The following is a 65,734-nucleotide window of genomic DNA, read 5'->3' on the forward strand; positions in this document are numbered from 1 at the left end:
ATCCCGGCCCTTTGTGAGGCAAAGGAGGGAGGATAGCCTGAGCCCAGGAATTCAAAACCAGCCTAAACAACATGAGAGGCTCCATTTCTACAAATAAATAAATAAATAAATAAAATGAAAAATTAGCCAGTTGTGGGCACACACCTGTAGTTCCAGCTATTTGGGAGGCTGAGATGGGAGGATAGATTCAGCCCAGGAGGCTGAGGCTGCAATGAGCCAAGATCACCACTGCACTCCAGGCTGGGCGATAGAGTGAGATCCTGTCTCAAAAAAAAGACATGTTGTGTGAAGCTGACAAGAAGCAAGGGCTCTTCATGTTTTTGTTGTATCCCTTTTTGTCCTATAACTTCAGTAGTGCACGTTAGTAGAAAAACCAAACTCTGTAAAGTATTTTAAAGAGGTTTTTTCTGAGTTAATATGAGTGACCACACCCAGTGAAAACACAAACCCAAGAATCCTTGAGTACGTGGTCCCAGGAGGTCGAATTACAGTTTGGTTTTATACACATTAGGGAGGCAGGAGTTACAGGCAAAGACATAAGTCAATACACGGAAGGTATACATAGATTTGGTCTGAAAAGGCAGGATATCTTAAAACAGGGGCTTATAGTTTTATTTATTTATTTATTTGTAGACAGGGTCTCACTCTGCCGCCCAGGCTGGAGTGCAGTGGCCCTACTACAACCTCTGCCTCCTGCAACCTCTACCTCCTAGGCTCTAGCAATCCTCCCACCTCAACCTCTCAAGTAGCTGGGACTACAGGTGCAAACCACTACACTCAACTAATGTTGTTCAGACTGGTCTCAAACTCCTGGGCTCAAGTGATCTGCCCACCTTGGCCTCCCAAAGTGCTGGGATTACAGGCATAAACCACCACAACCCACCCAGAGATTCTTTTTTTTGAGACAGAGTTTCGCTCTTATTGCCCAGGCTGGAGTGCAGTGGCATGATCTCGGCTCACTGCAACCTCCACCTCCCGGATTCAAGTGATTCTCCTGCCTCAGCCTCCCAAGTAGCTGGGATTACAGGCATGTGCCGCCACGCCTGGCTAATTTTGTATTCTTAGTAGAGAAAAGGTTTCACCATGTTAGCCAAACTGGTCTTGAACTCCAGACCTCAGGTGATCCACCCACCTCGGCCTCCCAAAGTGCTGGGATTACAGGCATGAGCCACCACGCCCGGCCCAGAGATTCTTTAATTTGCAGTTGGTTAAAGGAGTAAGGTTCTGTCTAAAACCTGAAGTCAGCAAAAAGGAACGTTTTACTTTTTTTTTTTTTTTGAGACGGAGTCTTGCTGTGTCACCCATGCTGAAGAGCCGTGGTGTGATCTTGGCTCACTGCAACCTCCCCCTCCTGGGTTCAAGCAATTCTCCAGTCTCAGCCTCCCGAGTAGCTGGGATTACAGGCAACTGCCACCATGCCTGGCTAATTTTTGTATTTTTAGTAGAAATAGGGTTTCACTACATTGGCCAGACTGGTCCTGAACTCTTGACCTCAGGTGATCTGCCCACCTCGGCCTCTCAAAGTGCTGGGATTACAGGCGTGAGCCCCGGCGCCCCACCAGAAAGGAATGTTTTAAATGATGATAAGATGCTATGTAGCAGGTTGATGGCCTGCTGGCATGACTTAACCCTTGACTGGCATGGCCCTAGATCTTATTTATAATTTGGTATCTTATTGCCACAAAGAGTCTGTTTCATCAGTCTTACCGTCTCTATTTTAACATTTATGCTGGTCAGTTGTTGTGCCTGACTCCAAAAGGGAGCGGGTATAATGAAGTGTGTCATCATGGCCAGGAATTCAGTTTTTAAGGTTTTTATGGAGTCCCCGTGGCCAAGAGGGGTCTGTTCGATCGGGGTGGGACTTAGGATTTTATTTCTAGTTTGCATCATATAAAACAAACACCCTGGTGTCAAAGCCCTTGCAGGAAGGGAAAGCCCTCAGGTGCTGATCACCTTTGCCCATTCCTGGCCTCAGAGCCTCTGGGAAGCCAGGCTGCAACTGTGGTTGACCTGGGGTTCAAGTCCACAGAAGACCAGGACAGAATCTCTGACTGCTGACCTGTAGCCCAGGCAAAGACACTTTGCTCTTTTGCATTCATTCACTCATGCATTTAACATTTGTTCAACATCCATTTATTAAGCAGCCTCTATGTGCCAAGAACTGTGACAAGTGCTGGTGATACAATGGTGAACAAAACTCGATTATAGATTAGTGAGAGAAACAGGCTTTGACAGAGTCATGCAGACAAATTAAAATTATAACTGTGATGGTGCTCAGTTTGCGTGCCATTCTAAGAACCTTGAACTTTTTCATACAGTTCATGGGGAGCCACTGAAGGTTTTGGAGGAGGAAAGTGAAAAGATCAGGCTGGGTGCCATAGCTCATGCCTGTAATCCCAGCACTTTGGGAGGCCAAGGCGGGTGGATCACCTGAGGTCAAGGAGTTTGAGATCAGCCTGGCCAACATGGCAAAACCCCGTCTATACTAAAAATACAAAAAAATGAGCCGGGCGTGGTGGCAGGCGCCTGTAATCCTAGGTGCTGAGGAGGCTGAGGCAGGAGAATTGCTTGAACCTGGGAGACAGAGGTTGCAGTGAGCCGAGACTGTGCCACTGCACTCCAGCCTGGGTGACAGAGTGAGACTCCACCTCGAAAAAAATAAAAAATAAAAAATAAAAGAAAGTGAAAAGATCACGGAATAATTACTCAAATTTTCCCCTTTGCAGCAGCAGTGACTGCTCAAAAGAATAAGTAGTGAGCTAGGCGCAGTGACTCACGCCTATAATCCCAGCACTTTGGGAGGCCGAGGCAGGTGGATCACCTGAGGTCGGGAGTTTGAGACCAGCCTGACCAACATGGAGAAACTCCGTCTCTATTAAAAATACAAAAGTAGCCAGCCATGGTGGCGCATGCCTGTAATCCCAGCTACTCGGGGGGCTGAGGCAGGAGAATCGCTTGAATCCAGGAGGCGGAGGTTGCAGTGAGCCGAGATCGTGCCATTGCATTCCAGCCAGGGCAACAAGAGTGAAACTCTGTCTCAAAAAATAAAAATAAAAATAAAAAATAAGTAGTGATGAAACCTGGGAGGCCTCAAATTATACCATCTATTAGTGTCTTCTCTTATCTGGGCTTTTTGTGATGGTTGGTCCTTAAAAATCTCAGAAATTCTTAAGTTGTCCACAATTGACAAACTTGGCCTGGCCAAACATTAATTGAAGAAACCTGCTTCTGTTCCTGGGTTCCACTCTATTTCTCCTCATCCATTTCTGAATTTCACCCAGATTCAAAACTAGAGTCACTTGAGGGTTAGCACAGCTCCTGGCACTGAATATATATTCATCAAATAAATGTATGGTGGAATGAGTAAGTCTGGATGAATAAAAAAATTAATGACTTGAAGACACCCAAAGCTTTGCCCCTTCCTATGACTTCTGCTTGCTCTGCCCCTTTCTTTCCCACTCCCTCTGCCGTGGTGCAGGTCCGCGTCATTGCTACCTGGGTCTGTTAATCCAGCTTCCTAACAGCTCTCCCTACCTCTAGTCTCAGGCAGTTCCTGGCCTCTCCACACTCCTTCACTCTGCCTCACTCAATCTGGAAGTGATCTTGTAATTCTCCTGCTCCAAAAACCTGTGGCTCCCCATGGCTGTGGGAAAAAAAATCCTAAGTTTTTTTTTTTTTCTTATTTTACTTTGTTTATGACATTAGTTAATTCACATTACGCACTCACTTTACATATATACACATACATATTTATATATATAAAATGTTTGTGCATAACTATATTTTATATATACAGATATATATGGTTGTAGGTTACATAGTTTCTCCAAATAAATTTTACCCTTTAGAAGTGTTTATTTCTGAATAATCTCTCATACCTTTTAAAAAAGGATGTAATATAGATCATCTATATACATATATATTTGTATTTTATAAACTCACTATTAAGAATGTGAATTTTGTGTGTTCTAAGCTAATTTTTTTTTATCATGCTACAAACTTGATTCTTTTTCTCTTCTAACATTTTCGAAAGTTAGATCTTTCAGGGATTTTTCTGACAAATAGTTTTGATTTTATCATTCTAATGACCAGAGAGCTGCATAGATTCTTCTGTTAAGCAACTTCATTTGGAAAACCTATGACTAAAGAAATATGTGTTGCCTTTCTTGCCTGGTGCCATTTGCCTATATTGATTTTTGACTGGTAATTTTCCAAAACCTGCTTTTGTATAAATTTTTAAATGAACACAATCTTATCATTTATTAAATATATCCCACACATAATTTAAAATAACAGTTGCATAAAATAGATTTTTCTAAGGATCATGAAAATTAAATTAATGTACATTATGGTAGAAGAAAAGTCAGAAAGACTAATCTGTTACAGACCTTTGTTGCAGAAACATCTTAATATAGTCTTCTAGGAAACAATAAACTTTTTAGGCCTATATAATAAAAGTTTATTATGAACAAAGATATTATGCATTAAACAAATTATTGCTATATTTTGCATAAACATCTCATAGCTCTTATGCAAAAATGAATAGTGAATCTTTAAGAATGCAGTTTTTTCAAATTTATTTAACTTGACTCTCTAAGACCATATAGTTTTTTTTTTTATACTTTAAGTTTTAAGGTACATGTGCACAACGTGCAGGTTTGTTACATATGTATACATGTGCCATGTTGGTGTGCTGCACCCATTAACTCATCATTTAGCATTAGGTATATCTCCTAATGCTATCCCTCCCCACTCCCCTCACCCCCAACAGTCCCCGGTGTGTGATGTACCCCTTCCTGTGTCCATGTGTTCTCATTGTTCAATTCCCACCTATGAGTGAGAACATGCCGTGTTTGGTTTTTTGTCCTTGCGAGTTTGCTGAGAATGATGGTTTCCAGCTTCATCCATGTCCCTACAAAGGACATGAACTCATCATTTTTTATGGCTGCATAGTATTCCATGGTGTATATATGCCACATTTTCTTAATCCAGTCTATCATTGTTGGACATCTGGGTTGGTTCCAAGTCTTTGCTATTGTGAATAGTGCCACAATAAACATACGTGTTCATGTGTCTTTATAGCAGTATGATTTATAATCCTTTGGGTATATACCCAGTAATGGGATGGCTGGGTCAAATGGTAAAAAAATCCTAAGTTCTTAGCATGACATTTAGATTGGGCACTGTCACTTCTTTGTAGGTGTCTCTCTTACCATCTGTCCTCCTGGGTACACCTCTTCCTAGAGTACTCTTTAAAATTATACATAGTGGCCGGGCACAGTGGCTCACACCTGTAATCCTAGCACTCTGGGAGGCCAAGGCTGGCAGATCACTTGAGGCCAGGTGTCAAGACCAGCCTAGGCAACACAGCAAAACCTCGTCTCTAAAAAGAGTAGGGCTCAGGAGTCACACAGAACTGGGTTCAACTCCAGCTCCTTCCTCTACTAGCTCTGTGACCTTAGGCTGATGACAGTCTCACCGGAGTGGTCAGGCACACCATTACAGCACCCAAAGGTTACAGGAACAGTAAGACATTCATCCATAGGTCAGCCAGAAACCCCCGACCAGGGTAACTAACCATCTTAGTTCAACTGGGACTGGGTGGTGAGGAGGTTTCTGGAATATGGGACTTGGGACTTTCACTTAAAAACTGGGAAAGTCGGCTGGGTGCTGTGGCTCACGCCTGTAATCCCAGCACTTTGGGAGGCTGAGGTGGGCGGATCACAAGGTCAGGAGATCGAGACCATCCTGGCTAACACGGTGAAACCCTGTCTCTACTAAAAATACAAAAAATTAGCCAGGCGTGGTGGCGGGCACCTATAGTCCCAGCTACTCGGGAGGCTGAGGAAGGAGGATGGCGTGAACCTGGGAGGCGGTGCTTACAGTGAGCCAAGATGGTGCCACTGCACTCCAGCCTGGGCAACAGAGCAAGACTCTGTCTCAAAAAAAAAAAAAAAAGAAAAAAAAAACTGGGAAAGTCCTGGGCAAACCAGGACTAATTGTCACCTTGTACCTTTGGCCCCAGCCAGTGTCTTGTGTTTAATCCAATGTACCATGCAAACATTATTTTCTACTTGTGGCTGTATGTGGAAGAGGTTGGGGGGCAGTTTCCTTATCTGTAAAATGCGGATGACATACTGCTTCCCTCATTTGGTGATCATGAAGATTAAGTAAATAAAGCAGGACCTTTGACCCTACACTTTTTGCCAGAGGCACACCCAGATCCCATGCCTTTTCCAGTGTAATGATCTTTACTCCAAGATCTTAGAAAACACCCACAATTCATCTGTCATTGTGACAAATATAAAGTATAGCAACACGCTATGTTGAATTGGAAAGAGAAATGCAAACGTCTAACCTTAAAAAATAAGTATTTTTGGCCAGGCGTGGTGGCTCACGCCTGTAATTCCAGCCCTTTGGGAGGCCAAGGTGGTCGGATTGCTTGAGCCCAGAAGTCCCAGACCAGCCTGGGCAACATGGTGAAATCCCATCTCTACAAAAAAATTATAAAAATTAGCTGGGCATGGTGGTGCACCTGTTGTCCTAACTGCTTGGGAGGTTGAGGTGGGAGGATGGCTTGAGACTGGGAAGTTGAGGCTGCAGTGAGCTGAGATTCTGCCACTGCACCTCCAGCCTGGGTAACTGAGTGATACTCTGTCTCAAAACAAATAAATAAATAATGGTACAGAAGCCTTAGGAGGATAACAAAATAAATAAAGCAAGGATCCAAAGAAGTATGGGACATGAGGATCTAGATTTTGTGGGGCCAGAAGCTTACATAATTTGGGTGGCTTTCTTTAAGAAAAAGAATGCAAAGTAAGATACAAAAGTAAGTATGAATGTAGACCCTTGGAAGAGGCTGTGCAAGTGAGGGGCCCTGAAGCTTAAACCTCACCAGCTTCCCAGTAAACCATTGTTTCTGTATGTTTTGTCTGCTCTTTAAGATATCTGAAGTATTTATAAGAATCAGCCATCCTAAAACTTTAATTGCACTTTAAAATTTTAAGCATATTTAATTAAATGTGTAAACAATGTTTAAATACCCAAAGGTTTGATTTCAAGTTTTATTAGCTATTAGAGTTTAATAAATTTAGCATTGAACAATAAGTTGACCCTTGAACAACACAGGTTTGAACTGCACAGGTCCACTTATATGGATTTTGTTTGTTTGTTTGTTTTTGAGATGGAGTCTCTCTCTGTCACCCAGGCTGGAGTACAGTGGCGAAATCTCGGCTCACTGCAACCTCTGCCTCCTGGGTTCAAGCAATTCTCCTGTCTCAGCCTCCAAAGTAGCTGGGATTACAGGTGCCCACTACCACGCCCGGCTAATCTTTTTGTATTTTTAGTAGAGACAGGGTTTCACCATGTTGGCCAGGCTGGTTTCAAGCTCCTGACCCCAAGTCATCCGCCAGCCTCGGCCTCCCAAAATGCTGAGATTACAGGCATGAGCCATCGCGCCTGGCCCACTTATTATTATTATTATTATCTTTTTTTTTTTTTGAGACAGTCTTGCTCTGTTGCCCAGGCTGGAGTGTAATGACAGGATCTCTGCTCACTGCAACCTCCGCCTCCTGGGTTCAAGCAATTCTCCTGCCTCAGCCTCCGGAGTAGCTGGGATTACAGGCGTCCACCACCACGTCTGGCTAATTTTTTGTATTTTTAGTAGAGACGAGGTTTCACCATGTTGGCCAGGCTGGTCTTGAACTTCTGACCTCATGATCCACCCATCTCAGCCTCCCAAAGTGCTGGGATTATAGGCATGAGCCACCATTCCCAGCCCCAGCCCACTTTTACGGATTTTTTTCAACCAATCGCAGATTGAAAATATAGTATTTTCAGAACACGAAACCCAGTATAGCAGGGCTGACTTTGCATATTAGCGGGTTCCACAGGGCCAACTATGGGACTTGAGTATGGGCAGATTTTGGTATACTGGGGGTCCTGGAACTGATCCCTTGTGTATACTGAGGAACAAATGTGGTTGTGAATGAAATGTTCTGCTCCACTCTCTGATATTGAAAGTAATTCTATCAGTATTATCCATTCATAATGAGTATTACTGGTAGAAATAATCAGTGTAATTTAAAACTGAAAACAGCTAAAACTCCATCTAGTAAAATTACCTTAGACCAAAAAAATTTTTGGAAAATCACATGTGTTTAACATTGAAAACTATTTTAAAAAATCACCCCAGGCCAGGCGCGGTGGGTCACACCTGTAATCCCAGCACTTTGGGAGGCCAAAGCGGGTGGATTGCCTGAGGCTGGGGGTGTGAGACCAGCCAATGTGGTGAAACCCCGTGTCTACTAAAAATACAAAAAATTAGCCGGGCGTGGTGGCAGCCACCTGTAATCCCAGCTACTTGGGAGACTGGGCCAGGATAATTGCTTGCATCCAGGAGAGAGAGGTTGCAGTGAGCTGAGATTATGCCACTGCACTCCAGCCTGGGCTCGACAGAAGGAGACTCCCTCTCAAAAAAAAAAAAAAAAAAAAAAAAAAAAAAAAAAAAAAAAAAAAAAAAAATTTGGGCGGGCATGGTGGCTCACGCCTGTAATCCCAGCACTTTGGGAGGCCGAGACGGGTAGATCATTTGAAGTCAGGAGTTTGAGACCAGCCTAGCCAACATGGTGAAATCCCATCCCTACTAAAAATACCAAAAAAAAAACTTAGCTGGGCGTGATGGCACATGCCTGTACTCCCAGCTACTCAGGAGGCTGAGGCAGGAGAATCACTTGAGCATGAGAGGCAGAGGTTGCAGTGAGCTAAGATTGTGCCACTGCACTCCAGTCCGGGTGACAGAGTGAGACCCTGTCTCAAAAAAAAGAAAAAATCACTCCAAATCAAATTATACTTCATACAAATAAGGAGCACCCATAAAATGACAGTGGCAGATGTAAAAAATCTGTAAAATTTGATCGGGATCTAATTTATATTGATGAAATAAATTTTCATTGTAAACTCTGCCCAGGAAATACTCCACAAAAATGATGTCTGCAGAATTAAAATGGCAAAAATTGGAAATGGGTAACTTACACTGTACAGAATATTGAACAGAGAATTAAGTATAAATGGAAATTCACCAATATTGGGTCAGATCTGATTAAAATATGTATATTTATGAAATGGAGGCAAAATGATATTGGAGGTTAAAATGGCAGGTCTAAAACATTGAGACATATATCAAACACTTAGCAGAGCAAATAACGCATGTACCTGGCAGGTGGTACGTACTCAACAAAGAGCAGATTGGGTTAATTTTTCCTCTCTCTTTAAAACAATAATGTTTTTAATTGTGGTAAAATATATATAACCTAATACTTAGGACTTTAACCATTTCAAGTGTACAGTTCAGTGGCAATAAATATATTCACGTTGCTGTACAACCATCACCACTATCCACCTCTGGGACTTTACCATCTTCCCAAACTGAAATTCTTTACTCATTAAATACCAATTATCTATTGCCCTCTACAACCACTATTTGACTCTGTTGTTGTTGTTGTTGTTTTGAGACAGGGTCTGGCTGTCACCCAGGATGGAATGCAGTGGCGCAATCTCTCCACCTCCCGGGCTCAAGCCATCTTCCCACCTCAGGTCTCCCAAGTAGCTGAGATTACAAGTGGGCACCACCATGCCTGGTTAATTTTGTATCCCTTTGACTTTCTGTGCATATGAATTAGACTACTCAAGGTACCACATATAAGTGGAATCAGATAATATTTGTCCTTTTGTGACTGGCTTATTTAACTTTGCAGTTTTTGAGGTTCTCCACATTGTAACATGTCTCAGAATTTCCTTCCTTTTTAAGGCTGAATATTAATCCACTGTATATCTATACCACATTTTGTTTTGTTTATCCTTTTATGTGTCTGCTTCCACCTTTGGATATCATGAATAATGCAGCTATGCACGCAGGTGTTCAAATATTTCCAAGTCCTCCCATTCAATTCTTTTGGGTATAGACACAGAAGTCGAATTGCCAGGTCATATGGTAATTCTATTTGTAATTTTTTGAGGAACCACCATACTGTTTTCCATAGTTGCTGTGCCATTTTACATTCCCAGTAACAGTGCACAAAAGTTTCGATTTTCCACATCCTCACCAACATTTGTTGTTTTCTATTTTGTTTAATAGTGGCAATCCTAATGGGTGTGTCACCAGATTGGTCTTAAAGGATGATCTCAGCTGGACCACACCTGTAATCCTAGCAGTTTGGGAGGCTGAGCTGGGCGGATCACGTGAGCCCAGGGGGTCGAGATCAGCCTGGGCAACATGGCGAAACCCCGTTTCTACAAAAATTAGTCAAGTGTGGTGGTGCACACCTGTAGTCCCAGCTATGTAAGAGGCTGAGGCGGGAGGTTCACCTGAGACCAGGGAGGTTGAGTCAAGGTTGTGGTGAGCTGTGATCATGCCACTACACTCTAGCCTGGACAATACAGCAAGACCCTGACTCAAAAAAAAAAAAAAAAAAGACGACGATTTCTCTTCTTCTCAGTCTTACTTTAGATTTCCCTGACAGCCCCCAGTCTGGGAATAAAGTGTACAACCTGCCTGGAGAGGGAAGTGGAAGACCTCCCAGAAATTACTTTTATGTGACAGGAAGACTTCAACCTGACAAAACTAAATTAAGAGATGAGTTTACTACCACATCCACACACAGAGTACATACCAATTACTTTAGCACTGATTGAGAACTGACTCCTCTATTTGACTTATCAGATCACCCAGGTCTTGAAATCCTGGGCGAAAATCTGATTTTGATATTTGGCACTGTGTTATATTTTAAGACATTTTAATTTCTTTCTCTTTTTTATTTTGTTAAGAGATAGGCTCTTGCTCCCTTGTCCAGGCTGGAGTGTACTGGCCATTCACAGGCAAGATCATCACGCACTGTAGCCTCGGACTCCTGGGCTCAAGCAATCCTCCAGCCTCAGCCTCCCAAGCAGTTGGGACTGTATGGTGTGCCACTGCACTTGGCTGTTTCTGATTTATTTATTTATTTTTTGAGACGGAGTCTCGCTCTGTCGCCCAGGCTGGAGTGCAGTGGCGCAATCTCGGCTCACTGCAAGCTCCATCTCCCGGGTTTACGCCATTCTCCTGCCTCAGCCTCCCGAGTAGCCGGGACTACAGGCACCCGCCACCATCTGATTTACTTTTAAAGAGGAAGGAGGAAGGAGAAGGAGGACAAGGAGGAGAAGAAGAAGAAGAAGCAGGAGGAGGAGGAGGGAGGAAGGAGGAAGGAGGGGGAGGGGGGAGAAGAAGGAAGGAAGGAAGGAAGGAAGGAGGGAGGGAAGGAGGAAGGAAGGAGGGAGGGAGGGAGGAAGGAAGGAGGAAGGAAGGAAGGAAGGGAGGGAGGGAGGGAGTGAGTTGGGCTTGTAATCCCAGAAGGATTACGAACGAGGCTGAGGCAGGAGAAAGGAGGAGGAGGAGAGAGGAGGAGGAGGGTGGAGGAGGAAAGAGGAGGAGGAAGGGGGAGAGAGGAGGAGGAGGAGAGAGGTGGAGAAAAAAAGAAGGAAGGGGGAGGGAGCTGGGCCTGTAATCCCAGAGATCGCGCCATTGCACTCCAGCCTGGGCGACAGAGTGAAACCCTGTTTTACACACACACACACACACACACACACACACACACAGCCAGGCCTGTGGCTCACGCCTGTAATCCCAGCACTTTGGGAGGCCGAGATGGCAGATCACCTAAGGTCGGGAGTTCAAGACCAGCCTGACCAACGTGGAGAAACCCCGTCTCTACTAAAAATACAAAAAAAGAAATTAGCCAGGCATGGTGGCGTATCCCTGTAATCTCAGCTACTTGGGAGGCTGAGGCAGGAGAATCGCTTGAACCCGGGAGGCAGAGGTTGCAGTGAGCCGAGATCGGGCAATTGCACTCCAGCCTGGGCAACAAGAGCGAAACTCTGTCTCAAAAAAAAAAAAAAAAAAAGAAAAGAAGAGAAAAAGAAAAAAAAGGAAGGGGGAAGGAGTTGGGGGAGGAAGGGGGATGGGTGGGAGGAAAGGGGACGGGGCAGGAGGGAGGTGGAGAGGAGGCGACCAGGGAAATCTGTTTAATTAAAACACGCGATGCGATTTCTGCCCAGTGCTCTGAATGTCAAAGTGAAGAGGAGGAGGAAGAAGAAAGAAGAAAGCAGGGTGCAGTGGCTGACGCCTGTAATCCCAACACTTTGGGAGGCCAAGGCGGGTGGATCACTTGAGGTCAGGAGTTCGAGACCAGCCTGACCAGCATGGCGAAACCCCCATCTCTACTAAAAATACAAAAATTAGCCGGGCGTGGTTGCACGTGCCTGTAATCCCAGCTACTCCGGAGGCTGAGGCAGGAGAATCGCTTGAACCCGGGAGGCGGAGGTTGCGGTGAGGTGAGATCGCACCATTGCACTCCAGCCTGGGCAAAAAGAGCAAAACTCAGTTTCCGAAAAAAAAAAAAAAAAAAAAAAAGGAAAAAGAAGGAGAGAAGAAAAAAACACACAGTCCTGGAGCCCAAAGGCCATGTCTATCTTACTTAACCATTGAATCCCAGTGGCCAGCACAGGGCCAGGAACAAAGAAGGCATAAACAATTCTATTTTTTTTTTTTTTTTTTTTTTGAGTCGCAGTCTCTCTCTGCCACCTAGGCTGGAGTGCAGTGGCAGCATCACAGCTCACTGCAGCCTGGACACCCCAGGCCCAGGTGATCCTCCCACCTTAGCCACCCCAGTAGCTGGGACCCCAGGCACTTGCCACCACACCAGACTAATTTTTAAAAATATTTTTTGAGAGAGGGTCTCACTATGTTGTCCAGGCTGGTCTCAAACTTCCAGCCTCAAGCGGTCCTCCCGCCTCAGACCCCATTTGCTGGGTTTACAGGCATGAGCCACAGCACCTGCTAATTTTTCTTAAATACATAAATGAACATAAAATTCTAACAATGCATGAGTATTTTGAGGAAGGAACTGACAAAATGTTCCACTCCCTATGGGAGGAACAGACCAGCACGTTATATGAAGAATTATGAAAAATGGTCGAAATGACTGGAGAGGCCAAGCCTGGATGAGACTGGGATGGGGACAGGTGCGGGACGAGGGGCACCACCCTCAGATCTTTCACAAGTCTGTCATGGGCAAGAGGGCGTAGGTTTCTCACAGCCCCACTGGGGAGAATCAGCACCATTGGTGGCATTACACGAAGAGAATGTGACCTCCTATGTAAAAGAATAAGCAACTCCACGCGGTGCTGTGAGGCTAGTGGTGCGAGTCCCTGAGGTGCGCAATTCCCGCACGACCGTGGGTGGGAAACACCGAGGCCAAAACTCCACTACAGCCCTTTAGATGAAGGCGTCGTCTGATTGGTGATAGTTTGGCACGAACCTGAGCACGCCGAACAAAGGAAGTGACGTCAGAAGTCGCGCACTTGACGAGGGTGGGATCACACGGCGCTGCGCCGCGGTAGTATTGTTCTGATTGGTTGATTTCTTGCGACACCGCTCTGCCAGCTCCTTGCTTCCGCTAGTGCGGAGGGTTTTGCCCTTCGTAAAGATGGCCGCGGAGGCTTTTGGAGCCAACTGGGAGCGCAGTACGAGATTTCTGGAGCATGGGCAGAGAAGACAGGAACAAGCGTAGCATTCGTGAGCACCGATTGGCTGAAGCGAGCACCCCGGGAGCTGACTGGCTCCGCCATTCGCTGGAAGGAGTTTGTGGCGCCAGAGAAAAGTAGCCAGAGCGGCGCAGTGGCGGCCGCGTTCTGTGGTTTTCCGCTATTCCCCCAGACCCGCACCTTCTCGGCCTCTTTGCGGAGAATCGTGACCAAGATGTGGAACAGTAATGATGGGGGTGCGGGGTGGAGGAGGAAGAGAATCGCAGGAGGTTTTAGCAAGAGGGCGAGCCTAGGGTCCGAGAGGCGTGTGGTAGCGGGAGAGGAAGGGCGGGAGCGGAGCTGGGGCGTTTGGGGGTCGCAGGAAGGCGGCGAGGAAGGTTAGGGAGACTCGGGCAGTGTTTGAAGGGGCGAAGCCTCCGGGAGCCTGCGGGTTTCTCGGAGGCGTGGGACGTGGCACAGGCACTAATCCTGTTGTTCAAAACAGGTGGATTCGAAAACTATGGCAGCTCCTCATACGGGGGAGCCGGCGGCTACACGCAGTCCCCGGGGGGCTTTGGATCGCCTGCACCTTCTCAAGCCGAAAAGAAATCAGTAGGTTGAAAGGAGTATTTAGTTTTGTTTTATCCTGTTCTGAAGTCCCTGAGTCATCTATGACAGAAACTTTATGCTTTGAAGGAAGATTTCAACATGAACTGATGCGATAATGATCTATTATTATCTGCATCTCTTATAATTAAGTGCTGTAAGTTTCAGAAATGAAATCTTGCCAAATTTTGCACCTCCTGTTTCCCTGGCTTTTCCCGTCGTTGGCCTTATTTTGAAATTGATCAGTGTAGCTAATGAGTCAGTCTTGTGTGAACGCCCTCAACTTGGTTTTTAAATTTATTTTTATTTTTTAAAATAGAGATGGGGGTCTCACTATGTTGCCCAGGCTGGTCTCGAACTCCTGAGCTCAAGCGATCCTCCCACCTCGGCCTCTCAAAGTGCTGGGGTGACAGGTGTGAGCCACTGCTCCTGGCCTGAACTTGTATTAAGTCTCTTTTACATTCTTTTTTTTTTTTTTTTTTTTTAAGATGGAATCTCCCTCTGTTGCCCAGGCTGGAGTGCAATGGCGCGATCTCGGCTCCCCGCAACCTCCGCCTCCCGGGTTCAAGCGATTCTCCTGCTTCAGCGTCCCGAGTAGCTGGGATTACAGGCGTGCGCCACCACGCCCGGCTAATTTTGTGTTTTTAGTAGAGACAGGGTTTCTCCATGTTGGTCAGGCTGGTCTCCAACTCCCGACCTCAGGTGATCCACCCGCCTCAGCCTCCCAAAGTGTTGGGATTACAGGCGTGAGCCACGGAGCCCGGCCCAAAGTCGTTTTTAAATTAAATGGGATGAGGCGACATCAGGAGTGTGGTTTTTGGGCCGGCCGCGGTGGCTCACGCCCGTAATCCCGGCACTTTGGGAGGCTGAGGCCGGCGGATCACCTGAGATCAGGAGTTCCTGACCAGCCTGGCCAACATGGTGAAACCTCGTCTCTACTAAAAATACAAAAATTAGCCAGGCGTGGTGGCAGGCACCTGTAATCCCAGCTACTAGGGAGGCTGAAGCAGGGGAATCGCTTGAACTCTGGAGACAGAGATTGCAGTGAGCCAAGATGGTGCCACTGCACTCCAGCCTGGGTGATAGAGCAAGAGCAGACTGTCTCAAAAAAAGAAATGTGGTCTTTGAAGTCATAGACGTGTGTTCTGCTATTGCCGTGCTGCTTTACTTGTAGGGTGTCACTGGACACATTTCTTAACTGGCTTGGGAGTCAGTTTTGCCCCTGTGAAGAGGGGCTAACGTACCTTAAAATGTCATTGTGAGACTTAATATTATATACAAAGAATACAGGCTATGGAACCAGAACATGGGGGCTCCAGAATCCATCTTGCCTTTTAACTGGCATTGTGACTTCAGGAAAGCATCTTGAAGGCTGTGGCCCTTGGTTTTTCTCATCTGATGATACTGGTAGTACTCATGTCACGGGGTGGTTCTGAGAATTGATGAGTAAGGCAATGTGTAGGAAAACAATCTATAGAAAGCTGTCTAAATGTTGATTAGTCACTCTGAAATGAGTTCGCCTTTTTTTTTGAGACAGGGTCTCTGCCAGGCTGGAGAGCAGTGGTGCGTGATCACAGCTCACTGCAGCTTGGACCTCCATGCCTCAAGTGATCATTCCCACCTCAGCCTCTCTAGCAGCTGGTACTACCTATGTTCACTGCGGTGTCAGGCTAATTTTTGTGTTTTTTTTTTTTTTAGAGGCGGCGTTTGGCCATGTTGGCCAGGCTGGTCTCAGACTCCTAGCCTCGAGCAATCCACCCACCTCAGCCTCCCAAAGTGCTGAGATTACAGGTGTGAGCCACCATTCCCAGCTGAGTTTGCATTTAACAACTGCAATTTCATTTTATAAATGTGAGGTTAATTTGACTTCTCTTTAGGAGTCACTCAGATATGTTAAGATTCAGTGTAAGCAAGTTAAAAAACTCAATGATATTCTGGTATATTTGGACATTGCTTTATAACTTTCTTTCTTTTTTTTTTTGAGACAGAGTCTCACTCTGTCGCCCAGGCTGGAGTGTAGTGACACAATCTGGGCTCACTGCAACCTCTGCCTCCCGGCTTCATGCCATTCTCCTGCCTCAGCCTCCCGAGTAACTGGGACTACAGGCGCCCGCCACCACACCCGGCTAGTTTTTTGTATTTTTTTAGTAGAGACAGGGTTGTACCATGTTGGCCAAGATGGTCTTGATCTCCTGACCTCGTGATCTGCCCGCCTCAGCCTCCCAAAGTGCTGGGATTACAGGTGTGAGCCACCGTGCCCGGCCGCTTTATAACTTTCATATAAATTATTTTATGTAATTCTGTAAGGAATTTATTGTTTATTCCAGCATACTAACAGAGACTCAGGTATATTAAGGGACTGCCTAAGCTTACATAGCTAGTAAGGAACTAGAATCAGACAGTACGCACATGATGCTGAACAAATCCAACATCTGATGAGCAGCAACTTCTCCCTGTTGTAGTTTTCTCTTTCCTAGAAGATCTCAAGGGACTTTAATTCTCTATTCTGATTTTCTTGAGGTTGTGAAGGAGAAAACAAGGTAGATGATTGGTTCTCATCTTTTCTTCCCAAGCTTAACTATTTTTCTCCATTCTGGTTGTTATAATTTTTATCTCAGAATTCCTAAAAGCTGGGTATTAAGATAGCTTTTCAGAGAATAATGCTTGTAAGTTGGAGACTCAATCCCAGTCTCTGAATTTTTTTTTCTTTTTGTGGAGACAGGGTGTCACTATGTTGCCCAGGCTGGTCTCAAACTCTTGGGCTAAAGCAGTCCTCCCACCCTTGCCTCCCGTGGTGCTGGTATTACAGGCATGAGCCACCACACCCGGACAGTCTTTTTGTTTTTATTTTTATTATTTTTTTTGAGACAGTCTCTCTGTTGCCCAGGCCAGAGTGCAGTGGAACAATCTCAGCTCACTGCAACCTCCACCTCCTGGGTTCAAGCGATTCTCCTGCCTCAGCCTCCCAAGTAGCTGTGACTACAGGCGCATGCCACCATTCCTGGCCAATTTTTGTATTTTCAGTGGAGACGGGGTTTTGCCACGTTGGTCAGGCTGGTCTCAAACTCCTGACGTCAGGCAATCTGCTCTTCTTGGCCTCCCAAAGTGTTGGGATTACAGGCATGAGCCACTGCGCCTGGCCTTGTTTTGTTTTTAAATCTAGTATTTTCCACAGTTAAAAGTTAGGTTAACGCCCTATTCTTTTTTTCTTTTAAAATTGAGACCGTCTCACTTTCACCCCCGCTGGAGTGCAGTGGTGCAGTCATAGCTTACCACAGACTCTTAACTCCAGGGGTCAAGGGATCCTCCCACCTCAGCCTCCCAAGTAGCTAGGATTACAGGTGTGCAGCACCATCCCTGGGTGATAAAAAACTCTATCCAAAATGTTTCCTGTTGATTATATATTTGTTCAATATGATTGAACCATGTGAAGTTTCAAATAGTGACCCAATTTTAATCTGTAATAATGGTACTTTCCTGAAGTACTGTCAGAGTAGTCTGTGGTTCATAGTCAACTATGAAAATTTTTTTAGTTTGAAAGTGTTTTTGTTTTTCCAAAATTAAGCATATTTTTATTGACACTTTGTGAACCTCTTTGGAGCAGACTAGGAATTCCTTGTGATCAGTTCCTACATAAAATATATGCTCAATAAAAAATAAATACTTGATTTGAGATGAATTTGAAGGCATTGTTAACATCTCAACTGTTACCTATATGTAACATTTTTACCTGAGAGGTAATAATATTTGTCAAACATCTACTACATGCAGAGATTGGTGTTAGCACTTCGTATATGTTATGTGTCTCATTTACAACTTAAGAGGTATATATCCCCAGTTTTCAGAAAAGGTGGTCATGTGTCCAGGACTTTGGAGCTGGGATTTGAGCATGGGTCTACAGGACTCTCTGGCTCCAAACCTCATGTTCTTGCCACTTTACCTTACTGGTTCTTAAGTTTTCTTATGCTGAAGATACAATGAAAATCTCAGCTGTGATAGGTAAAAACAGAAATATGGTAGTTTGTGAGAGGTAAATCCTGGGACCCCTGCAAATTTTAAGACTATAAATATTAACATAGCATGTAACTTTACCTATAAAATACCATAAAGTAAAATTGAAAAAGTTGATCCTGTCAACGTTGTTATTAAAAGCTATTGCAAATGTAAAGAATGAGGAACAATAGCTAATATAATAATAGCTAAAATTTGTTATTGAGTGCTTTGTGCTGGGTAGTATTCTGAGTCCTTTACCATGTAATTTTTATAATATCATTCCTAGTTTTGCAGATGAGGAAACCGAGGTACAAATGAGTTAATACATGTGACCAAGAGCGACCGCTCTTTTTTTTTTTTCTGTTTTTGAGGAGAGTCTCTGTTGCCCAGGCTGGAGTGCAATGGTATGATCTCGGCTCACTGCAACCTCCGCCTCCCGAGTTCAAGTGATTCTCCTGCCTCAGCCTCCCCAGTAGCTGGGATTACAGGCATGCGCCACCACACCTGGCTAATTTTTTTTTTTAATTTTTAGTAGAAATGGGGTTTCGCCATGTTGGCCAGGCTTGATCTCAAACTCCTGACCTCAAATGATCTGCCCGCCTCGGCCTTGGGATTACAGGCGTTAGCCACCACGCCTGGCCAAGCAGCTGCTCTTGAGAATAGAGCCACAATCTTAACCCTCAAGCTTGGCTGCTGCCTTTTGTGGCATATGTGCCAGCGGTTGACTGAGCTTACTTTATCCTGTTGTGGCAGTACTCACCATTCACAATCATGCTTCAGCAAAATGAAATATTGGCAGTGTCGTGGATGTTCAGGTCAGAGTTGCGACTGCTAAATCCATGAAGGCCAAGAGTCTACTGTGTTCTAAGTCTTCCATGTAGTACAGGTATTGGTCCACTTCCTCTTGGCTTCTGACAGGAAGAGCTCTCATCGTTTTTGTGCCTTGTACATATTCCCTCTAGGAGACTGGGAGTACATACTTGCCCTCAGCCTGTTACCTGCTACTTTTTCGCTGTTGAAATTCTTGTGCTTCAGAGTTCAGCCTAAAGCCTCCCTCTTTTGCCAGTAAGCTTTTCTGAGGTCCCACATGGCATGTTTCATTTTACAGTGTATCAAGATCAGGTTTATTGTTTACCTTTGTACCTCCCCTAGATTAGGAATATGTTGAGGGTAAATCCTGTCCCATCGTATTCATCTTCATGTTACCCAGACTACCTCTTGCCACTGGTAGGCAAAAATAAGTTTACACTATTGTCTGGCTGCTTTAAGATATGATTTGGGCCTGGCGCGGTGGCTCACGCCTATAATCCCAACACTTTGAGAGGCCGAGGTGGGCAGATTGCCTGAGGTCAGGTGTTCAAGACCAGCCTGGCTAACATGACAAAACCCCATCTCTAGAAAAAATAGAAAAATTAGCTGGGCATGGTGGCGTGCACCTATAATCCCAGCTACTCGGAGGGGGCTGAGACAGGAGAATTGCTTGAACCCAGGAGATTGAGGTTGTAGTGAGCTGAGATCACGCCACCACACTCCAGCCTAGGCAACAGAGTGAGACTCCATCTCAAAAAAAAAGATATGATTTGAGTGTACTCACTAGATACTGTTCTGCCTACCCTATCCTGCCTCTTCCCCCTAAGACGTCCAACATGAGTCCAGCACAGTGGTTTATGTGTGTAATCCTAACACTGGGAGGCTAAGGTGGGAGGATCACTTGAGACCAAGAGTTTAAGACCAGCCTGGGTAACATAGCAAAGCCCCATCTCTACAAAAAAAAAAAATGTTTTTTTAATTGACTGGATGTGGTGGTGTGCCTGTAGTCCCAGCTACTCAGGAGACTATAGCAGGAAGATTGCTTGAGCCCATGAGTTTGAGGCTGCAGTGAGCTGTAATGCCACTGCACTCCAGCCTGAGTGACAGAACAAGACCCCATCTCAAAACAAAATTTGGCCGAGGGCAGTGGTTCACACCTGTAATCCCAGCACTTTGGGAGGCTGAGGTGGGCAGATCACCTGAGGTCAAGAGTTCCAGACCAGCCTGGCCAACATGGTGAAACCCCATCTCTACTAAAAATGCAAAATGCTGGCACATATAGTCCCAGCTACTCAGGAGGCTGAGCCAGGAGAATCGCTTGAGCCCGGGAGACGGAGGTTGCAGTGAGCTGAGATCACACCATTGCATGCCAGCCTGGACAACAGGAGCGAAACTCTGTCTCAAAGAAAAAAAATTTAAAAAGATGTCCAACATGGCCAAGCTCTTACTCCATTTCCCCAGGAGCTCCATTTGATTGTCAAAAAATCTGTCCTACAAGAAGCTATTCTTCTACCTTTTACAGTTCATCACAAGACCTACAAGCAATTCCAAAGTCCTGTCTCCATTAGTCATTTCTCAAACCTTTTCCCAATACCATCTCATTTTGTCAGTGACCTGAACAGCAGCACCAGCCTGTCTACACCCTAAAGCTGGGGTTTCCTCTTGAAGGTCTGTTCTGGCAGCAGCAGGTCATTCTTCCTTATCCTGTCCCCCACTCTGACCTACTCATTTTGGTGAATTCTCAGAGCAACATGTGTATCTATTCAGCAGGAGCTCTGGAGTTAGACAAACCTGGGTTTGGATTCTAAAAGTGTGGTATTGGTTTGCTATATGACCTTGGTTTCCATCTCTCTGAAGCAAGGATAATGAGATTTGTTTTGAAATTCAATGTTCTAATATATTTAAAGTACTTGGCACATGGCAGGTGTTGAATGAGTGGTAGTTATTACTTTCTTAATTGAATTTTGCATGTTTTTTCTTTTCAGAGAGCCCGAGCCCAGCACATTGTGCCCTGTACTATATCTCAGCTGCTTTCTGCCACTTTGGTTGATGAAGTGTTCAGAATTGGGAATGTTGAGATTTCACAGGTATGTCAAATAATTTGTGAAAGAATCACTTACTCATAATAAAGAATGAAATAAGACTTCATTAAAAAATACAAAAATGTAGGCTTGGTTTCAGGGGGAACCAGACCTTTTTTTTTTTCTTTGTTTCTTCTAACCTAGGTCACTATTGTGGGGATCATCAGACATGCAGAGAAGGCTCCAACCAACATTGTTTACAAAATAGATGACATGACAGCTGCACCCATGGACGTTCGCCAGTGGGTTGACACAGATGTAAGTGGCTGTTTTTGAATCATGATGGGGTTACTTTGGAACTGTGGAGATGTTGAACTTTTTTAGTCTTTTTAAAGTTTTTTCTTATAAAAATAATACAAAAAGACATCAAAGACAGATACTCTAAAGTGAAAGGTTAGTAGATTTGATTATATACCTTCTCAATATACCAAAAACAGAATTAAAAGTCAAATGACAGGAGACAGTAGAATGTTAAGTTCCATTAGAACAAAGTTTTTTTTGAGACAGAGTCTCACTCTGTCGCCCAGGCAGTGCAGTGGTGGAATCTCGGCTCACTACAACGTCCGCATCCCGGGCTCAAGTGATCCTGTGCCTCAGCCTCCCAAGTAGCTGGGATTACAGGCACCTGCCACCACGCCCGGCTAATTTTTGTATTTTTACTAGAGATGGGGTTTCACCATCTTGGTCAGGCTGGTCTTGAACTCCTGACCTTGTGATCCACCTACCTTGGCCTCCCAAAGTGCTGGGATTATTACAGGCTTGAGCCACCACACCCGGCCCCTGCTTTTTTGTTTGTTTGGTTGGTTTTTTTTTTTGAGACAGAATCTTGTGCTGTCACCCAGGCTGGAGTGCAATGGTGCAATCTCAGCTCATTGCAGCCTCTGGGCCCCAGGTTCAAGCAGTTCTCCTGCCTCAGCCTCCCAAGTAGCTGGGATTACAGGCACCCGCCACCACACCTAATTTTTTGTATTTTTAGTAGAGATGGGGTTTTGCCATGTTGGCCAGGCTAGTCTCAAACTCCTGACCTCAGGTGATCCACCCTCCTCAGCCTCTCAAAGTGATCGGATTACAGGCATGAGCCCTCACGCCCGGCCTAGAACAAAGATTTTTATCTTGGTCACCACTGTAGCCTTAGCACCTAGAGCAGTGCTAGTCACATAGTGGTCCTGGAATAAGTATTGTTTAAATGAATGTGGAAAATATTTGCAACATATTACAAACATTTAAATTTTTAATTAATATAAAGCTCCTTTTTGGCTTGGCATGGTGGCTCACGCCTGTAATCCCAGCACTTTGGGAGGCCAAGGCGGGCGGATCACTAGAAGTCAGGAGTTGAAGACCATCCTGGCTAACACGGTCATCATAAAAATAGTGACCTAACGCTGGGCGTGGTGGCTCACGCCTGTAATCCCAGCACTTTGGGAGGCCGAGGTGGGCGGATCACGAGGTCAGGAGATCAGGACCATCCTGGCTAACACGGTAAAACCCTGTCTCTACTAAAAATACAAAACATTAGCCGGGTGTGGTGGCAGGCGCCTGTAGTCCCAGCTCCTCGGGAGGCTGAGGCAGGAGAATGGCGTGAAGCTGGGAGGCGGAGCTTGCAGTGAGCCAAGATTGCACCTCAAAACCAAAAAAGACAAACAATGGTGACCTAGCAGAACTCCACAGCTTAGGAGTTTACATCAAGGAAAGAATTAAAGACAGGTACAAAGATTTAGGCCAGTGAAGTGGCTCACGCCTGTAATCGCAGCACTTTAGGAAGCCAAGGCAGGCAGATCACCTGAGGTCAGGAGTTTGAATCCAGCCTGGCCAACAGGTGAAACTCCGTCTCCTAAAAATACAAAAGTTAGCCGGGCGTGGTTGTGCGCACCTATAATCCCAGCTACTCAGGAGGCTGAGGCAGGAGAATTGCTTGAACCTGGGAGGCAGAGGTTGCAGTGAGCCGAGATCATGCCACTGCACTCCAGCCTGGGCGACAGAGCAAGACTCTGTCTCAAAATGAATAAATAAAAATAAAGCAATCTCAAAATACTAGCAGTAAAGGATTATTAAGTAAACCATGACACATTTATAACATACTACAAATGATACAGAAAAGCGTGTATTGCCACAAAGAAGTGTTTGCCATAAATTGTTGAGAAAAGCATATTACAATGTGGTATGCAGGATTTGACCCAATTTTTACAAAGCAGCATATATATAAGTGTCTTTATAAACATGGATAAAATAGACTGAAATACAGTATATACTTTTTATCCTTTTATTTTTCAATTGTGCAGAAGGCCTCTTGGTGTTTTGTATTTTGTTTTTGAAATACATTCATTACAGAAAATTTGGATAATAAAGACTGTTTTAGGCCGGGCATGGTGACTCACGCCCGTAATCCCAGCACTTTGGGAGGCCAATGCTGGCGGGTCACCTGAAGTCAGAAGTTTGAAACCAGCCTGGCCAACGTGGTGAAACTCCATCTCTACTAATGATACAAAAATGAGCCGGGTGCCTGTAATCCCAGCTACCCAGAAGCTGAGACAGAAAAATTGCTTGAACCTAGGAGACAGAGGTTGCAGTGAGCCAAGATTGCGCCACTGCACTCCAGCAGATTGCGTACTGCTCTGTTGCTCTGGGCAACAGAGCAAGACTGACTCAAAAAAAAAAAAAAATACGGTTTTCCTTCAAAAACCACAAGTTATCTATAGAGAAATAACTTGGTAGTTATGTAATTTTTAAATTTTTTCCTTCTCAGAAAAATAAAGGATAATTCATTCAGCAGTTATTGTTGGAGTACCAATTCTGAACTAGACTGTGCTTGGTTCCAGGTATAAAAAGAATGAGGTAGACACAGTCCCTGCCATCAAGCAGGGAGGTAGATACTATGGATACCTAGTACTACTTGTTCATACAAAATGCACTATGCTTGCTTATAAACCATTTAAAAAATCACCTGACATCTCATGTCTCTTAAAGAACTACTATTACGACACATTTTGGAAAATATCCTTTCAGACATCTGTCTCTGCATATATGTACATACAGGTGTCCACATACCTCTTTTACTGTAGAAGGGATAATATGCTATGCAACTGCTAAGTAATTTGCTCTTTTCACTCAAAATTATGTTGTGGAACTGATTTTTTTTTTTTTTGAGATGGAGTTGTGCTCTTGTTGCCCAGGCTGGAGTGCAATGGCGCGATCTCCAGCTCACCGCAACCTCCGCCTCCCAGGTTCAAGCAATTCTCCTGCCTCAGCCTCCAGAGTAGCTGGGATTACAGGCATGTGCCACCACACCTGGTTAATTTTGTATTTTTATTAGAGACAGGGTTTCTCCGTGTTGGTCAGGGTGGTCTCGAACTCCCAACCTCAGGTGATCCACCTGCCTTGGCCTCCCAAAGTGCTGGGATTATAGGCATGAGCCATCGGCCTTTTTTTTTTTTTTTTAAATAGAGACAGGGTCTTGGCTTGCTGCCTAGGCTGGCCTCAAACCTGGGCTCAAGTGATCCTTTGGCCTTAACCTCCCAAGTAGCTGGAACTATAGGCTGATGCCACCGTGCCTGGTGAGGAGCTGATTTTGTTTTTTTTTTGAGACTGAGCCTCACTCGTGTTATCCGGGCTGGAGTGCATTGGTGCAATCTTGGCTCGCTGCAACCTCTGCTTCTCGGGTTCAAGCGATTCTCCTGCCTCAGCCTCTCGAGTAGCTGGGACTATAGGCGTGCACCACCACACCCAACTGATTTTTGTATTTTTAGTAGAGACGGGGTTTCAACATGTTGGCCAGGCTGGTCTCGAACTTTTGACCTCAGGTGATCCTGCCTCAGCCTCCCAAAGTGCTGGGATTACAGGCTTGAGCCACCATGGCCCAGCCAAGAACTGATTTTTAATGTTATCTGTAAAGATTTACATCTATCATTTTAAATGACCACCGATTCCATTATAAGAATACATCATCCCTTACTTAACAGTGGACCCAGTCAGGGAACAACATTTAACTTCTTTTCAGTCGTTTGCTATTATATACAATGCTCCAGTGAGTATCTTTGCATACATTTCTTCATGATTATAAAATAATCGTAAGGCCAGGCGTCGTGGCTCACGCCTGTAATTCCAGCACTTTGGGAGGCCAAGGCAGGCGGATCACCTGATGTCAGGAGTTCAAGACCAGCACCGCCAACATGGTGAAACCCCATCTCTACTAAAAATACAAAATTAGCTGGGCGTGGTGGCACACACCTATAATACCAGCTACTCGGGAGGCTGAGTCAGGAGAATCAGTTGAAGCTGGGAGGCAGAGACTGCAGTGAGCCAAGATCGTGCCATTGCATTTAGCCTGGGCAACAAGAGCAAAACTCCATCTCAAAAAAATAAAATAATCATAAGATGTATTCCTAAAAGTAGGTTTTCTGGGGGGAAATACACACTTGACATTTTTTTAACATCTTAGTTTTTGCATTTTTGTACTGTCTTCTCTAAAGGTACCAGTTTACGCTTCCGTGATGCATGAGAGTGCCCAGTTAGTTTCCATACCCTTAACATTTTTTTTTTTTTAAGAAATAGGATCTCACTCTGTTGCCCAGGCTGGTCTCAAACTCCTGGGTTTAAGCAATCCTCCCACCTCAGCCTCCCAAAGTGCTGAGATTACAGGTGTGGGCCTCTGTGCCCATCCTCCATACCCTTTATAACAATGGGTTTTTGTCTTAAATTTTTGCCAGTATGATAGTTGTTTTAAAAAATAGTCTTTTTGACTAGGTGCGGTGGCTCATGCCTGTAATCCCAGGACTTTGGGGAGGCCAAGATGAGTGGATCACCTGAGGTCAGGAGTTTGAGACCAGCCTGGCCAACATGGTATAACCCTGTCTCTACTAAAAATAAAAAAATTAGTCTGGCATGGTGGTGCACGCCTGTAGTCCCAGCTACTCGGGAGGCTGAGGCACAAGACTCGCTTGAACCCAGGAGGCAGAGCTTGAACCCAGGAGGCAGAGGTTACAGTAAGTGGAGATCTTCACACCAGTGCACTCCAGCCTGGGCAACAGAGCAAGACTGTCTCAAAAAAAAAAAAAGTATACGTAAAAATAATTTAAAAAATTTAAAAATTAGCAGGGCATGGTAGCACTTGCCTGTAGTCCCAGCTATTCGGGAGGCTGAGGCAGGAGAATTGCTTGAGCCTGGGAGATGGAGGTTGCAGTGAGTCAAGATTGCGTCACTGCCCTCTAGCCTGGGCATCAGAGCAATATTCCATCTCAGAAAAAAATAGTCTTTTCAGTGAAAATTTTGTCATTTTTTTATGTGTATTTCTTTGGTTTTAGCCATATATATGTATTTTTTTTTTACTATGTTTAACGTCAATTTGTGGGGTTTTTGTAAATTTTCTCTTTGATTCCCCTTCCCCTAAGAGTGTTTTTGTTTGCAAGAACTTGAAAATGATTATAGTGACCTCTTATAATGAGGCCAGGCACAGTGGCTCACACCTGTAACTTTAGCACTTCAGGAGACTTAGGCAGGAAGATCACTTGAGGCCAGAATTTCAAGACCAGCCTGGGCAGCATGGGAAGACCCTATCTCAAAAAGAAATAATTTTGAAAAATAAATTGTGCAGTTTTTTCTAGTTTACCTTTCGGAAGCTTCTACTAGTCCCAAAGTTTGTTTTTTTTTTGTTTGTTTGTTTTAGTTAAAAAATACTTTATGGTGGCTGGGCGCGGTGGCTCACGTCTATAATCCCAGCACTTTGGGAGGCCGAGGCGGGAGGGTCACCTGAGGTCAGGAGTTCAAGACCAGCCTGGCCAATGTGGTGAAGCCCTGTCTACTAAAAATACAAAAATTAGCCGGGTGTGGTTGTGGGCACCTGTAATGCCAGCTACTTGGGAGGCTGAGGCAGGAGAACCGCTTGAACCCAGGAGGTGGAGGTTGCAGTGAGCTGAGATCGCGCCATTGCACTCCAGCCTGGGCAACAGGAGCGAAACTGTCTCTCAAAAAAAGAAGAAAAAAAAAAAACTTTATGGCTAACAAATTGTAATAATCAGTTATCCGAACCCTCAGCAATTCATAATGTTTTTGCTAGTGGACATTCTTGCCTCACTGTTGATGGCTGCTGACTGAGGAGGGTGGTAGTTGGCTGAAGGTTGAGCTGGCTGTGGCAATTTCTTGAAATAAGACAACAAAGTTTGCCTGAGTAACTGAGTCTCCTTTTCACATAAGATTTCTCGATATTATATCATGCTGTTTGATAGCATTTTACTTACAGTATAACTTCTTTCAAAATTGGATTCAATCTCAAACCCTGCTACTGCTTTCTCAACTAAACTTATGGAGTAGTCTAAATCCTTTATTGTCGTTTTAACAATGTTCACAGCATCTTCACTAGGAGGAGATTCCATCTCAAGAAACCAGTTTATTTGCTCATCCATGAGAAGCAACTCCTTTGAGAGGCCCAGGCGGCCAGATAGATCATTTGAGGTCAGGAGTTTGAGACCACCCTGGCCAGCATGGTGAAACCTCGTCTCTACTAAAAATAAAAAATTTAGCTGGGCATGGTGGTACGTGCCTGTAATCCTGGCTACTCGGGAGGGTGAGGCAGGAGAATCACTTGAACCTGAGAGATGGAGGTTGCAGTGAGCCAAAATTGTGCCACTGCCCTCCAGCCTGGGTAACAGAGTGAGGCTCAGTCTCAAAAAAAAAGGAAGCAACTTCTCATCCACTCAAGTTTTACCATAAAGTTACAGCAATTCAGTTATATCTTTACGCTCCATTTCTAATTCTAGTTCTCCTGCTATTTCCACCACATCTGCTATTACTTGCCCCACTGAAGGTGGAGGTAGCAGTGAGCCCAGATTGTGCCATTGCACTCCAGCCTGGGTGACAGAGCGAGACCTTATCTCAAAAAAAAAAAAAAAAAAAATCTTAAGCAGCCACCCAATATATACTTCAGATTTAAAAAGAGCTGTTGGCCAGGTGCGGTGGCTCATGCGTGTAATCTCAGCACTTTGGGAGACTGAGGCAGGTGGATCACTTGAGGCCAGGAGTTTGACACCAGCCTGGCCAATAAGGTAAAACCCCATCTCTACTAAAAATGCAAAAACTAGCCAGGCACAGTGGTGCATGCCTGTAATCCCAGCTACTCAGGAGGCTGAGGCAGGAGAATCACTTGAACCCGGGAGGCACAGGCTGCAGTGAGCCGAGATCCCACCATTGTAATCCGTCCTGGAGATAAAATGAGACCTTATCAAAAAACCAAATAAATAAATCTCAGCTGGGTTCGGTGGCTGACGCCTGTAATCCCAACACTTTGGGAGGCCGAGGCGGGTGGATCACCTGAAGTCAGGAGTTCAAGACTAGCCTGGTCAATGTGGCAAAACCCTGTCTATTAAAAATACAAAAGCCGGGCACCGTGGCTCACGCCTGTAATCCCAGCACTTTGGGAGGCCGAGGCGGGCGGATCACGAGGTCAGGAGATCGAGACCATCCTGGCTAACAGGGTGAAACCTTGTCTCTACTAAAAATACAAAAAATTAACCGGGCGTGGTGGCGGGCGCCTGTAGTCCCAGCTACTAGGGAGGCTGAGGCAGGAGAATGGTGTGAACCCAGAAGGCGGAGCTTGCAGTGAGCTGAGATCCCACCACTGCACTCCAGCCTGGGCGACAGAGCGAGACTCTGTCTCAAAAAAAAAAAAATTGTTCATATTATTTCTATGGTTTCTTTTATTATAATTAAACCTATGATCTACATGGAATATATTTTGATAAAAGGAGTTGAGGTAGAGATCTTTTCTCAAGTGGATTCAAAATGTTGTATATGGGAATACAATTGTTTTGTTTGTGTGGTTTTTTTTTTTTTCTTTTTTTTTGAGATAGAGTCCTGCTCTGTTGCCCAGCCTGGAGTGCAGTGGCACAGTCTCTCACTGCAACCTCTGCCTCCTGGGTTCAAGTGATTCTCCTGCCTCAGCCTCCCGAGTAGCTGGGACTACAGGCACCCACCACCACACCTGGCTAATCTTTGCATTTTTAGTAGAGACAGGGTTTCCCTGTTAGCCAGGCTGGTCTCGAACTCCTGACCTTGTGATCCGCCCGCCTCAGCCTCCCAAAGTGCTGGGATTACAGGCGTGAGCCACTGTGCCCACCCTCTTTTTTGTATTATTAATAGAGGCAGGGTTTCACCACGTTGGCCAGGCTGGTCTCGAACTCCTAACCTCAAGTGACTTGCTCGCCTTGGCCTCCCAAAATGCTAGGATTACAGGCATGAGTCACTGCACCTGGCCAGAGTTTTTATTTTTAAGCATATATTTTCTAGTTTTTTGTTTGTTTTTAGAGACAAGGTCTCACTATGTTGCCCAGGCTGGTTTCAAACTCCTGAGCTCGAAGGATCCTCCTGCCTTGTCCTCCTAAAGTGCTAGGATAACAGGTGTGAGTCCATATACCCCGATATATTTTCAGTTTTTTAAAAGTAATACATTTTATGTAGTCAGAAAAGAACTTTAAAAATCAGCTAATGGGCCGGACACGGTGGCTCAAGCCTGTAATCCCAGCACTTTGGGAGGCCGAGACGGGTGGATCATGAGGTCAGGAGATGGAGACCATCCTGGCCAACATGGGGAAACCCCGTCTCTACTAAAGATACAAAAAAAATACAAAAAAATTAACCGGGTGTGGTGGCAGGCACCTATAGTCCCAGCTATTTGGGAGGCTGAGGCAGGAGAATCACTTAAAATTGTGAGGCAGAGGTTGCAATGAGCCGAGATCGTGCCACTCCACTCCAGTCTGGGTGACAGAGCAAGACACTTCGTCTCAAAAAAAAAAAAAAAAAAATCAGCTAATGTATTTTTCTTATAAATAATGTGTGCATATTCTAGGAAACTGATAAATATTAAAATCGTTTTTAATTATCCTAGTCAACCATTATAAACAGTTTAGTGTGTATTGTCCCAAATGGGAAATCAGCTTTTTTCCATGTATCATGACTTGTTTTTCCAGCCAGTAAATAGAATTCTATGTTATCATTTGCAACAGTGTGGAGTATCCTATTATATAGAAATGTGTACTTTATGTTGGATATTTAGGTTGTTTTAAAATTTTTAATATTCTATACTATGATAAATCTAAATCTTAATGCATGTTCTTAATTACTTCCTTAAATTCCTAAAAGTAGAATTGCTTTGCCAATAAGTATATCCACCAGAAAATTGTGTGCCTGCCGGGCGTGGTGGCGGGCGCCTGTAATCCCAGCTACTGGGGAAGTTGAGGCAGGAGAATTACTCAAACCCTCCCTTGGGAGGCGGAGGTTGCAGCGAGCCAAGATCGTGCCACTGCACTCCAGCCTGGGCGACAGAGCGAGACTCCCTCTCAAAAAAAAAAAAAAAGAAAAGAAAATTGTGTGCCTAAGAGCTTGAACGAGTGTCACAATTGTTTGCTTTTTTATGATGTGCTACAGAACTTTGGAACTGAGAATTACCTTTAGAGATATTTTTATTCTAATTCCTGATTTTACAAAATAAGTTGTAAAAGGCAAGGCAAACTACTTAATGCCATTTTAGGATCCTTTAACTCTTCTACTTCATAACTTTCTCTTTCTATACATAATATAGAAATGTTAAAGAGGCTTTTACCAGCATCACTAAAACTTTAATGACATGTTTGTATTTTATGTTAGGACACCAGCAGTGAAAACACTGTGGTTCCTCCAGAAACATATGTGAAAGTGGCAGGCCACCTGAGATCTTTTCAGGTAAAGTCAGAGTAAAATAACAGTTAAAGTGTTTTTGCATGAAGCAGTTTCTAGATTCATGTCATGGCTTTTGGATAGTTAAAATACTTAAGTCTCCCTGTTTAATGGGAAGTTATTTCTTACTCTCTTCAAAAGGAAATAACTTTTCTTTTTTTTTTTTTTAACCTTAACATGAAATTAACAGAATGGTAAAGAAAGAACAGAATCTCCTTCTACAATTGCTGTCTGTGGCGTTCATTAGTTGGAGAAAGGAGAACACTAGATTTGGAGTCAGGAGTCTAGATTTTGCTTGGTTATGCAACCTTGGGAAAATTATTAATGTCCCTTAGCTATTAGTTTTAGTTTTTTTTCTCCTCATGTTTGACCATATTTGGAATACCTCTGAGAGTGTATAACATTTTTCTCATATTGGTGAAATATTAATATTATAACCAAGGAAAGAGCCACAGTGTTGACCTGAAATTAATGTATGTTCATATTTTATTCACATTTTTTTCCTTCATTTTAATAGAACAAAAAGAGCCTGGTAGCCTTTAAGATCATGCCCCTGGAGGATATGAATGAGTTCACCACACATATTCTGGAAGTGATCAATGCACACATGGTACTAAGCAAAGCCAACAGCCAGGTGAGTAGCCTCGCTTTCCTAGCTTTTTCTCTTCCCTGGAAGAACACAGGCTACTTTTGTGTTCCAGCTTTGATTTCCTTGATATTTTGAAGGCCGAGCCAGAGAAAGACATCACTAAGTCCTCAGAACACTTTCTCCATTAGCTTTGTCATTGTATTTTATTCCAGGTGAAACACTCATGTTTCTCTCAGAATTAGGAGTTCCTCTGACTCCACTGGCCTGGACAGCTGAGGCCTGTGACAACCCTCAGGTGTAGACATGTAATTATAGGCTCTTAGCTCTTATATAGCTCTTAGCTCCAGGATTGTCAGTGCATACTCAGAGAGTAGTCCCCTTCAGGACAGCATTTTGCTGTCTTCCTTCCAACTTACTGGCTAAGTAGGAAAAATTATGTATTATTATTTTTTCCCTGAAATTATATTTCTTGGTTCATATTGAAATTTCTCCCTAGTATTTTCCATTGTGTGAATTCACTTTGACAAGTCCATCTAGGACCATGCAAAACTAGAGTTGACTGTAGTATTAGAAAGCCCTCAGGGCAAGGTGTGGTGGTTCATGGCCTGAAATCTCAGCACTTTGGGAGGCTGGTGTGGGGGCATCACTTGAGCCCAGTTCAAGACACCACGCTGGGCAACATAGGGAGACCCTGTCTTTACAAAAAAAATTAAAGAATTAGATGGGCTACTTGGAAGGCTGAGGTTGGGAGATCACTTAAGCCCAGGAGGTCAAGGCTGCATTGAGCTGTGATCGTGCCACTCACTGCAGCCTGGGCAACAGAGCAACCTTGTCTCAAAAAAAAAATAAAGAAAAAGAAAAATATTTATTGCGCCTACTTTGATTTGATAGTCCCAATCATTCTAGTCGGCATTCGAGTATAGCAGTGAACACTATATACTTACATTCTTGGGAGAAACAAGTAATAAACAAAAATATATGTATCATTTTAGGTAGTTATATAGGTGCTCTGAAGTAAATAAAACAGGAGAAGAGGCTGATGGAGGGAACAAGAATGGTACAATTTTAGATGAGGAACATTCTAAACCAGAGGGACTAGGATGTGCAAGAGCCAGGAGTGTGGAGTAAGCATGACATCTCTGAAACCAGCAAGGCCAGTGTCTGGAGTGAAGCGAATGACAGGGGAGAGGGAGAGGGTTGTAGGCAAGGAGGCAGGGCCCAGATTATATGGGGCTTTGGAGGCCATGGTAAGGATTACCTTTACTCAAATTTTTAAAATTTTGTTTATTTGGGTTTTTTGTTTTTGTTTTTGTTTTTTTTGAGACAGAGTCTCGCTCTTTCGCCCAGGCTGGAGTGCAATGGTGCGATCTCGGCTCACTGCAAGCTCCGCCTCCCGGGTTCACGCCATTCTCCTGCCTCAGCTTCCCGAGTAGCTGGGACCACAGGCGCCCACCACCACACCCGGCTACCACCACACCCGGCTAATTTTTTGTATTTTTAGTAGAGAAGGGGTTTCACCGTGTTAGGATGATCTCGATCTCCTGACCTCGTGATCTGCCCGTCTCAGCCTCCTTTCAAAGTGCTGGGATTACAGGCATGAGCCACCACGCTTGGCCCTTTTTTTCGAGACAGTGTCTCACTCTGTCACTCAGGCTGGAGTGCAATGGCGTGATCTCGGCTCACTGCAGCCTCCGCCTCTCAGGTTCAAGCAATTCTCCTGCCTCAGCCTCCCCAGTATCTAGGATTACAGGTACGCACCACCACACCCAGCTAATTTTTGTATTTTTAATACAGGCGGGGTTTCACCATGTTGGCATCCGGTTAGCAGTCCGGCTGGCAATGAGGATTTGTGGCCTAGGAGGCGGTCTGGGATGAAATCCTGGGGACACTGTCAGCTTTTTGGGAGACAGATAGAAGAGGCTAATGAGGGATACTGAGAAGGTTCAGTTTGAGAGGCAGATGGAGAACCAGAAGAATGTGGTGTCAAGAAGCCCAGGGAGGAACACATTTCAAGAGGAGTGTGGTCAGCAGTGTTTGCTTCCGAGAGGTCAAGTATTAGGAGGACTGAAAGAGACTTTTGGATAATTGGTTGAAAAGTCTTTGGTGACTTTGGTGAAAACAGTTTCAGAGGTGTACTGGGGGACAACCCAAATATGGTGGGCTGAGGAGTGACTGGGGAGAAAGGAAATGAAAATAGTGATTGCAGAGCATTTTAAGAATTTGGTGGTTAAAAAAAAAGAAAGAAAGAGAGGAAGATAGGGACTGTGTCTCCTTTTCTCTGCATGTGGTGCTTCATGCCTATTGACACTCAGTGAATGCTTGAGTGATTGGGCTCCATGGATACCAAAATAGCAGACTCTGGGTAATTTTCTTCTTGCTGCTACTCTTCTCTGGTTCGTCTGACATCACAAACAAAAGGAGCCAAGAGTATCTTTCTCTTTTTGATATTTATGTGCTTCGGGGAGTTACTTTATCTTCCTGTGAAATACTCATTAGATAATAGCTGTCCACTCCAATGTAAGCAGTGTTATAAACTGGGAAACTGTTTATAAATTGTTTTTTGTAAGCTGCTTAACGAGCTATTTTAAGTAGTAAAGACTGTTTAACTTGATGGATTTTCTAATATTGCTAACTTATTTCTTAATTCAGCCCTCAGCAGGGAGAGCACCTATCAGCAATCCAGGAATGAGTGAAGCAGGGAACTTTGGTGGGAATAGCTTCATGCCAGCAAATGGCCTCACTGTGGCCCAAAACCAGGTAACCTCCACCAGAGTGGCTTCAGAAATACAAAACACAGATAGTCTTAAATTTTGTTACTTCCTTAATGAGCTACGACTGTTTAAGTACCTGGTTCATTTCTTTTCTATAAAGGGACTCAGGTTTGCAAAGGGGAGGCTGATCTAAAATAATTGCTAAAATCTTTCTGATTTGAATCTTCAGGTGTTGAATTTGATTAAGGCTTGTCCAAGACCTGAAGGGTTGAACTTTCAGGATCTCAAGAACCAGCTGAAACACATGTCTGTATCCTCAATCAAGTAAGTATTTGATTTTCATGAGCTCAGGCTCTGGCATTGTACCTATTTCACCTCACAAGGGTTTCCTGATAGTGAGAAGTGGGTTTAAAAAGTAAAACTTGGCAGCCGGGCATGGTGGTTCACGCCTGTAATCTCAGCACTTTGGGAGGCCGAGGCAGGTGGATCACCTGAGGTCAGGAGTTCGAGACCAGCCTGGCAAACATGGTGAAAACCCCGTTTCTACTAAAAATACAAAAATTAGCCGGGCATGGTGGCACGCAACTGTAATCCCGGCCACTCCGGAGGCTAAGGCAAGAGAATCGCATGAATCCAGGAGGCGGAGGTTGCAGTGAGCCACCATCACACCACTGCACTCCAGCCTGGGTGACAGAGCGAGATTCCATCTCAAAAAAAAGTAAAAGTTCGCCAGGCACTAGCTCATGCCTGTAGTCCTAGCACTTTGGGAGGCTGAGGTGGGCAGATTGCTTGAACTCAGGAGTTCAAGACCAGCCTGGGCAACGTGGCGAAACACTTGTCTCTACAAAAACAATAAAAACAAATTAGCCGGGCACAGTGGCGCATGTCTGTAGTCCCAGCTACCCAGGAGGCTGAGGTGGGAGGATCGCTTGAGCCCAGAAAGTCAAGGCTGCAGTGAGCCATCATTGTGCCACTGCACTCCATCCTGGATGACAGAGTGAGACTGTCACACACACACAAAAAACTTAACTGCAACCCTGTTGGCAGAATGGAAATCGTTCAGCTATGGAAAAATAGGAAAAAGACTATGGGCCAAAATGGTGCTACCCATCACATCACTCATTCAGCAAACACTAAGGACCATTATATGTGAGGGATATATAATAATTCTGAGCAAAAAGTTGACCTGATTTCATTATGGGATTTAGACTGGAGGAAGGAAGTCCTTAGCTCCTGGTCGTCAGGTGTACAGTCCTGTTGCTGTTACTGTCCCCATTGTGGACATGAGTGTATTAGGCTATCTGTACCTTATTAAACAATCAGTCCTTCCAACACCCTTGTCCTGATTCCATCTTAGACAAGCAGCCTCCTGATTCCAGTGTAGTAAACCAATCAAACAAACTGACTTATGGTGCTTGTGATAGTTATTTGTTACTATAAATCAATTGACCTGCCAGGCCTAGATAGATAAGAAATGCTCAGGGCTGATTCCATTTCCTGTCCTGTAAAATTAGGATAATAATTCCTATCTCAGAGTTGCGTGCTGATGAGGTAGAGAACTGCTGTTACTTAGGTGCTCTGTAGATTGTGGCTATTAAATACGTTACTGACACTAACCCTGAGGACCTTGAAGGGTTTGAAGGTTTCAGAGTGTTTCCTTTGCTTCCCACAACTTTACTTCCCTGAGAGGGACCAACGGGGTTTCAGTGTGTGGCTGGAAAAGGGGGACTTTTAAAGACAGTGGTTTCTACTAGGAGATTTTGTGTGCAAGTGTGACTACAGCTTTAGATCCTTGTTTTCCTGCTTAGACTGTATTTAAGTGAGGCCCTGTTGTCTTTCCTTTGCACAATTTGGGAGAGGGATCCAAGACAGCCCTAATAGCCATTGTCTCCATGAATAAGCTCTGTTTTGCTATTTTACTGGCATTTCTCCCTGTGAGAGCTTTCTATGTGCAGAATACTTGTGAATTCTTAGCTAAGGTAGAAAGTTGGGAGATAAGCGAAGTTTGCATATTTGGCCATATCCAAAAGGCAGTTTCCTTCTGAATTGGCCTGAAAATGACCTTTTTTTTTTCTTCTTTCTTTCTAGGCAAGCTGTGGATTTTCTGAGCAATGAGGGGCACATCTATTCTACTGTGGATGATGACCATTTTAAATCCACAGATGCAGAATAACTGGATCTAACTGGGTACCTGAGATATTTTACAGCTGGACCTAGTTTCACAATCTGTTGTCTCCAGCTCTGCATATGTCTGGCCAGGGGGCTTCTAGGAAGTAGGTTTCATCTATCAAAGGTCTCCTCTGACTTCCTTTTGAAACTTACTGCTCTTCTGTTTTATTTTGTTTTGTTTGAAGCTCAGAGGGAGATGGGCAATTGACAGGGATGCAATCCAGGGTGGGATTTCTTGAGGAAGTTACAAATAAGCTTGTTACAACATCAAGATAGATGGAATTGGAAGGATGCTACCAGGAGAGTACTTACATAGTGCTCAGGAGTTTCTCTTCTTAAAATGTTTCCTGCTGAAAGATGAGCAGGACCAGGGTGTTGTAGGCAGAACCCTAGCCGAGAAACCTGCTGGCCTCTGCCTGTTTTCATTTCCCACTTTGGTTGTGTGGCATTACTTTCAGAATTGCACTTTCCTGCTTGTCATGACTTTTTGACACACTTGCCATGACGTGTGTTTCTGTGAACATGAAGTTCTGCGGTAGTGCCTCCAGGGGCAGAGGAAAAGAAGAAGTGTTACTGCGTTTTGTACAAAATAAATACATTCATATGTTTAATAAAACAGTTCTATTGTAGTAACTTGTAAAAATTCTCGTTTTTCTTTCTGAGCAGTGTAATGACTACTTTATCATCTGAGGCAGTGTAACATAGTGAAACTTGGATTTGAATTCTGGCTTTCCCACTTTTTAGTTAGAATCTTGAGCAGGCTATGTCAGCTCTGAGAACCTCCATTTCCTCATTTACAAAAAGAAAACGTTATTTCCCCTGGGTTTGTTGTGAAGATTGAAAAAAACATAGTCTGTAAAGCGTCTAAATCTAGTATTGCCATTTAAAGGGATTATAGAATGGACTTTAATGTTGACTCTTTGGCAGTGTGTGATCATGTAACTGAATCAAATAGCTACCCATTTGGCCTCAAGATGAGACTTTCCAAAAGCCTATGGTCATTTTTTGGCCAACTTGATTGGCTGTTTCTTACAGAAAAAGAAACTAGTTCAGTGATGTTTTTGACAACTCCTGAAAGTAATCTACATCTTGAATAAAAGAACCAATTTTGAGATAAAGTTAGTGAGACGTAACATCCAAATAAGAATTCTCTGGCCGGGCGCGGTGGCTCACGCCTGTAATCCCAGCTCTTTGGGAGGCCGAGGCAGGTAGATCACAAGGTCAGGAGATCGAGATCATCCTGGCTAATTCGGTGAAACTCCATCTCTGCTAAAAATACAAAAAATTAGCCAGGCAAGGTGGTGGGCGCCTGTAGTCCCAGCTACTCGGGAGGCTGAGGCAGGAGAATGGCGTGAACCCGGGAGGCAGAGCTTGCAGTGAGCCGAGATTGCACAACTGCATTCTATCCTGGGCAACAGAGCCAGACTCCGTCTCAAAAAAAAGAATTCTCTGCTTTAACTCTGTTTCTAAATGAGATCTAGCAGCTGTGTAGAGAAGGCTCCACCTACTTGGTTTCTAACAGTGGATGAATGTATGGTTGTTTTCTATACATGCAGAGTTGTTAACATCTGCGGAACTATGCAAATGTGTAAAACTCAGCCAGCATGTTCATTTGCAAGTGTGTTCGTTCTTGGTTATTTTCTCAAAGAACAATGACTAAAAACAAGTAAAATCGTGTATTTGAATTTGGAATATATGACGGGATACTTTTATGGTTGGTAAACTTCTCTTTCTAGTTATGAAGCTGGGTGCCCTCAAATGGGCAAAGCGGTAGCAGTACTTCTAGGTGGAAGTGGTTTTCTTTTTTCTTTATTTTTATTTTTATTTTTTTTTTAGAGCCTTGCTGTGTTGCCCAGGCTGGAGTGCAGTGGTGCAATCTCAGCTCACTGCAAGCTCCGCCTCCCATGTTCAAGTGATTCTCCTGCCTCAGTCTCCCGAGTAGCTGGGACTATAGGCGCATGCCACCATACCCAGCTAATTTTTGTATTTTTAGTAGAGACAGGGTTTCACCGTGTTAGCCAGGATGGTCTCGATCTCCTGACCTCATGATCCGACCACTTTGGCCTCCCAAGGTGCTGGGATTATAGGCGTGAGCCTGACCGGTTTTTTTTTCTTTTGATAAAAATCAGATGATGACTTAGCAATTAACAACTGCTTGTTAATTTAGTGCTTATTGGATACCTGCTGTATCAACCCGTAGGTCAGGTACTAGGAATATAAAGCACAATAAGAGATTGGCGTCACGGGACAGGCTGGTTCAGCATTCCCAGCAGCACAGAATAGTTGCTCAGTGGTGCGGGATTCCCTGCCATCTTGCCATTTCCACAGTCTCATGGGGGTTGTGTGATTTCTGACCGCTGCTGGGACCTGTGGGATGAGCACAGGCAGGAGAGCCAGCCAGGCCACTTCTCAGAATGAAACTCCAGGCTTTGTAGAGCTTCTGCTCTGCTCAGGCAGGACAAACTTGCATCTTGGGCATTTGTGGTCCACCTAATAGGTCACATGTACAGTGTTCTCTTGGCCCATTGTTGAGATAGCCGTGTGACCCAGGTTCTTAGAAACCACCAGTGTCACGGCCTAGCAATGGGTCCAGCCTGCTCATGGGAGAATCCTTACATATACAGGTGGGAAATGAGGCTCCTTGGAGAATAGTACTACTTTATTGGGTTTCTAACTAGAGGAAGGCCACTAAGAATTAGTATCTGGTGTGGATTAATAGATTTGTTTTTAAAAATGCAGTTGGCGGAAGGGAAGTCCAACCCATTGATAAGTTTTTGAGCATCCATCTCCAGGTTATAGTCATTTGTTTAGCAATTATTTATGTCTACTACTGTATTGGTATGTTAAATATAATCATTCAAAGGTAGAAATGAGAAAGAATATTAAAAATCAATATGCGGCCAGGCACAGTGGCTCACACCTATAATCCCAGTACTTTGAGAGGCCAAAGTAGGAGGATCACTTGAGGCCAGGAGTTTGAGACCAGCCTGGGCAACATAACAAGACGTGCCATCTCTAAATAAATTAAAAAATGTGAAGGGATGTGCTAAAAATTACTTTCTGTCTCCCAGTGATCATCTTGTGTTTCCCTAGGGCTGTGTGCTCCCCACTTTGGAGACCACTGCCTAGGGGGAATCCCTAGTCCCATTATAACACCCCACCACCCCGTGGCTTATTCCAGGGGTAAAGAAAATAAATGCACCCTGAGGCTGGTATCTACCTCTAGTTGGATCCCTGCTAATCCTCATTGTTCTGACAAAACGGCCAGACCCAGTGGCTCACGCCTGTAATCTCAGCACTTTGGAAGGCCGAGGCGGGTGGATCACCTGATGTCAGGAGTTAGAAACCAGCCTGGCTGACCGGGCGTGGTGGCTCCTGTAATCCCAGCACTTTGGGAGGCTGAGGCGGGAGGATCACCTGAGGTCAGGAGTTCAAGACCAGCCTGACCAACATAGAGAAACCCCATGTCTACTAAAAATACAAAATCAGCCCGGCATGGTGGCTCATGCCTGTAATCCCAGCTACTCGGGAGGATGAGGCAGGAGAATCGCTTGAACCTGGGAGGCGGAGGTTGCGGTGAGCTGAGATCGTGCCATTGCACTCCAGCCTGGGCTCAAAACTCCATCTCAAAAAAAAAAAAAGAAAGAAAGAAACCAGCCTGGCCAACATGGTGAAACCCCGTCTCTACTAAAATACAAAAATTAACTAGGTATGGTACACACCTGTAGTCCCAGCTACTTGGAAGTCTGAGAATCACTTGAACCTGGGAGGTGGAGGTTGCAGTGAGCCGAGATGGTGCCACTGCACTGCAGCCTGGGCCACAGAGAGAGACTTCATCTCAACAAACAAGAGAAAACAGTCACAGGTGTGGCTTTCAAGCCCAGTGTTCGCTGCTGTGAAATTTTTCTCACTGCAGCATTTGGCTACTCAGCCCTTTTTTTTTTTTTTTTTTTTTTTTGAGACGGAGTCTCACTCTTTCGCCAGGCTGGAGTGCAGTGGCGCGATCCCGGCTCACTGCAACTTCCACCTCCCGGGTTCAAGCGATTCTTCTGCCTCAGCCCCCTGAGTAGCTGGGAGTACAGGCACGTGCCACCACGCCCAGCTAATTTTTTTGTATTTTTAGTAGAGATGGTGTTTCTCCATGTTGGCCAGGATGATCTTGATCTCTTGACCTCGTGATCCACCTGCCTCGGCCTCCCAAAGTGCTGGGATTATAGGCGTGAGCCACTGCACCTGGCCTAATCAGCCCATTTTATAGGAACCGGTAGCCCTCTTTTACCCCTGCTTTTGTGGCTTTGTTACTCATCTTGCTCAATTTTGTGCCAAGAGTAAATGCAAATGTGGAAATGAAAACTATTGGCATTTTGTGCATCACCCTAGCCCCTCGGGATTCTGTGCCAAGGAGGAACTTTCTGTCTGACTTTCTTGCCTGTTGCTTCTCCCTATGGTACTCTCTTCCTCAGGGTCCTCCTTTGCAGCGCAGGTTGACTTCTCTGGAGAAGGGCATGGGAGCTGGTGGGCAGATGAGGATGGGATGTCAGATCCTGGTGACTGGCCCAGCAGCCTGTAGGAGCTACTCAGTAGTCACCTGGAGAACTCCATGCTGGAGTATGGAGGCCTGGAGGCTAAAAAGTGCAGCGAGTCCAGGCAGCCCAGGGAGATGTTAAGCAAAGGAAGGACACACCCAGGGGCGATGCCTAGAAACCAGGAAGTGGGCATCTCACCCTCTTTAGGCTCCCATCTCAGCTGGAGTCTGAGATCATCTCTTTGTTTCCTGTCTTTGCTGTCCGTGACTGCATCAGTCCATAAACCAAAGTCCCACTACTTAGAGGAAATGTGGCCTGTGGTCTTGTCTCACTGAACAGGCCTTGACTGCCTCTGAAAACTGGGTTAGTCTCTGCACGGACAAAGGCTTGTGTTATCTCCACTAAAGACAGGGAGGCCCGCCAACCAGTCAGTATACTCTATCTCCACAGTCTAGGGATATGGTATATTTTTAACACTGGGATGTATTCCGTGACTAGGAAACATTGTGGAGGGGTGGAAAGAGTATAGGCTTTGGAGACAGAACAGCTACACGATCTTGCTCAATAATGATACATGTTTGTTGAATGTTTACTATGTGCTAGGCACTGTACTAAATGGTTTACAAAGATTATCTCATTTGATCCTTAAAACAGTCAGTCTTCTGGGGTAGTAACTATAATTTCATTTGACATGTCAAAAAACTGAAACTTAGGTTAAAATAACTTGCTCATAGCCCTGGCTGGTAGGTAGCAAGCTGGGATCCTAACCCAGTCTCATACTTTCCAGGTCCTCACCCTTAACTGCAACTTGTCAGCATCCTAAGGTACTTGACCATGCAGCCTGTTCCCTAATCTTTAAAATCAGGCATTCTGGAAAGTTGAGGATTTGGATATGGTTTGTAAGTGCCTGGCACGCAGTCAGAACTTAATAAATGATACCGTTCTCATTCATAGAGAAGCTCAGGTGTCATTTTTATTCTATGGTTTTAAAATGAAATAATCTTGGTTAGTCACTTACAACTTTGACGACTTTAACCACCTGATGAAACCTACCAGTTTTCTGCAGCCTCAGGTCTCCATAAGGGTCTTCTTAAATTGGCTCCTCCCATTTCACCACCAGCTTTTGGGGCCCAAGGTCCTAAGGTTGTGTTCTTGAAGCCAAGTTCCCACATTAATCCATGTTAACCACATGTGGTTAAACCCCTGTTTACCATATACAGATCTATCAGGCTAGGTGCTACAGAGATAAGGAAGACAGTCCAGGCCTCCCGGGGGCTTAGAGCTTGGGGGTGAGAGTAGGGGTGGCAGACGTTAACAAAATCTCCCATGCAGTGTGATCAGGATGGAATCCCTTTTACTGAGAGGCATTGGCACTGCGCTGCTATCACCAAGGTTGATGGCCTCGGATTCCCCTCTGCATCCACCGGTGGGACAGCTGGGGTTGCAGGATTGAGAGGAACCCTGCCAGCTGCTCTGCATCCCAAGGCTCTGAGGCTGAGGGAGTCACGTGCGAGATGTTAGGTCCAAACCAGCCCGCCCTAAGTAGCAAGAATCTAGAACCTGAAGGAAGCTGGTGCAGTGTCCATCAAATCCGTTTCCACAAAGCTACTCCCTGTCTGCAGCTCAGTTTCTGTGAGACTTTCCCGAGGTCTTTTAGAGGCTTAAAATGGTTGGCTGGCATCGGATTCCCTGAGAAGCAGCAGTTAGGAAGCGTGGTTCCTCCAGCACTTAGATGGTTTTCTGAAATTGCTCAAGTATTTCTTCATAATCATGTTCATCATCATCTGCAAAAGAGTCCGAGTCAATGAGGATCTTTAGCATTAGGCAAGTTCCTTCCCTTCTGTAGGGCAGTTTCCTCATCTGTACAGGGAAAGAATTGGCCTGGATGCTCTACGGTCTTTGCTAGCCTAGAAACCACGATTTGTTCTCTCAACACTTTGCAATCCTTTCATTTTCCTGTATGCTGCAGGGAGGGTAGTATGTTGGGGACTGAACTCATTTTTCTTGCCAAAGCCCTAGAGCCCATGAGAAAGACAGTAGGAACCTTTCTACCTGAGCCCACTCCATAGAGGCCTGTCCATCAAACTGGGACCATAGAAGGGTCTGTCCCTGGACAGGGGCACCAGAGGCAAAGGAAGCAGCAAGGTAGGGAGGGGAGACACAAGGACAAGGGTGAGCAGCGCCCACAGGGACTCACCTAGATCCTGCCTTTGGGGCTTAGCGGGCCTGTGGCCCTTCCTGTGGGCAGGAACCTTGCTGTACATACTGGAGCCATCCTTGATGAACTCTGGCAAGGTCTTCGCCTTGGGTTTGGGCAGCCGAGCGTGTTGCTGCAATCCTAAGACTTGAGAAGACTTTGGGAGAAAAAGCAGAAATCATCAGGGTCTCAAGAAATGGGGAAGCAGAGTCCATGAAAAACGGTCATTCACGTTAAGTGTCACTTCCTCTGCTTCTCTCTCTACTTCCTTTTCAGGCTATGACCTCTCAAGACCCCTGGTGTTTTCGCTACATGCATGTGAAATATTCTCTGGCAAGGGAGAAAGGGATCAGGGTAGAAAATGAGGATGGGGTTGGGGGTTGGAGACAGGGTGTTCCTGGGATTCTCCACAAAGGAATTTGGTCAATGTCCTTTAATTCTCTTGCTGAAGGGGAAAAAAGCAAAGTGGGGATACCATAAGAAAGGAGCCACAAAGCCTCGTGACGACGCCTGAGCTGAGGTGGCCCAGAAGAAAGAGGACTTCCACTGCGCTCCCCCATGTGCCAGATGCTACATGACGTCTGCTCTTTAATCCTCAAGTTACCCTCTGAGTGGTTTCAATTCCCAGTTTATGTAGGAGAGAAAGTGTGCCTTGTCAAAGGTCACACGGGGATCCACAGCAGGGCCAAGGTTTGGACCCAGAGCCACGCCTGTGACCTGTAGAGGCAGCGGTCTTGGCGCCCCACCACGCTTTACAGAGTGTGTGGCACAGCTCTCTGATCAGCACCAAGATTCCAACGCACAGAGGGGAAAAGTTGTGGTTCCAGGGCGACAGCAGTGACCGGGCCCAGAGTTCCTCCATCGGGAGCCAAGACACGGGCTAAGGTCTGTCGGTTCTGGAAAGTACCCTTTTCAGCACTGGCACAAGGCCTGTGTTTCGGATGTTTCAGTCCAGCCATTGTCAGAAAATGACTTCCCACGCTCACGCCACAGATAAAAGCCCCTGCTGGGGCTGAGACCACTCAGGAGTCATCTTGTAATTTCCACTGCCACCTGCTGCCTACCACACATGATTAAATACGAGTCACCCAAGATCCCAAAACAAGAGCTGGGGATAGTAAAGGACTTTTGATCTGTCTCATCCCCTCCCGTTCTCAGCAGACCGCGGTAGTTAGAAACTCAGGCTGTGTGGTCAGACCCAATTGCAAGCTCTGGCCCTGCCACTTGTTGGCTGTGTGATCTCAGGTAAACTATTTGACCTCTCTGTGCTTCTCACCTTCTCAACTGTGAAGCAGGACACCGGTGTGTAACTCAGAAGCACTGTGAGAATTGGTTGGGACAAAGCATATCAGGGGCCTGCCACAGAGTAAGCAGGTCACAGAAAGCAGCTGCAGAGGATATCACGGGTCTACTGGTGAGAAAAAGGACGCTCGGAGGAGTACCCAGCACAGGCAGAGTAAGTGAACCGAAACGTAAACTTAGTCTTTCTGACCCCATGCCTGGCTCTTTCCCGCTCATCTGTGATTCTGTTTGGCCCCGTTTAGCAGGTCCTCTCTGGCCTTGGAGCAGGTAAGGTCCCTGCCCCGACAGAACTCTTTTCAGCCAGAGACTCAGGTAGGACTCACTAAAAACAACGTGTCCTGAGCTACATAGAGCGTGCAGTGGGAGCACAGAAGAGGAGGCAGGACCACCGCTGCTGAGTGAGAAATCCGAGTCCCACCTTGCCTGTGAGCCTGAAGGAGGAAGAACACTGCTGGCAGAAGGCCTGGGTGTGGGGCTCTGAAGCAGGAGTCCCGGCGCCAGGAGGGAGCTGCGGGCATTTCTCTCGCTGGAGCGTGGACAGCAGAGTGAGTGGAGGAAGATGGGTCGGGGAGGTGCGACAAGTCAGCTTATAAAGGACCCTGGATGCCATGTTAAGGGGTTTGCATCATCCCATGATGATGGGCAGCCACAGAAGGTTCCAGAAGATGGAGCTGAGGCCCATCGATGACTAAGAAAGGAGTTAGGAGGCCTTTCTGCCAGCTTTTGTAAGAGCCTGCTGAAGCAGTTTAGGAGCAAAATGATGAGGCTCGAACTAGGGAGTGAAGGCAGCAGTAGTGGAGAGAGGAAAGCACCATGAACTTGGAGTTAGACTGTCCATGGCCAAGTTCAGTCCTCCCACTTATTAACAGGGACCCTGGGCGAGTCTTAGGGTCTCCAAGTCCTCGTTTTCTCAATCATAAGATACTGATAATCATGCCAACCTCAGGATTAATTGCGAGGTGGAATGAGAATAATGGGTGCAAAGTGTGCAAGTTTATAAACTACAAGTTTACACAGTTGCAAGAGAAACATGACAGGCAGACGTGACAAAGAAGCAGTGATCCCAATATGTGACCCCTCCGTGCCCTCTGGGATTATACTAGTACCTTGACGCCTCCCTCACTGCTGTGTCTCCTCTGCTTGCTGAGGCCCTGACTTTTAGGGGGCCTGGGTGGGGGGGCTTGGATCTCACAGGCTGGTAACTTCCGAAGACGATAATAGAAGGTGTCTGTCAGCTCCTCCACTGTGGCTATGGGGAGAGACCCCTCTGGCAAGTCTGGCTGCCCCTTGGCCTCCACGACAGTCAGGTCCAGCCACCGGGGAGGGATCTCAAAGCACATCCCAGGCTCAGAGTCCAGGCTCACCACCAAGAATGGCTCTGTGATCTTCTCCTCCAGCCGCAGGCCCAGGAAGGAGGTCAGAGGGTCAGTGGGGTGGCTGGTGTCCTTGGCCACCACCTTGACCTCACAAGGCAGTGAAAACTGGGCAGTCAGATCTGCCAGGCTGTAGCGCCGGCTGTCACTCATCTCCTCCACGAAACTGCCAGGGAAGTGGAAGGGCAGCAGGACCCGCTCTGGGCTCTCTGCCTCCTCTTTGCACTCTTCCTCCTCATCCTCCCCAGCCTGGTCACTCAGCCGCTGACAAACCAAGACATCCACGTCACTGCCCTGGGCCCCATGGGCCTGGCCAGGCCCCAGCACCTCCAGCCGGTCACCCACAGCCAGGGACGTGAACTCGGGATTCTCCTCCCTCTCGCCCTCACAGTCCTTTGTGGCCACCACCCGGAGTGGCCGGCCTGGCTGGAAAGCACCTAGGAGGTCATAGGCCGTGGGGAACTCCCTTGGCCGCCGCCGCAGCTTGCCTTGGTAGCCCCCTGACACCAGGAAGTGCCTGGGCACCTTGCGGCCCTTGCTTGAGGCCAGGACCCGCCAGGGTGGTGAGGCTAGGCCATAGACGCAAAGCCTCTGGCCTTTTTGCAAGGAGCCCACCCACGGGCTGAGGAAGATGGGGCGGCCCTCAGGAACCTCCAGGATCTCCATGGACAGGGGGAAAGGGCCTTCCCAGGCCAGGACCTCGCTCAGCAGCAGCGGTTTGATAAAGTGGACGTGCCGGGAGGAGGCAGTGACGTCCTCCACGTCGACCTCCAGGGTAGAAGGGATCTTGACAATGGTCCTGCGCACTGTGGAGAGGGGCAGCTCAGTGGCACTGCATGCCACCCCAGAAGTGGCCCCCACCCCAGGCATAGAGCATTGGCTGGGCCGGCTGGCCTCCCTCCCGCTGCTGTCTTTTCTTTTTTTTTTTTTGAGATGGAGTTTCACTCGAGATGGAGTGCCCTTGTCGCACAGGCTGGAATGCAATGGCACAGTCTCGGCTCACTGCAACCTCCACCTCCCAGATTCAAGCAGTTCTTCCACCTCAGCCTCCCGAGTAGCTGGGATTACAGGCACCCGCCACCATGCCCAGCTAATTTTTGTAGTTTTAGTAGAGATGGGGTTTCACCATGTTGGTCAGGCTGGTCTCGAACTCCTGTCCTCAGGTGATCCTCCCACCTTGGCCTCCCAAAGTGCTGGGATTACAGGCATGAGCCACCACGCCCGGCCCCCGCTGCCATCTTTTCTTTCCAATCAGAATCTTCCAATTTACACTACGCCACATTCCCACACATGCTTTCCCTTCAACCTTCTTTTTTTTTTTGAGATGGAGTCTGGCTCTTGTCGCTCAGGCTGGAGTGCAGTGGTGCGATCTTGGCTCACTGCAAGCTCTAGCCCCCGGGTTCACGCCATTCTCCTGCCTCAGCCTCCCAAGTAGCTGGGACTACAGGTGCCCGCCACCACGCCCGGCTAATTTTTTTGTATTTTTAGTAGAGACGGGGTTTCACCATGTTAGCCAGGATGGTCTTGATCTCCTGACCTCGTGATCCACCTGCCTCGGCCTCCCAAAGTTCTAGGATTACAGGCGTGAGCCACTGTGCCTGGCCCCAACCTTCTTAAAAAAATTACTATTTTTATTTTTTTTCCTCCAAGTATTAAGAAAGAAGAAAAATAAATTATTAAATTTTTATTTTTAGGCTGTGCTCGGTGGCTCACGCCTGTAATCCCAGCACTTTGGGAGGCCGAGGTGGGCAGATCACCTGAGGTCAGGAGTTCCAGACCAGCCTGGCCAATATGGCGAAACCCCGTCTCTACTAAATATACAAAAAAATTATCTGGGCATGGTGGCGGGCGCCTATAATCCCAACTACTAGGGAGGCTGAGGCAAGAGAATCGCTTGAACCTGGGAGATGGAGGTTGCAGTGAGCTGAGATCAACCATTGTACTCCAGCCTGGGTGACAGAGTAAGACTCTGCTTCAAAAAAAAAAGAGAGAGATGAGGTCTCGCCCTGTTGCCCAGGCTGGAGTGCAAGGGTGTGATCATAGCTCACTACAACCTTGAACTCCTGGGCTCAAGCGATCCTCCTGCCTCAGCCTCCAGAGTAGCTGCTACTACAAGCACTAAGCCTAGCTGATTTTTAAAAAAAATTTTTGTAGAGATGGGGGTCTTGCTATGTTGCCTAGTCTGGTCTGGAACACCTGAGATCAAGTGATCCTCCAAAGTGCTGGTATTACATGCGTGAGCCACTGCACCTGGTGTAGCCGAGATAATTTGAGCATCAATAAGAATAACTGGCCAGGAACGGTGGCTCACGCCTGTAATCCCAGCACTTTGGGAGGCCAAGGCGGGTGGACCACCTGAGGTCAGGAGTTCAAGACCTGCCTCGCTAACATGGTGACACTCCGTTTCTACTAAAAATACAAAAAATTAGCCGGACATGGTGGTGCACGCCTGTAATCCCAGCTACTCGGGAGGCTGAGGCAGGAGAATCGCTTGAATCTGGAGGGTGAGCCAAGATCACACCATTGCACTCCAGCTTGGGCAACAAGAGCGAAACTCCATCTCAAAAAAAAAGAATAACTTCAGTGTAATACAGAGGGAGCAACCTGAAGTTCCAGCTGATCCTCAGGGATGGGGTGGGGGTGTCTTCCATCAGAGCAGCTCCCAGGGGCAACCCTCTTTCTCTCCCCCAGCAGCGCTCATCCATCTGCCCAGGCAACTCACTGTGCATGATGGCTTGGATCTCATACTGGGGCCGCAGGATCAGGGAATGCCAGGGCAGGGTGGGGCAGGTGAGGACGAGGTCTTTCAGGGCTGGATCCTGTAGGACCTGGAGCAGAGTTCGAGGGGCACTAGGCTCCCATGTCCAGAAGGGCCCCTTCTGGGATAGGGGCAGGTGCAGAATGACCTGCTGACCCTCCATGCCCAGGACACAGCGGGCAGAGCGGATCCCGAGGTGCATCACCACAGCCTCAAGCATGAGGAGCTGGTCCTCAGTCACCACCCTGCCCTCTGTGACAATCCTGTGGGTCGACATGAAGCAAGTGGGCAGCTGCTTGGAGCTCTGAGTTGTGGCAGAGACCAGCTCCTCCAGGGTTTCATAGCTCTGTGGGGTGTTGAGGGGGGTGAAGTAGCCTGTGGGGGACAGCAGAGAGCAGGCAGGTCACTGTGGGGTGTCAGGGTGGGGCAGGCCTTTGCCAGGTCCAGACCCCAGTCTGGCCCTGCAGATGACCCAGCCAGAATCCCCCAGGGACAGGTGTGAATGACAGATTTGCATCTGGACATCTGGGCTGCAGGGCTGAGGGACACAGGGCAGAAAGTGGCAGTGCATGAAGGGACAGGGAGAGACAGGAAGTAGGAACCGAGAGAGACTTGTCACCAGAGACACAGAGAATGGAAGAGGGACACATTCCCTGACAGACACACTAGACTTCCACACTCTCCAAGCTCCTGACCCTACCTGCCTCTAACTGCCATCTTAGCCTTTCCTCCAGATGCCTCTCCACAGGTCCGATCCCACTCATCCAAAACCTGCCGTCCCTCTCTCCCAAACGAACATCCCAGGAGCTGCTGGCCAGAGCCACCTCAGACCACCCACTTTACCCCTGCATCCTGGCTGCCAATAGTGACTGCCCGACTGTCCCTGCACCCCCTCCCTCCAGCCCCCACCCATTCTGCCAGCAGCTGGCCTAAATACCTCGCTTCCAGACGTGATACCGCTTTTGGGAAGCAGGCTTTTCCTGCCCCAAACCCACAACCTGAAGCTAATCGAGGAAACACTGCACAAGCTGGGACTGGCTCACACCAGTAATCCCAGCACTTGGGAGGCTGAGGCGGGCGGATCGCTTGAGCTCAGGAGTTGGAGACCACACTAGGCAATATGGTGAAACTCTGTCTCTACCAAAAATACAAAAAAATGCCAGGCATGGTGGCTCACGCCTGTAATCCCAACACTTTTTTTTTTTTTTTTTTTTTTTTGAGACGATGTGTCTGTTGCCCAGGCTAGAGTGCGGTGGCGCAATCTTGGCTCACTGCAAGCTCCACCTCCCGGGTTCACGCCATTCTCCTGCCTCAGCCTCCTGAGCAGCTGGGACGACAGGTGCCTGCCACCACACCCGGCCAATTTTTTGCATTTTTAGTAGAGACAAGGTTTCACCATGTTAGCCAGGCTGGTCTCGAACTCCTGACCTTGTGATCCACCTGCCTCGGCCTCCTAAAGTGCTGGGATTACAGGCCAGGCGTGGTGGCTCATGTCTGTAATCCCAGCACTTTGGGAGGCCGAGGAGGGTGGATCACAAGGTCAGGAGATCGAGACCATCCTGGCCAATACGGTGAAACCCCGTCTCTAAAAATACAAAAAAATTAGCCGGGTGTGGTGGTGCATGCCTGTAATCCCAGCTACTTGGGAGGCTGAGGCAGGAGAATTGCTTGAACCCAGAAGGTGGAGGTTGCAGTGGGCCAAGATCGCTCCACTGCACTCCAGCCTGGGTGACAGAGCGAGACTCTGTCTCAAAAAAAAACAAAAACAAAAACAAAAAAACACAAACAACAACAACAACATTAGCTGGGCATGGTGGCACAGGCCTGTAGTCCCAGCTACTTGGGAGGCTGAGGCAGGAGGATTGCTTGAGCCCAGGAGACGGAGGTTGCAGTGAACTGAGATCATGCCACTGCAATCCAGCCCGGGCAACAGAGCAAGACTCTGTCTCAAAAAAAATAAAAATAAAAAATTGGCTGAGTGTGGTGGCCCACACCTGAAATCCCAGCTACTCAGGAAGCTGAGGTGGGAGGATCACTTGAGCCAGGGAGGCACAGGTTTCAGTGAGCCGTGATTGTACCACTGCACTCCAGCCTAGGTGACACAGCAAGACTGTCTCAAAAAAAAAAAAAAATTAATGAATCTGGATAAAGGATGTACAGGAGTTTTAGCAAATTCTAGTTCTGTAAGTTTCAAATTATTTCAAAAGAAAAAAACTCGAAATATAAAATACATCACTTCCATATTAAAAACCATCATTGGGGCCGGACATGGTGGCTCACACCTGTAATGCCAACACTTTGGGAGGCCGAGGCAGGAGGATCACATGAACCCAAGAGTTTGAGTGAGACCAGGCTGGAGAACATAGCAAGACCCTGTCTCTACTAAAAACGAAACAAAAAACCCTCATTGGCTCCTCATTGCCTTCGAAATAAAGAACAAACAGTGTCAGCACACCACATAGCCCCCAGGTGGTATGGCTCCTGTGGCTCCCCACACAACTTGCCCCTAACCTGGAAGCCACACTTTCCCACATCTGGCAGGCAGTCACATAACAGCCAGTCCTCAGAGTGTGCCTGCTTTGTACCAGGTGCCCCCTCCCCACTTTTTTTTTTTTTTTTTTTTTGAGAGACAGAGTCTCTCTCTATTGCCCAGGCTGCAACCTCCACCTCCCAGGTTGAAGTGATTCTCATGCCTCAGCCTCCTGAATAGCTGGGATTACAGGTGCCCCCTACCACCCCTAGCTAATTTTTGTATTTTTAGCAGAGATGGGGTTTCACCATGTTGGCCGGGCTGGTCTTGAACTCCTGACCTCAGGTGATCCACCCGCCTCAGCCTCCCAAAGAGCTGGGATCACAGGCATGAGCCACCAGCCACTGCACCCAGCCTGTCCCAGGCCCCCTTCTAAGTGCTGTATACATATCAGCTCATTTCATCCTCATATCAAGCCTAATCGCCCTCATTACAGAAGAGGAAACTGAGGCCCAGGGAGGTCCCAGAGAGGCCCAGAGAGGAACCTGCCTAGCTTGCCCAAGGCCACTGGGATTCAATTCCAGGCCACTGGCTTCAGGGTCCAGGCCATGGCCCACCACACTACATGCCTCTTAAAATAATTGAGCTCTGGCCGGGCACGGTGGCTCATGCCTGTAATCCCAGCACTTTGGGAGGCCAAGGCGGGCAGATCACGAGGTCAGGAGATCGAGATCATCCTGGTTAACACGGTGAAACTTTGTCTCTACTAAAAATACAAAAAAAATTAGCTGGGTGTGGTGGCGGGCGCCTGTAGTCCCAGCTACTCGGGAGGCTGAGGCAGGAGAATGGTGGGAACCCGGGAGGCAGAGCTTGCAGTGAGTCCAGATCACGCCACTGCACTCCAGCTTGGGTGACAGAGCGAGACTCCATCTCCAAAAAGTAAAAATAAAAAAAAATAATAAGAATTGAGCTCCTTGGAGTTTCCTGAGCACCAAATGTGCACATGCTACTCCCTGTGGCTGGGATCTTTCTTCTGGTTCAGATGCCACCTCCTCCAAGAAGCCCTCACAGATCCTGAGGCAGGTTACTGTTGCTCAGACCCCTCTCTAAAGCTTATGACTCCTTTTACTGTTGCCCTCCTCTCACTGTCATCCCAGAAGCTCCCCACTGGAGAGGGTGGCACCTGATTCATCCTGACCCCCATACCCACAGCCCCCCACACGGAGCCTGGCACACATGGGTGTCTGCAGATGTTTGGGGAGTGAATGTGTGAGTGAACTCAGAGACAGGCACCTGGACAGGGCTTGGAACAGAGGCAGGTGTGACCAGAGACTGAGAGGGAGAGGGTGCAACCTCTCTGAGTCCAGGGCATTGCTGACCCTCTGAGGACATCCCCACCCTTGAGGCTGGGTTGTGGTGAATGTGAGGGCCTCGGGAGCAAACCCCGAGGGGAGGGAGTGACTGCTGGACGTGGCAAGCCCATGAGCAGCCTGCGGGTGTGCCAGGAGAGTGCCAGGGCACATGGGGAGGCAGAGGTGCCCACCTTACCCTGGAAGTTGGGGGCGAGCTCCATGGTCTGGCTGGTCTTCGGGTTCTCACAGACCACCTTCTGGAGGCGGACCTGGGTGACCTTGATCAGGTCCCCCGTGGAAAGGCAGCACTCATTCCCAGAGATCTCATAGATGGAGCCTGCGGAGACAAGGACTCCATTTCCCCACTGGACAAGGGCCAAGTGCTGGGCAGCCTGTGCCCTGGTGCCCAACAAGCTCTGCTTTGCCATGCCTTTGCACATGGTACCTGCTGCCTGGCATGCCCTGCTCTGTCGTTCCTGCCTCATGCCCACAGGTTCAGTCGTCCTCAGCTGTCCTTGCCCCTCCTGGCATCGGTGCACCCCACTGTGGCACACTTCTCTGGCCTTTTTCACATCCCCGTGCTTCCTCCACTGAGTTCACAGGCAGGGCTGATCCATCTCAACATCACTGCAGCCAGCACAGGGCTTGGCCTCTGAGTATGTAGTAAGTCCACAAATCAGTAAATAACCCAGTGAATCCCCCTCTCTGAGCCTGATTTTGTAGCTGTACACTAAGGGAGTTGGGATTCCCTTAGTGTACAGCTACAAAATCAGGCTCAGAGAGGGGTCAGTGGCTCCCTGGAGATCACCCGGAGCCAAGGCCGGTACCCAGCCCTCCTAGCACCCTGGAAAATAGAGGGGCACTGACAGAGTGAGGCCCAGTGGGCAAAGTTCTGCTTTCCTGGTTTAAAGTGTGTAAGTGAGGGTTGGGCACGGTGGCTCACGCCTGTAATCCCAGCACTTTGGGGGGCCAAGGTGGGTGGATCACGAGATCAGGAGATCGAGACCATCCTGGCTAACACAGTGAAACCCCGACTCTACTAAAAATACAAAAAAAATTAGCCAGGCATGGTGGCAGGCACCTGTAGTTCCAGCTACTCGGGTGGCTGAGGCAGGAGAATGGCGTGAACCCGGGAGGCGGAGTTTGCAGTGAGCCGAGATCACGCCACTTCACTCCAGCCTGGGTGACAGAGTGAGACTCCGTCTCAAAAAAATAATAATAAATAAAAATAAATAAATTAATTAAATTAAATAAAGTGTGTAAGTGGTGTCGAGAACACAGAAGGTGCTCAATAAAGATCTCTCACGCACACACGAGTGCACAGTCTCTCCATCCAGCTAATGGAGGACAACAGACTACGTGGCAGGACCTTGAGGCCACCTGAACCCAGCCCCACCCACAGGGCAGCTCCAACATCAGCCCTGAGAAACTGATGAAAACCTCCCCACGTACTGCCAGGAAAATGCCCACCAGTCATAAACCACAGTCTGTTTACAATGTCAGAGCATGGGCCTTCCAGACTGGTGAGAACAGCAGCTGTGGTACTACAGATACCCGGCACTGTGCCAAGGGCTACTGATGCGTCATTGTGTTTAAGACCCATGACTGCTCTTGCGGAGACAGGCAGTTTCAATTTCCTAAATAATGAAACAGCTGGCCAGGAATGGTGGCTCATGCCTGTAATCCCAGCACTTTGGGAGGCCAAGGCAGGGGGATCACCTGAGATCAGGAGTTCGAGATCAGCCTGCCCAACATGGTGAAACCCCGTCTCTACTAAAAATACAAAAATTAGCCCAGTGTGGAGGTTGGCGCCTGTAATCCCAGCTACTCAGGAGGCTGAGGCAGGAGAATTGCTTGAACCCAGGAGGTGGAGGTTGCAGTGAGCTGAAATCAGGCTACTGCACTCCAGCCTGGGTGACAGAGGGAGACTCCATCTCAAAAAAAAAAAAAAAGAAGAAGAAGAAAAAGAAACAGCCTCTCAGGGGCTGAGTAGGTTGTACATGATGATCAGGTAATAGGAGGCAGAACTGGAAGTTATGGCTGGGTGCGGTGGCTCACGCTTGTAATCCCAACACTTTGGGAGGCTAAAGTGGGAGGACTGCTTGAGGACAGGAATTCAAGACCAGCCTGGGCAACACAGACCTCGTCCTTTTTTTTGAGACAGAGTCTCACTGTCGCCCAGACTGGAGTGCAGTGGTGTAATCATAGCTCACTGCAACCTCAACCCCTCAGGCTCAAGCAATCCTCCCACCTCAGCCTCCTGAGTAGCTGAGACTACAGGCATGCACCATCACACCTGACTAATTTTTTTATTTTGTGTAGAGACACGGTCTCAGTATGTTACCCAGGTTGGTCTTGAACCCCTGAGCTCAAGTGATCCTCCTGCCTCAGCCTCCCAAAGTGCTGGGATTACAAGCATGAGCCACCACACCCTGCAATTTTTTATTTTAAAATTTTTTGTAGACATGATGTCTCACCATGTTGCCAGGGCTGATCTCGAACTCCTAGGCTCAAGCAATCTTCCCACCTCAGCCTCCCGAAGTGTTGAGATTATAAGCATGAGCTATCACACACAACCTATGTTCTATTAAACAAAAAACAGGGCCTGGTGTGGTGGCTCATGCCTGTAATCCCAACACTTTGGGAGGCCGAGGCAGGCAGATCACTTGAGTCCAGGGGTTTGAGACCGGCCTGGGCAACATGACAAAACCCCATCTTTACAAAAAATACAAAAATTAGCTGGACGTTGTCCTGGTGCGTGCCTGTGGTCCCAGCCTCTCAGGGAAGCTGAGGTGGGAGGATCACTTGAGCCCAGGAGGTCAAGGCTGCAGTGAGCTGTATCGTGCCACTGCACTCCAGCCTGGGCAACAGAGCCAGACTCTGTCTCAAAAAAAAAAAAAAAAAAAAAAAAAAACCTAGGTTGAACCCAGGGTGTTTGCCTCCAGAGCCAGTGCTCCTAACCAACCACGCAGCCAGCCCCTTCTGAGTGCCCTGTAGACGCCTGCCCCTATTGGCATGGCCATCTGTCCTCCACACTCACCCCATCCGCACACCCACACCCTGTCAGGGCCTTCTCTAGTCACCATCACTCTGACTTCCACCATTTCCACCATCCCGCGTCAGGCAGGATGAGGAAACAGGTGTTGTAACACCAGCAGGCAAAGGGTGCTGGGAGGACGGAGACGCTTGGTCCTGGGCTGGGGGAAGAGCAAACAGATCCCAGGCACCTGCCTGCAGAAAGCCCCTGGAGGTAGAGTCAGAATTTGAACCCAGATCTGCCAGATTCCCAAGCAGACCTGGAGAGACCCACTGCGAGGTGGTGGCCCCCTGCGGGACCCTTCATGCGGGACCTCCTTGGTCTAGGACCCCACTTGGGACCCCAAACACTCTGCTGGAAGCTGCTGCGACAGAGCGTTTTTCTGCAGCCAGGGAACAGGATGGGGCAGGGCCCTCAAGCCTCAGTTCGCTCTCTAAGGAAGGAACCCGCACCCCCACACAGCATCTCTCTCCTCCACCTCCATCTCCCCTACTCGGTGGCCCACGGGTCCTCCCTGCCCACAGAGCAGCCCTGGCCACCCATCCACTGTGCTGTCCTCCCCTGCCCTCCACTGTCTGTTATTCCCTCACCGCTTGCTCCTTCAGGCAATGACTAGTGACTGTGCGCCTGCTGTGTGCCCATCCCTGTGAACCAGGCCGCTGCGGGCAGGCGGCTGATGTACGGGGGCGTGCAAGGAGCAGAGAGCCAGGAAGGCTTCCGGGAGGAAGCGCCATTTAAGCTGAGAACTGAAGAGCTGATCAAATCAAGTACTGCCCATGGTCAAACAGAAGGCCAAGGTGGACGCAGGGACTGAAGGAAGGCAGTGTAGAGGAGGGCCAGGGGGAGGAGTGGGAGGACACAGACGGGAAGACTGACCCTGCACTTCAGAATCAAGACGCAGCCACGACCACCAGCGGCCTAATGCTGCGTCCCGGCGCGGTCGGAGCTCTGTCCCATGCGCACCGCGGGGCCACCTAGGAGTGGCCCGGCTGCATCCACCTCCCGCGCCTCAACCCACTGACTTTTCATCACTACCCTGCGGGGCAGGTCAGCGGTCCCCGTTCCACGAAAGCAAAAGCCGAGGTCCAAAGAGGTTGAGTGTGGCCCCAAATCACACAGCTTGGCCAGTGGCAGCGTCGGGATTTGAACCCGGGGGCAGTTTCCCCGGATTGCTAACGTCTTCTCCGGTTCTCTGCCCCCGCCCCACACCAAGGGAGTGCTCGGAGGGGTTCCAGCCCCCGCTCACCCTCGAAGTAGACCCCCGAGCAGACCCGCAGCACGCGCGGGAGGGAGGCGGGGTCCAAGGCGCGCACGAAGTCCTGCAGCGACACCGGCTCCATGGTCCCCGCGGCTCTCTGGGCTCAGACTGAGGGGCGGGCGGGCGGTCCCCGGGAGCCCTGCAGCCCCGCCCCGCCGATGCCCCGCCCCGCACGCCGAAGCCGCCCCGCCAGCCCGCGGGAACCCTGCAGCCCCGCCCCGCCGAAGCCCCGCCCCCCCGCCCCCTGCAGTACCCTATGGGGAGGGCGCGATGATGAAGATGAGGAAGTCCCAGACGCCCCCTCAGCAGTGCTCCCAGTTAGAAAAAGGGGACGCGGCCCGACTTGTTCTGCGTCTCATAGGAGGGACATGCCTCTGCCCTTTGGGTTTGAGGAGGGAGATGTAGTGTCAGGGCTCCCGAATGTCCCTCCAGGACACTCCATGGTCCTCTAGCAGAAACCTCCTGGTGAAGGGGATCTCATTACCTCTCCAGAACTCCCATACTCTTTCGATAATTATTGCCTACGTTGGCCTCGAACTCCTGGACTCAAGTGATCCTACCACCTCGGTCTGCCAAAGTGCTGGGATCACAGGTGTGATCCACCTGGGAGCCACCACGCCGGGCCTCACCAATTCTAGTTAAAAATTCTTCCGAAGGCTAAAGAGAAATCTGCTTAGGAGCCGGACCAACCACTTATCCTGACCCCACAGGCTCGGGATAAGCCTTTTCCATTTCCCTGTCCCTCAGGAGTCAGACCAACATAGGTTCAAATCCCAGGTCTCCTCTTGCTCGTTGTATGACGTTAGGCAAATCACTTTGATTGTGTGAACCTCAGTTTCTTACTCTCTAAAACAGGGAGAAGAGGGCCGGGCGCAATGGCTCACGCCTATAATCCCAGCACTTTGGGAGGCCGAGGCGGGTGGATCACCTGAGGTCAGGAGTTTGAGACCAGACTAACATGGTGAAAACCCGTTTCTACTAAAAATACAAAAAAACCCTAGCCAGACGTGGTGGCACACACCTCTAATCCCAGCTACTCGGGAGGCTGAGGCAGGAGAATCGCTTGAACCTGGGAGGCAGAGGTTGCAGTGAGCCGAGATTGTACCATTGCACTCCAGTTTGGGCAATAAGAGCAAAACTCCGTCTCGAAAAACAAAAACAAAAACAAAAAAACAGGGAGAAGAGGCTGGGTGTGGCCTGTAATCCCAGCACTTTGGGAGACTGAGGCAGGAGGATCACTTGAGACCAGGAGTCCTAGACCACCCTGGGCAAACTAGCAAGACCCTGTCTCTTAAAAAAAAGAATAAAATAAAATAAGGCCAGGCGCGGTGGCTCACGCCTATAATCCTAGCACTTTGGGAGGGTGAGGCGGGCAGATCTCCTGAAGTCAGGAGTTCAAGACCAGCCTGGCCAATATGGCAAAACCCTGTCTCTACTAAAAATACAAAAAAATTACTGGGCACAATGGCTCATGCCTGTAATCCCAGCACTTTGGGAGGCCAAGTTGGACAGATCACCTGAGGTCAGGAGTTCGAGACCAGCCTGACCAACAGGGAGAAACTCCGGCTGTACTAAAAATACAAAAGTAGCTGGGCGTGGTGGCACATGCTTGTAATCCTATCTACTCAGGAGGCTGAGGCAGGAGAATCGCTTGAACCCGGGATGTGGAGTTTACAGTGGGCCGAAATTGCATCATTGCACTCCAGCTTGGGCAACAAGAGCAAAACTCTGTCTCAAAAAAAAAAAAAAAAAAATTAGCTGGGTGTAGTGGTGCGTGCCTGTAATCCCAGCTACTCGGGAGGCGGAGGCAGGAGAATCGCTTGAACCCGGGGGGCAGAGGTTGCAGTGAGCCGAGATCACGCCACTTTACTCCAGCCTGGGTAACAGAGCAAGACTCCATCTCAAAAATAAACAAATAAATAAATAAATAAATAAATAAAATATCCAGGCATGGTGGCATGCACCTGCACTCTCAGCTACTCAGGAGACTGAGGCAGGAGGGTGGCTTGAGCCTGGGAGGTCGAGACTGCAGTGAGCTATGATCATGCCACTGCACTCCAGCCCCATCCTAGGCAACAGAGTGAGACCCTGTCTCTAAAAAAATAAAAAATAGTAAAATAGGAGAAAGAATTATATCTCAGCAGATTGTGAGGATTGAATAAGATGATATAGGTATTGTGCAAAATGCCTTATTTAGTTTTTTTGTCACTATAAAAGTAACAAAAGACTTTTAATCAGAGATAATAACAAAAGTTTAAAATACAATGAATAAATTCTAACTAAAGAACATTTGATTAATAAAAAGCGGGCATTCTTTACCCACCACCCAAAATACTTACACTAACTACTAATATTTTGTTGTGTTTCTTTCTAGTTTTTTTTTTTTTTTTTTTGAGAGGGGTGGGCGGTCTCATTCTGTCACCCAGGCTGGAGTGCAGTGCTGCACACACAGCTCACTGTAGCCCCCAACCTCCTGGGTCAGGCTTCACAAAAGTGAAGGGTCTTGCCTAAGGTTATGCCAAGTGGAGACACTGGGATTTTAACCCGGCTCTGCTAGGCTCCTCCTGCAGGCCAGAGAAAATGACGGTTCTTCATTTCTTTCCCAGGTGTTTAAGCAGATTGTGGAAGTTTGATGGATTTCTGCTCAGCCCAGTTATGTCTAGAATTTCAGTAGAGGATGGGCTTTGGAGATAGACAAAGCTGGGCTCAAACCCTGGCTCCACTACTTCTTAGCTGTGTGACCTTGGGCAAGTTCCATACCCTCTCTGAGTCTCAGTCTCCTCTCCCTCTTTACAACCAAGGCTGGCAGGAGACAGGTGTTGGTAAAAATGTTAGTGTAACCCAGGCACATGGGGACATGCCCAGTACCCCATATCTACAATCATTACATGATATTGTTCTTTCCCAAGACCTCCTGTGCCTCTGACAAGAGTTCTCATCTTCTTTATTTCTCCCAACACTCTGCTTTCTATTTGAGGAAATAAGACACTCAATGGGAACCTGACTTCCTTGCGGTTGCCCGTGTAATGGAGGAACTAAAATCTGAACCGAGCCTGCAGGTGGTCACGGCCCAAGCCCTTTTCACTTCCCTAGGTTGGGAGCACCAGCCTGGGGATCTGTCCTTGGCTCCTCAAGAGCTGAATGGGGCAGAGAAAGAAGCTCAGATTCCCACAGTAGGACAGGGGCAGAAAGGAAGTCCCCCCGCCCCCACCAGCTGTGAGGAGGATGCCTCCAGCCACCGGGAACAGAAGTTCCTCATTTCATCAACCCATCTCTGTCAGCTTTTGGACTCTGAAGGTGGATGGCTCAGGACCTCCTTTGGACAGTGCAGGAGGCAGCTGGCCACAGCGGCAGGGTGACAGGATGGGGTCTGTGTCTGCTGTGTGGCACCACACACTCCGGTATATGATGTGTCACGTGACTTGGTGTTTTTCAGCAACTTGCAAGGCAGGATGTGGGGTCCTCCCTCTCCTCCCGTGTTTCCTCCCACTGTAGAGGAAGGTAAGGGCCTAACACTGACACAGCGCTGGGCAGCGGTTGTTAAGGTGTCCTCCCATCCACTTCAACACCCACCGGCGTGGCCCACTCGCCCAAAGCGGTGGGAAACATCCCAGCAGCCAGCAGGGTCAAGGGCAGTGTGGCAGGGACAGGGAGAATGCCTGTGCTCTGAGGGTGAGGGATGGAGGCCCAGCACATCCCTGAGCCTGCAGAAGGGCTGGAAGCCCTCCGCATGCTGGCTGGAAGTTACCAGTGTCCCTACCGTGTGATGCTGCCAAGCAGTTTGCCACTCAGTGATACTCCAGGCACCCAGGCTGCCCACCAGAGCAGATACACGCCTGGCCTGTGGGTCCCGAAGTTGTCCTCGAGTTGCTCCCTCCCTGGGAGAGCGAGATCCACCCGCTGGCCCAGTGGCTTCATGGCGCCCTTCCGCAATGACCACAATACAAAGACGGCACCACAGCAGCCCACAGGTCTCCTGCAGAAATGCTCACAGTTCCCAGGCGCGACGGTGGCAAAAGGGCATGTCTTGTCTTGTAACTGTTTTCTGGATTTTCCAGAACACAGTTTGAGTACTTAAAAGAAATTTTTTTCTTCCAGTCTGGAGCCTTGTCTTATTTTTAATTTTTAAATGTTTTTTAGAGACAGGGTCTGGCTATTTTGCCCCCTCTGCCCTTGAATGACTTTCATATTAACAAAAACAACATGAACGGACCCTGCATGGCCCCTCTGAGACAACTGTGGAGATCATGGGGGAGGGGTTCTCCCCCCAGTGCAGGTTTTCACAGGAGTAAAATAGGTCACTTTCGGGAAAAGATGCTCAGCATATCTTTTTTTTTTTTTTTTTTTTGAGATGGAGTCTCGCTCTTTTCACCCAGGCTGGAGTGCACTGGTGTGATCTTGGCTCACTGCAACCTCCGCCTCCTGGGTTCAAGTGATTCTCCTGCCTCAGCCTCTCCAGTAGCTGGGATTACAGACGTGCCCACCACGCCCAGCTAATTTTTTTGTATTTTTACTAGAGACAGGGTTTCGCCATGTTGGGAAGGCTGGTCTCGAACTCCTGACCTCAGGTGATCCACCTGCCTCGGCCTCCCAAAATGCTGGGATTACAGGCGTAAGCCACTGCACCCGGCCAATGCTCAGCATATCTTTAAGGAGGCAGGCGTGTCTGCTTGTAAAGCCTCAGAGGGCTGGCTCATGCTCCTGTGTGGTGGAAAATTAGTTCGACTCCCCTCTTGGCTTTTTTCTTTTGTTTTCTTTTTTTTTGAGATGGAGTTTCACTCTTGTTGCCCAGGCTGGAGTACAATGGTGCGATCTTGGCTCACCGCAACCTCCGCCTCCCAGTTTCAAGCAATTTTCCTGCCTCAGCCTCCCGAGTAGCTGGGATTACAGGCATGAGCCACCATGCCTGGCTAATTCTGTATTTTTAGTAGAGACGGGGTTTCTCTGTGTTGGTCAGGCTGGTCTTGAACTTCCAACCTCAGGTGATCCACCCGCCTCAGCTTCCCAAAGTGCTTGGATTACAGGCATGAGCCACCACACCAACGCAGAACCCTTAATTAAAAGAAATTAAGGAGCGTGTAAGCAGAAACTCAGTTGTATGTAAGAAAACCCAGTTCCCCCTGAGGAAGAGAAAGAGCTGGAGTCCTTTAAAAATTAACTGCCTGTGTTTCTGTGGCTAGTGAGTCTTATCTCTCCCTTTCCCAGGCATTGTGACAACCCTGTTTCTCTAGCTGTGCAGCTGCAAGGTCACTAGGCAGATAAACTCAAGTTACAAAACGTGTTTTTCCTTGAAAAATAAGAAATGATGTAATACATGTCTCAATTGATTAAATAACTGCCTTTGTTTCTCACTTCTGTAGTATGCTTCCGCCTGCACAGATCTCCCCCCGCCCCACGAAGTGCTTAAAAGGTAACTTAACTCTTTGTTCAAGGCTCAGTCCTTTGGATGTTAATCTGACTGGGCCGGTGCACCTAAATAATTAACAAATATCCTCCTGAACCCCATAGATCTCTCTGATTCCTTATAAATCCAGCAACACTGTCACCCAGGCTGGAGTGCAGTAGTGCAATCACGGCTCACTGCAGCCTCAACCTCCCAGGCTTAAGCGATCCTCCCACCTAAGCCTGGTGCATGCCACCATGCCCAGCTAATTTTTTTTTTTGTTGTTGTTGTTTTTTGAGACAGAGTCTCACTCTGTCGCCCAGGCTGGAGTGCAGTGGCGCGATCTCGGCTCACTGCAAGCTCTGCCTCCTGGGTTCATGCCATTCTCCTGCCTCAGCCTCCTGAGTAGCTGGGACTACAGGTGCCTGCCACCATGCCCGGCTAATTTTTTGTATTTTTTAGTAGAGATGGGGTTTCACCGTGTTAGCCAGGATGGTCTCGATCTCCTGACCTCGTGATCCACCCGCTGCGGCCTCCCAAAGTGCTGGGATTACAGGCATGAGCCACCATGCCCGGCCCATGCCCAGTAATTTTTAAACCTTTTTTTATAGAGAAGGAATTTTGCTATGTTGCCCAGACTGGTCTTGAACTCCTGGGCTCCAACAATCCTCCAGCCTCAACCTCCCAAAGTGCTGGGATTACAGGCATGAACCACCATGCCCGGCCCATACAATGAATATTATTCAGCCTTAAAAAGGTATAAAATTATGACACATGCCACAATATGGAGGAAACTTCTGGACATTATGCTCAGTGAAATAGGCCCATCACGAAATGACAAACACTGTATGATTCCACTCAGATGAGGAACCTAGAGTCGTGAAATTCATAGAAAGTCAAAGGGAGGCCTGGTGCAGTGGCTCACGCCTGTAATCTCAACACTTTGGGAGGCTGAGGCGGGTGGATCACCTGAGGTCAGGGGTTCAAGACCAGCCTGGTCAACATGGTGAAACTCGGTCTCTACTAAAAATACAAAAATTAGCTGGGCATGGTAGCAGGTGCCTGTAATCTCAGCTACTTGGGAGGCTGAGGCAGGAGAATCTCTTGAACCTGGGAGGCAGAGGTCGCAGTGGGCTGAGATCAAGCCACTTCACTCCAGTCCAGGCGACAGAGCAAAACTCCGTCTCAGCAAAAAAAAAAAAAGAAGAAAGTCAAAGGGTGGCTTTTCCCCAGCCACTGGGGGAACGGGGAAATTGGGAGTTGTTGTTTAATGGGTGAAGAGTTTCAGTTTTGCAAGATGCAAATGTCCTAGAGATTGGTTGTTTGCACAATGTGAACATACTTAGCACGACTGAATTATACACTTAAAAATGATTAAGGGCCAGGCGCGGTGGCTCACGCCTGTAATCCCAGCACTTTGGGAGGCCGAGGTGGGCAGATCACGAGGTCAGGAGATCGAGACCATCCTGGCTAACACATGAAACCCCATCTCTACTAAAAATACAAAAAAATTAGCCAGGCATGGTGGCGGGCGCCTGTAGTCCCAGCTACTCGGGAGGCTGAGGCAGGAGAACGGCGTGAACCCGGGGTGGGGAGCTTGCAGTGAGCCGAGATCGCGCCACTGCACTCCAGTCTGGGCAACAGAGCGAGACTCCGTTTCAAAAAAAAACAAAAAAAAAAGATTAAGGGCACATTTCTCAAGGTCTCCTGAGGACTGTGTCATGAATTTTTTTTTAACTGTTAAGATGGCAATTTTTTTTTTTTTTGAGACAGTCTTGCTCTGTCACCCAGGCTGGAGTGCAGTGATGCGATCTCGGCTCACTGCTACCTCTGCCTCCCGTGTTCAAGCAATCCTCCTGCCTCAGCCACCCGAGTAGCTGGGATTACAGGTACCCGCCACTATGCCCAGCTACTTTGTGTATTTCTAGTAGAGACGGGGTCTTGCCATGTTGGCCAGGCTGGTCTTGAATTCCTAACCTCAGGTGATCTGCCTGCCTCAGCCTCCCAAAGTGCTGGGATTACAGGGGTGAACCACCACACCCGGCCAAGATGGTAAATTTTATGTTACGCGTATTTTACCACATTTTTTTTTTTAAAGACTGCTTCTAACCCTAAACCCAAAGTGTAGCATTGTTTATTCTTCAGCAGTGGTCTGGCTGGTATTGAGTTCCCGGTTGAAACAATGTTCCCCGCAAATTTGGAAGCATTGGTTCCATGGTTTTGCAGTCCTTTTTTTTTTTTTGGAGACGGAGTTTTAGTGTTGTTGCCCAGGCTGGAGTGCAGTGGTACTATCTCGGCTCACCACCACCTCTGCCTCCCAGATTCAAGCAATTCTACTGCCTCAACCTCCCGAGTAGCTGGGATTACAGGCATGCGCCACCACACCTGGCTAATTTTGTATCTCTAGTAGAGACGGGGTTTCTCCATGTTGGTCAGGCTGGTCTTGAACTCCTGACCTCAGGTGATCCGCTTGCCTCAGTCTCCGAAAATGCTGAGATTACAGGTATGAGCCACCACGCCCGGCCCAGAGTTGAATCTTCACACATGCAGAGGCAATGGGAAGGCCTGGGACTCTGGGTAGGGGAGCTGTAACTGGCTGGCTCATTAAGTTCACAGCAACCCTGAAATGCAGGTTTATCTGGTTCTTTCCATTTTATATATAGGAAAAAACTGCACCTAGAGAGGTTAAACTGTGTGCCCGAAGTCCCCCAGCCAGGAAAATACTGAACCAGGGTTTAGTCAGGGTGGAACCCCACACCCACAGTGCTCCTCAGAACAGGAAGGCCTGGGGAAGTTCCCTTTCTCATGGGGCCTCTGGAGCCCTCCCCATATGAACTCCCTGCTTGTATCTCCTTGCTGCTCTTACTTGCCCTAAGGGTTTGAGAATTTTGTTGAAACATGACTTCAGTTTGGTGGCCCCACTGTGTCACTGGGTTCAAGGTTGAGACCATGTGGGTAGCACAGATGAAGGGACAGCCTCTGGATTTTGGTTGCTCCTTCTAGCTAGGAGGAAGAGGAGGGTGTCTTAGTCTGTTTCCTGTTACTGTAATAGAATGCTGCTGACTGGATAATTTACAAAGAAAATAAATTTATTTCTGGCCAGGCACGGTGGCTCATGCCTGTAATCCCAGCACTTTAAGAGGCCAAGGCGGGTGGATCACCTGAGGTCAGGAGTTCGAGACCAGCCTGGCCAACATGGTGAAACCCCGTCGCTACCAAAAATACACAAATTAGCTGGGTGTGATGGCTTATGCCTGTAATCCCAGCTACTCGGAAGGCTGAGGCAGGAAAATCGCTTGAACCCAGGAGGCAGAGGTTGTAGTGAGCTGAGATTGTGCCATTGCACTCCAGCCTGGGCAACAAGAGTGAAACTCTGTCTCCAAAAAAAAAAAAAATTATTTCTTACAGTTTTGGAGGCTGGGAAGTCCAAGGCTGAGGGGCTGCAGCTTGTGAGGACCTTCTCACTGCATCATAACATGGCAGAGGGCATCACATGGTGAGAGGGAAGAGCATGTCAACTCAGGTGTCTCTTCCTCTTCTCGTAAAGCCACCAGGGTGACCATGGGGGCCCCACCCTGATGACCTGATCTAATCCTAAATACCTCCCGAAGTCTCCACTTCCAAATGCCATCAACATAAGAATTTGGGGATTATGTTTCCAACACCTGAAATTTGGAGGACACATTCAAGCCACAGCAGAGGGTAATAATACCTGCCCACCTAATGGGGCAGGATCCAAGGACCTGGAGAGGAAAGGAAGAAGGAGCTTCTTAATGCATTTCAATTCAACTCTGTCCATGCTGCTGGCCTGCCTGTTTAGGGCACATTGTGGGGTTGCCAGGAAACAGTGGTGAGTGTCCTCC

At 47.5% G+C, this 65,734-nt stretch overlaps 2 protein-coding genes across 6 annotated transcripts; one reads left to right on the forward strand and one right to left on the reverse strand.

Moving 5' to 3' along the window:
* The first annotated feature begins 13,491 nt into the window (after nt 1–13,491).
* RPA2 (replication protein A2) lies at nt 13,492–36,858 on the forward strand. Its single transcript, XM_003307919.7, is given in 10 exon segments — nt 13,492–13,640; nt 13,642–13,802; nt 14,063–14,169; nt 20,952–21,053; nt 21,192–21,305; nt 30,678–30,752; nt 31,264–31,380; nt 33,985–34,092; nt 34,276–34,370; nt 36,135–36,858. Coding segments are annotated over 10 exon segments (1,029 nt in total). The 5' UTR covers nt 13,492–13,575; the 3' UTR covers nt 36,220–36,858.
* A 4,834-nt stretch (nt 36,859–41,692) lies between these two features.
* THEMIS2 (thymocyte selection associated family member 2) lies at nt 41,693–56,671 on the reverse strand. 5 transcript variants are annotated; one of them, XM_016957282.3, is made up of 6 exons: nt 56,477–56,671; nt 52,390–52,530; nt 48,336–48,746; nt 45,347–46,419; nt 42,939–43,095; nt 41,693–42,525 (listed from the first exon to the last, which is right to left on the reverse strand). In XM_016957282.3, the coding sequence occupies exons 1-6, from the start codon at nt 56,568–56,570 to the stop codon at nt 42,470–42,472; spliced, it is 1,932 nt and encodes a 643-aa protein (XP_016812771.1). In that variant the 5' UTR covers nt 56,571–56,671; the 3' UTR covers nt 41,693–42,469. The 5 variants fall into 5 exon arrangements, with proteins under 5 accessions (XP_016812771.1, XP_063660079.1, XP_016812775.1 ...); XM_063804009.1 differs by lacking the exon at nt 56,477–56,671 and adding an exon at nt 52,639–52,873; XM_016957286.3 differs by lacking the exon at nt 48,336–48,746 and having other exon boundaries at nt 56,477–56,662.
* Nucleotides 56,672–65,734: the final 9,063 nt, after the last annotated feature.

Source organism: Pan troglodytes, chromosome 1, assembly GCF_028858775.2.
Source record: "Pan troglodytes isolate AG18354 chromosome 1, NHGRI_mPanTro3-v2.0_pri, whole genome shotgun sequence".
In the NCBI taxonomy this organism is placed as follows: Eukaryota; Metazoa; Chordata; class Mammalia; order Primates; family Hominidae; genus Pan; species Pan troglodytes.

Excerpts from the sequence above, each read along its gene's own strand:
- THEMIS2 (XM_016957282.3), bottom strand. The coding sequence starts at position 56,570 with ATGGAGCCGGTGTCGCTGCAGGACTTCGTGCGCGCCTTGGACCCCGCC. Across the intron at positions 43,096-45,346 it reads GCAGTGAGGGAGGCGTCAAG|TCTTCTCAAGTCTTAGGATT; the intron begins GTACTAGTATAA and ends TTTCTCCCAAAG. Across the intron at positions 42,526-42,938 it reads GCCCCAAAGGCAGGATCTAG|ATGATGATGAACATGATTAT; the intron begins GTGAGTCCCTGT and ends ACTCTTTTGCAG.